This window comes from Balaenoptera ricei, chromosome 9, assembly GCF_028023285.1.
Source record: "Balaenoptera ricei isolate mBalRic1 chromosome 9, mBalRic1.hap2, whole genome shotgun sequence".
NCBI lineage: Eukaryota > Metazoa > Chordata > Mammalia > Artiodactyla > Balaenopteridae > Balaenoptera > Balaenoptera ricei.
The window spans coordinates 12488072-12557499 of NC_082647.1; the positions used below are offsets into that span (position 1 = coordinate 12488072).

Below are 69428 nucleotides of genomic sequence, written 5' to 3' on the forward strand. Positions count from 1 at the left end.
AGGAAGGAAGGAAGGAACGGAGGAGAGAAGGAGGAAGGGAGGGAAGGAAGGGGAGGGAGAGAGAGAGAGAGAGAAAGGGAGGGAGGGAGGGAGGAAGGAAGGAAGGAAGGGGAGAGCGAGAGAGCAGAGTGCAAAAGAAAGAAAGAAAAAAGGAAGGAAGGAAAGGAGGGAGGGAGGGAAGAAAGAAAAGAAAGAAAGAAAGGAAGGAAGAAAGGAAGGAAGAAAGAAAGGAAGGAAGGAAGAAAGGAAGGAAGGAAGGGAGAGAGAGAGAGGGAGGGAGGGAGGGAGGAAGAAAGAAAGAAAGAAAAGTGTGTAACCAATACAAAATACTTAATTCACTAGCACAACAATACCAATTTATTTCTCTAACTGAATACGTGAGGTCCACCTGCCTTATCAATGGGACATCCAGTATCTCCCTCGTGAAGTATTCTCTGCATCATCCCTCCAGCCAGCTGTTCAGGAACACTCAGGTCTTAGCCTCTGAGAAGTCAGTCCCATCTTTGCCCATCGTGCCCAGAGTGAGCAGTTCACGCCAGTTGTGGGCACGGGAAGTTCTGTGGGCGTTTGCTCTTGCCAAGTGTGTCCTCTGTGGTGACCTTCTTGTTGGCCTGGATCCCTGCTGGCCCAAGAGCATGAGATCACATTCACAGGGGCAACCACTGTTCCCCAAAGAACCTCTCTGTGCTGCCTGGCAGGGTCCTGAGGTGCTTCTGCCTCGGCTGCCTACTGTCCCAGAACATCCCTCTCCTACCGGTACTAGGCTCTGGCATTGAGATCCTTCGCCTTCTGGAAAGTTCCCAGTTGGGGCTCCTGGGTATCCCCGTGCAAACCCCTCCCCTCCTCTCCAGTAAGCCAGTCTCCACTCAGAGATGGAAGGAAGGCATGTTTTGCTAAATAAGAAATAACACAGAGACCAAAAGAGAATACACAGGTTTCTCTGTAGGCTCCTCAGGTCACTCACTGGCTACACCTGTCCCATCGCTGGGGTCCCCAGCCACATTCTGCGGTGCCTGGGAACCTTTCCCAAATACCACAGCCCCATATATCCTGTGCAATATTTCCTTTTCTGCAAATTAAAGTTCATTTTGACCTCTGCTACTGGAGAGCAGCTGCGGTCCCACCACACATCCCCCGCCCGCCTTGGGCAGGGCAGGGAGGCTGAGAGCCTGGGGAGAGCAGCGAAGCTGTAGAGTTGGTGGAAGGGCAGGAAGCGTCTCTGCAAGGCTGCGGCTGAGCTGCCAGCACAGAGGCACATGGCCGAGGCCCCCAGCTGTGCAGGCTGGGTCTTCAGAGTGAGGCACACGCCATCGGGCATCTCAGCCGAGAAGTGATCCTTCAAAAAGTCTGCCTTCTCTGAAGACACTTGGTTATAGATGGACCTCAGAAACCCCATGCCCTTTCCTGGGGTCTGTCGGTACCAGAAGAGGTACAAACGATGGGGCACAGGACCGCATCCCAGAGTCACATTCCGTCCCATCCCTGTGATATAATGGCAAGGGCTTTGGCTGACACCAGATTCTATGTGTCCTGTGGGAGGACACAGAGTCCAGAAAGAGAATGAGGCAAAAGTTTGGAACGGGCCTTAGGTCAAGGGAATGGGATGGGAGTTTTCCACATACTCCCAGGACTCACCTACTCCCAGGAGACAAACGATCACCCAGCAGAACCTGTGGTCCATGGCAGGGGCGGGGCGGGGCTGAGGTCTCTCCCAGTGGGGCATCAGGTCTTTAGCAGCCCAAGGGAGGAGACTCTGTGACGATGTCCTAGTGTTGGGCAGCACCCACAGACTCAGGAGTGCCCGCACAGAGGGAGCAGGCAGCCCTCGTGCCAACGCGGACACATGATGCTCCAAGGCTCAGCCCCCGCGTGCCCTGGAGCGTTCAGGCTCCCACGCCCCGAGTGAAAAACTGCAGCTGCAGAGGGACCCTGGGAGAATACAAGCGTCAGGGCAGTGAGGCCGGGTATGAAGACCCAAACAGACAGGCGGGACCCACTCCCCTCTCTAACGGCCAACTGAGAGCCACAGTTCAGAGGCATGGGCTCTGTGTGTCGTAATTCTGAGCCTGACGATTAAAACATTGGGAATGTAGAGAGCGAAGGAAAACAAAAAATAACCCTGCAAGTGTCAGTGTGGAGAGGAAATCTAGTGAGAAGTTGAGACCTGAAACCTAAAAGGACGTTTCAGTGCAAGGGAAGGAGAGTGGACGAGAAAGTAAGCACCCAGCCCAGTGCACTGGCTCTGAACTGAGGGGCGCAGGGGCCTGCTGACTGCCTGAGGGGTGGAGAGCAAGCGTCTGTGCAGATTTGGAGCTTTGATCAGGCTGGGGTTCGGGGTCTAGCCTTGGGTGGGAAAAAGAGAAATCGGAGAACAGACGAGCCAGATTATAGAATATGGATTTGGTGAAGACAGAGAGACACATATTTCTCACACCCGTTTCCCAAAAGCTGGGTCTCTTACTGTACTTTGCGGGGTCTCCAGTCCTGGGACCCTTGCCTGGAAGTCGTTCTCTGATTCCCCCAAAGCTCTGTGCTGCTCGGCCCTGGGCGGCCACAGCCTTGGCAACAGGGAATCCTCGGTTCCTGAAAAGAAGAGGCTCAGAAGTCAGGTACCTGCCGAGCTCCAAGCAACGCACTTCCTCACAGGGCGGAATCCTTCTCATCCTCTGGTGCCATTAGGGTGTGAGTCCTGACGTGCAGGCGTTTGTTTAGAGGATCCCTATGAAACCTTAAACCAAACCATCCACTTTACAGCAGGCTTGTTTATTTCACAACAAATAAAGCATTAAAATACTAGGCAGGGATGTGTTTATCTCTTAACCAGTTGACAGGGCAGAGTCATACTCGGGTGAAAAAAACCCCAGACTCTAAAGACGTAGAATAGAGAGTCGCCACAGGGGTTGACTTGGGTACTATGGTTTGAGGCTCTGCCAGGGGTCTCCCTGTCCCTGGAGCGTCCTCTGCAGGAGAGAGGAGGGAGCCTTTGTGCGCATGCAGACAGCTGACTCTCCAGGACGCAGGGCTTTGCCAGCCCTTGGCTGCTGGGTTGTGCAGCCCTGAGACACATTACAAGGAGCAAAGCCGGAAGATACGGGGTTCAGCACCGGGTACAAAGTCCTGCTCTGAAATGTCAGGAGGCCATCACTGCTCACTGCCTGCTGATAATACAGGATGCGAAGACCTGTAGAGCTAGGGTTAAAGAGACAGAAGGAAAAAGAAGCAAGCCTGAAAGTGCAAAGGCTGGAGTGGAAGAGAAGCCAGCGAGGGGCTGAGCCCCTGAACGCGCAGCCGGCAGAGTGAACTAGAGAATAGGAATCCCAACGGGATGGGGGATCCGTGGTCCTCAGGGGCAGGAACGGCTGGAGACCCTGGTGAGGGAATGAGGTGCTTTGAAAAAGGTCTGAGCATAGTTGCAGCTGGGATCTGGGCTGAGATCCAGGGTCTAAATTGGATGGAAGGGGAAGTCAGAGAAAGACACCTTTTAGAAGGAGGATGGGTAGGACTGCTGTGGCCAGAGGGTCAAGTGTCTCATGAAAGACTTCCCAGGGGCGCCAGCCAATTGGAAAATGCTTGGGACAACTTAAACTTGAACGTCTGTCCTCCATTCACCCAGAGGCACAATCTTGGTCAGGACGAGCCCGGCACAGACTGCTGGCGTCTGTGGGGGAACTGAGCCCTGCCGTGCCCCGTGAACCTGCGGGCAGTATTATGGTCTGGGATTTCTGTCCAGGGTCTAATGGGAAGTGGCAAACGGAGCCTTGGCTGGCCCCCTAGCTTCCTGGCTGGACCCTGGAGGTTTGTGCACAGGAAGGAGTTGGCTCTGCAGGGCTGTGTCTTTGCTGCTGGCGCAGAGATACCAGGCGGAGTCTTCCAGTTTCAGGGTGTCCACGTGCAGGTACAAGTGGGAGCTGTCTGGGCATTTGGGCCAGAATCGACTTGGAACAGTCTCATTGCTAGCGAGTTCCTTGTAGTTGTAGACGAACATGAGCTCCAGCGGCTTCTGAGCGCTCTGCTTATACCAGTACATAGCATTGTGTCCCAGGTGTTGTTCACATCTCAGAGATTTCTTACTTCTAGTTTCCATGACTAGGTATTTTGGTATCTGAGTTATTCCCGTGTCCGCAGAGGCTGCTGGGAGAAAGGGACAAAATTCAGACAAAGCCCAGAAGGGGAGGTGTTGATGCAGCCGCAGGGAAATTGTTGGGGGTCCGGGGGCAGCCCATGTGAACCCAAGACTCACCTGCTCCCACAAGAGAGAGGACCACACAGCAGAGCAGCCCGCAGCCCATGGTGGTGTCAGGGTCGAAGTGGCATCATCTAACTGGGATGCCCCGGGGGTGGGGGGTGGCCTCTGGTCTCCTTGGCCTTGGTTGGTGCTTTTGCCTGTGATGTCAGTGTCCTTGTCAGTTTCCCCAGCCCCAAGCGATGTTTCTTCCTTCCCCTTTTATGCCTTACATAGATTTCGATAGAAGGTGGATTTGAATGGACTGGGCTGGGATAGTCCTCTGACAGTTGCTCTTTTGCTATTAGCTGCCCTCCTCACTATACAGATTCTCCCTCTGTCCCCCCTCCCTTCCAAGACCCCCTCTCAGCAACAGACCATACTCCCTTGAAGAGATCTCCTTCCTCCCCTGCTCAGTCCGAGGCAGGACGACACTTAAAACGCCCTTTCCCTCAGCGTCTAAGCTTGCTGGGGCCCCTTTGCCCAGCTGCATGGAGGGAGGGAGATTGGAAGGCTGTGGTCCTTTTCTGTACCAGTGCCCGTCATTAAAAAGGCACGACTGTGACGCCAGCCAGGAACCAGACATTGGGAAGAGTGCTGAGAGGACCAGAACAAGGAATAAGCCATTCTCTGGCCCTGTATTGAGGGTGCAGCGCTTGGCTGGGCTTAAAGCAAACAAGTTGCCGCAAGTAAACAGCACAAGACGTCCGGTGCAAGACAAACGGAAATCAATTTGAAAATGACTTTAGCTTAGTATCTTTGAGAAGTCTGCAAACGATGCACCCAACTGATATAAGGATGAAGCCTCAACGCCCTGCTCCCCTCCTCACCCCCTCCCTCTACTCACTCCCAGCCCCTCCCCCCCAGTCTCGGCGGTCTCAGTGGAGCCACAGCTCCGCCTTGTGGCCAAAGCTGCACATTTCCCAGATCACAGGCCTCTTAACCAGCCCGCGTCGGCAGCCCAGATCCCTCACTCATTCCACAGACCAGGAGCAGCTGTGATAGGTACGAAACTCCAGGAAATCATGAAGAAGAAAGAAGCACCTGAAACCACCAAAACAGTCGGCAACAATACCATTCATCCACTTATCTAGGAAATTCAATTTTTACTCAATGGAGGTTGGTTATGTCTGGATTCTTAGGAATGAACAAAATGCAGCCCTGCAGATACTACCCCAGCCCCTGTGGAGCTTATAGACCATCTTGATTTGTTCAACAAATACTCATTGAGCAACAGCTGGGAACAAGCACAGAACTTCAACACGTTCACCCCCAGAATTCTACTGTCGTGGGTAATTCAGTATAGTCCCAGACAACCACTAGGGAATCAAATGCAGCTTATATGAAGTTTGAGAAATGTGTCCAGTATTTCAGTATTTAAATCACTTCATGGATGTGATAGCATATTTCCTCAGCTATTACAACATGGGGACTGAATGCAAATGATCTCCAAAGCCCCGTGCATTTCCAAAATGTTAGAAACCAAACCAGGCCCATCCGATCCACAGACAGTTTTCCAATCTGGGACTAGCTTGCGTGATCCACCGTGAGTCATTCCTACTTCACACCATAAATTGTTTATGCCTTTTGTCCACTTACTTATTGGAATATCATCCATTTTCTTAAAACATACTGTTAGGCCAGTATTGAGTTTTCATTCTAGAAAATTTGAAGATAAGAATAAACACAAAGGGCTTCCCTGGTGGCGCAGTGGTTGAGAATCTGCCTGCCAATGCAGGGCACACGGGTTCGAGCCCTGGTCTGGGAAGATCCCACATGCCACGGAGCAACTGGGCCCGTGAGCCACAATTACTGAGCCTGCACGTCTGGAGCCTGTGCTCCGCAGCAAGAGAGGCCGCGATGGTGAGAGGCCCGCGCACCGCGATGAAGAGTGGTCCCCACTTGCCGCAACTAGAGAAAGCCCTCGCACAGAAACGAAGACTCAACACAGTCATAAATAAATAAATAAAAGAACGTGAATTTCTTTAAAAAAAAAAAAAAAAAAAAGCAAACTGGGCTATTCATTTCAGTAACAGTCAAGTGGTCTTAGTTTGCATTCAATTTCCAATCAGTTTCTCAATCTATTAAAAAAAAAAAAAAGAATAAACACAAAAATGAAATCTATAGTTGCTAAATATAACATTTGTTTATTGTTATATTAGATATTTATTACCAAGTTGGAATAACAAGAATCTATATAAATCTATGTTGGGACTAGGGAGGGTAGTTATCCATGTGTAAAGTCAAGAGTTGATAAGTGAGATGTTTTTTAACCCAGGGATGTGCTGGGTCAGGAAGAAAATACTAACATTTTTCTAATGTAATAAATAGTATCAGATTTTCACTGTGGCCCATAAAACAAAAAAATGTAAGGGTATATGGGTTAGAATTTAAGCAAAGTGGGTTGGATATTCCCCTCCTGAACAGGTTACATATATGATGGACCTTAAATCCACTGCAGTTGGAGATATTCCATTCTTAGATAAGAACCAAAAATTAACCCTAGTTAAAAGGCCAGCATTGTTACTATTAACATTATTATGATGGCCATTCCCTGTAGTAAGAAGACACTGATTGGCCCTTCTACAAGAAAACAGAAAAATATGAGTAAATAAAATTTTATTGCATTGTTAGGCTGTCAATACATATGCAAAATTTCACAGATGACAAAAAGCAATGGAATTTAAACTAAAACCCCGAACAATGAGTAAAAGTGAAAAGCTTGGTTGCCCTGAGAACGTTAGCTAACATAAGCATTTCCCAAAGCAAGGAGTGGGGTGAAAGGTGAGTTTAAGTTATCTGAATTAGGGATGTGACTGAAGAAAGAAAATGATCTAAGGACAGTCTGCATTGCAAGAACGAATAGTGAAGAAGTGGAATGGTAAACATGTAGGTAAATTCAAACACTGCCCATTATCAAATAGTAATAGTATATGTTCCTTGAAGATATATAGAAAAGACATAACTGATTCCAAGACAGCTGGGATTTGGGTTATGGGAGCCCCAAGAATACATGAAGGGAAATTACCTTTTTTCCTGGCCAGTTGTGTCTACACAGGGTGGGACTCCAGAAGGTTCTGGAAGGCTATAGGACTGAGCAGAGATTTCAGAAGACACTCAGCTGGAAGACATTGGCATACAGACCCAGTTAGAGTGAGAGACATTGGTGAATATGCTGTGATTCCCACGGAGACCCCGGAAAGACCAAGCACTGTAACAATGAACCCACATGCTAAGGCTCCCTGAGAGGATTTGCTCCTAGCAAATCCTACATCCAGACCTGCCAGGAAAAATCCAGAGCCTCTCCTCTATATCATCCACAAGGCCCCTCATCATCCCTTCATAATCTTTCATGTAGAGTATTTCAGAAGTCTTCTAATTGTACATTCCACCTGGACTCTATCTCCCTTCTGATCCAGTATTCCTGTACCAAAATACAAACTTGATCATGTTATCTCACTTAAGGTAGGACCACCGGCTAGTTCCTGCCTAGAGATTTGTGGCCAAAGTCCTTTCCATGCCTCCTAATATCCTCCATCTTCTGGCTACTGCCTGCTCTCGAGGAGGCTTCAAAGATGACACTCAATCAGAATTGGGAACAATGGCACTGGTCCTCCTTCTTAGAGGGAGGAATTCTGCAGTGCACAAGCATACCTCGATGGGTGCATCTGCCTCACCCTTTCTCTCTAGTTTACCTGTTGTTGGCCTGCACCCTGAAGGCCTGCGAGCCTTGTGGTTGCCCAGCCTCGAGACCAAAGAACGAGCCCGGAGACAGCGACAGAGACATCAGTGGTTTATTGGACAGGGGATTATACACAAAGGGTCCTGGAGTGACACTCCATTGTGCGCAGGCAGGACATGGCAGCAGTCTTAGCTACTCCGGGAGAAGGAGGCTACCATTTACAGGGGGAATTGATGTCAGGTGGGCTCATCAGTTACCAGGGGCTGATCAAGCCCTGTAATTTAGAGGACTGGATAGTCATGCGAGTGAAGCAGGGCTTGGTCGAGCAGAGGATGTACAGAGAGCAAGAGAACAGTCATCTTAAATGGCCTAACCATACACCTGTCACCCTGGACTTTCATGCTTCTCCAAATATTTTTCCATTAAATGGTGATCTCACTGACAATCTGAATTTTCGTTTGGTCTTAGAGACTTTTATCTTCACCTTACCGTCCTTTAGGCTTTTTCTCATCAAACATTCTTAGCAAATAGTGTGTTTTCAATCATAATGTTATGTACAATATGTACCAATATGTACAGCAGAGAAAGGCGGGGAATGGCTTCTTCCATCAGTTAAGATCTTCAGGGCAAGGGACAGGGTCCTTTCTTGTTTGTGGAGCCCTGAGTACTTCAGTGAAATTAATGGAACCCCCTGCTCTAGCTGAGAAGTAGAATTCTGTAAGACTTCTGTGTGTCTAGAACTGCCCCATCGGGTGTGCTGGCAGGATGTCCTGGAGGCTGAAACTCATGGGGGTGAGTGGAGCCTTGAGCTGGGTGAACACGTTGCCCCACAGCTTCCCGACTAGGCCAGGGTTTTGTGCACAGATAGACAGTGACTCTGCAGGGCTGTGTCTTAGCTGCCGGCACAGAAACACACGGCAGAGTCGCCTGGCTCCAAGGAGTTGATGTGAAAGTTTAAATGAGCTTTGTCAGGAGATTCTGGTGAGAAACGACTTGGCACTGTTTCGCTGAGAATGAGTACCTTATTACTGTAGACAAACATAATCTTCAGCAATTGCTTGGAGCCCTGCTTATACCAGTGCATACTATCATGGTTCAGCTTTTGTTCACATTTCAGGGGCTTCTTAGTTCCCATCTGTGTGGTGAGATATTTTGGAGTCTGCAGAACTGCCGTGTCTAAGGCACCTGAGAAGGAAAGAAGCAGAATTCAGACGAGTCCCAGGAGGTAGCCTGTTTCTGGAGGGTTGACGAATGGGCTTAGAGACTCAAAGAGGGGTCCAGCCACCTGCTCCCAGGACTCGCCTGCTCCCAGGAGGCAAAGGGCCCCACAGCACAGGGGCCTGGGGCCCATGGTGGGGTCCGGGCCGACTAGGCCAGGCCCTGGCCCGGGACTCTGGTCCTCAGTGGTAAGAAGACCAGGCTGCTGTGCTCGCTGCCCTGCCAGGTGCGGTGCCTGTGACGTCACAGCCCAGAAGGACTGCCTCACCCTCAGGCCCCCTCTATCCTGCTCTCCTCCTTCCGCATGTCCTGCGCTTGCTCTATCCAGAGAAATGTTCATTTCTACTCCTTTCAAAGGAGTTTGGGATTTCTAGGCATAGCTTGAGTATGGTGAGCATGTCGCCTCAAGGACGTTTCTCTGACGGTCATTCTGTGCCAGCAGCTGCCTCCCTCCCCTTTTCCTGCCCCAGGACCCGGCCACCTCCTCCCTTGCACCCCATTCCAGGCCCCTCTCTCAGAGTCAGCCTGGTTTCCCTTCTCTGGGTCTTCTGCTTCCCCATCACAATAATGCAGCACGGTCCCACTCTTGGCTCTCTTGAATGTGTGGTTTACGCTAAGTTCCCCTCTTGATTACTTCAGTTCTGGTCAAGAGATTGACTCTGAGGTCTCCCCGAGAACCAGCTGCAGACCATACACAAGTATGCATTGCTCTCAGTTCGGAGCAAACTCTGTTGATGAGTCTTTGAGGGGGAATAAACGGCAGCCCCACTCCCTGTGATGTTCTCTGTTGGAAAGGCAGAGCCACAAGGCTAATAGGAGGGAATAAGAAGGCAGGATGTGACAGGAGCGATGAGGTTACAGAGGAGAATAATAGCACGGAGCTGGGAAAATCTAAGCGGGATGATTTTACTGCCCTTGCTTTGTCTACAGGTCACCTTCCCTTCTGGCACAAAGTCTACAGCTTGATGCCTAGCCTGGCCTTTCTCAGCCTCGGCGCTATTGACATATTGCACGGATAGTTCTTGGTTTGGGGGCTGTAGGACGTTTAGTAGCATCCCTGGTCTCTGTCCACTACCTGTCCGTAGCACTCCCCACCCCCGTTGTGACAACCAAAAATGTCTCCAGACGGTGGCATCACCCACACTGAGAACCTCCCTCCCCTTCATTCCTTCCCACAGTTCTTGCCCTCCTCCACCAGCCTCTAGGATCCTGTAGGGCCGCAGCGCCTCCTAGTGGCTGGCAAGGTGCAGTTCTCAGATCTCAGTGCCCCCGGACGCCGCCCCAGCCCTTGGTAAAAGCCAAGTCAGCAAGGACCCAGAGTAAGACCAGGGCACCAAGTGCCCCGGAGGCATCTCTCTCTCTCTCTCTCTCTTTCTCTCTCTCTCTCTCTCTCTCTCTCTCACACACACACACACACGTGCACAAAGTACAGCACCGCTGTCAATTACTGGTGAAACCCCCTTCAGAGACAGACCCAGTGGTTCATTTGCTTTTCATTGAGCACAGAACAAGCACTAGAGACAAGATAGTGAACAAAAGAGAAACGACCACGGTCCCAGAACCACATGCATGCTTTATTTGTTGGCAATCATTGAATGGCTGCTTAGTGCAAAGCTTGAGTAAGACAGCGTTCTCATTCTCATGATGTTTATATTCTGATAGGAGCCAAAAGAAATTTACAGATTACCCTAGACCAGAAAGATTAAATACATGTTATGCAGACATTAGAAATATAATCAGTATTAATACAGTTAAATACTGTCCTGCACATGGCTTCCCATTTCCTCATCTACAAAATAATGGGCTGAAATAAATCATGTCTAAGTCTCTGTCCAGTTTTAAAATTGTATGATCCTAACCAGGGGCACCTCTAGATGTTAACTGGCTCGTGGGTCTTATGCAGCCAGTATCTTAAGTACCTACCTCATTGCACAACACAGCTTGCTTGTGAAGCTTTTCAAAGAAAAGAGGGAAGGGAAGAAGGGAGGGGGGAAGAAAGGATAGAAGGGAAGAAGGGAGGGGGGAAGAAAGGATAGAAGGGAAGAAGGGAGGGGGGAAGAAAGGATAGAAGGAAAGAAGGAAAGAGTCAAAAATGATACTGACAGGAGGCTACATATATTAGTGATTCTGACCATACAAAGAAGCAACCATTCTTAAAAAGTAGATTTCACATGAATTATTTACATTAGCATTTATGCACATGCCCTTGAAAAATCAGGTGCACACCATCCAAAGAGATGCTGGATTGAAACTGATTGAAAGAAAAGTGCCTCACATGAGGTATGTCAGTTCTGGTTGTTGTTTTCTGGTTTTCACAGGAGAGTCTGAAAGCCCGATGTTTTCCCTTGTCTATCAGGAATTGCCCAAAGGAAAGAGAGGAACAAAGAAATAGCTTCTTTGTGCTTCTTTTCTGACGCGTCCAGCTAGATCAGAGAAGAGGAAACCTCTGCGGGGAGAACAGGAGGCTGATGCTGGGATGCTGGGAAGCGCCAGGGTTCAATTACAGTAGAGAGTAAACAAGGAAGGAAAAACACAGTAATTGTAGCATGAAGCTAACTTGATCCACAAAAAGGTGAAGAGTCATAGGACTCTGGTGATGAGGCAGAAAGCTGGAGAAGAACTAGAGCAAAAAAGGAAACAGGCTGAAACGATATCAGGATGTGTGTTTTGGACATCGGTCGTATTTTTGGCTGTCCAATATCTAAACTCCTTCTCGTGTTTGGACAGTTTCCCAGAGTTTGTATGTTAGTGGGAAGAGGCATGTGTCAGTATGTTTTGTAAGCGAAACCTTCCTCCCATTCTAGAAGCAAAACTTCCACCACTGCCTCTGCTTTTTGTGACTTTCACGAGAACAGGGTTCCTCCCGGCAGAGCTGTCTCTTTTCACCAGCTCCCTAAGAACTTGGACGTGGGGGGAGAGGGGGAGGAAACTGGGCCATGTGCTTTGGCAGAATGGGATGGAAGGACAATCTCTTGATCCCAATTCTGTCCAATTTAGTTACCTGGGCAGAGAGTCCCATGAAGATTTCAGTTTCATCGAATTTTCTCTCTTTCTTTACTGGTGCTCAAAATTGGTTTCTCAGGTTTGCAAAATTGACAAGGACCATGATTTCCCTTCCATTCTGCTCACCTGGCTGTTAGTTGCTGGTGGCCCTGACCTTGAAAAAAATCCCCTTTCTTATATTGACAAAAATAGAAAAGTCAATGTACACATCAACTGCTGCAAACATACGCCTGCAGGTGGACCAGTGGTCACTGGTTTTCCAAATGAAAATCCAGATCAAAACCAGACGTGACAGTCTGCAGGTCATTCACCCTTCACCTTAGAAGTCATCAACTCATGCTATTTGCCTATTTAGACTTTGAAATCTCCTCTAACTTAAAATATTTATATTTACTGTTTCTATTATTACATGGATCAGAAATGTTTAATCTTGAAGTCACTTGAAAGTAATACAGGCAACAATTGACAAAAAGTAAACACAATATTATGATGAACAGGCATTACTTATTAACTTTCAAAAATGATTAGATGTCACCTTATTTTTGCTTTTAGGAAGAAGCTATAGATGTTTGGTGGGGGTGGGAGTGGGGGAGGTTCAGGGGACCCTGAATTCTCAAGCCTTAAATTAAAGGTAGTCACTTAGAATATTCAATATTGAGCTTAGAAGTGTGTGTTCCTGCACTTTCTAATGTTTATAACTTTCAGCAGATTTTGAAAGTGGCTCATAATAATGTTAAGAAATTTAGATTTGAGCATGGACAAATGAGTTGGCTTTCTTTAGTAGATTCCTCTGTTCTATCCTGAGATGAACTGCAAAATGAACCTTCACAGAAGAGCTAACATTTTTTCTGTGACTGGCCAACCAGACTTTAACTTCAGGCAGAATGGGAGAACATATACGGGAGAATAAATAGATATTCTGAAGCTTCCTCCTGCTATATACAACTAGAGTTTACACCAAAGGTAATGGCATTCTTGGATTTCCAAGAAGAAAGAGAAATTCCAAATTTTTAAAAATTAAAAAAAATCTATTTATTTGGACGCTGAATCTTTAGTTGCGGCATGTGGGAGCTAGTTCCCTGACCAGGGATCGAACCCGGGCCCCCTGCATCGGGAGCACGGAGTCTTAGCCACTGGACCGCCAGGGAAGTCCCCCAAATGTTTTTTTTTTAAAATGAGGCAGGAGCCTTGAGTTAAAACAAGTGAAAAGTCATATTTAGGTCTATCTTTCGGATGTCTGTCTCTTGTATCTCTAGTGTTTCGGTATCAGGTGTTTTCGTGTCTGGACAAAGCCCCATGTGTCACTGTAGGCAGGGATGGAAGTTAGAGGCAGAGTCCAGAAGGAAGTTTGTTGCTGATATTTTGATGGAACCGTTTTCTCAAACCCAGGAAAGGGGTTTCATCTCATTGCTCCTGACTCTCTTGTTCCAGGAAGGAAGAGGACCACCCAGCAGAGGGGCAAGAATAAAGCCCTTTTTACTTTAACCCCCGGACACGCTGGAGTGAGGCACGGGGCTCCAGGTCTCCTTTGGCCTGGCAGGTAGACGTCCCTAGGTTTTTACCGTCTCTGCAAGATCCCCAGGAAAGCTCTGGCCTGTGGGGCTCCCTGGCTGAGCCCCAGCAGCTCACAGCGCGCCGCTCCCCTGTGCCTCTCTGACGGGCCTGCGCCTGCCCGAGGGCTCCCACCCTCCGCACCTCAAACCCCTGTCCCTCGACTCCCACGCAGGCTCACAGGCAACGAGTCTGGCGGTCCAGGCTCTTCGCTGGGACAGAAACACCTGCAGGAGGGGGAGCTTCAAGACGGCGGAAGAGTAAGACGCGGAGATCACCTTCCTCCCCACAGATACAGTAGAAATACACCTACACGTGGAACTGCTCCTACAGAACACCTACTGAACGCTGGCAGAAGACGTCAGACCTCCCAAAAGGCAAGAAACTCCCCACGTACTTGGGTAGGGCAAAAGAAAAAAGGAAAAACAGAGACAAAAGAATAGGCACGGGACCTGCACCACTGGGAGGGAGCTGTGAAGGAGGAAAGGTTTCCACACACTAGGAGCCCCTTCGTGGGCGGAGACTGTGGGTGGCGGAGGGGGGAAGCTTCGGAGCCGCGGAGGAGAGCGCAGCCACAGGGGTGCGGAGGGCAAAGCGGAGAGATTCCCACACGGAGGATCAGCGCCGAGCAGCACTCACCAGCCCGAGAGGCTTGTCTGCTCACCCGCTGGGGCGGGCGGGGGCTGGGAGCTGAGGCTTGGGCTTCGGTTGGATCGCAGGGAGAGGACTGGGGTTGGCGGCGTGAACACAGCCTGAAGGGGCTAGTGCGCCACGGCTAGCTGGGAGGGAGTCCAGGAAAAGGTCTGCAGCTGCCGAAGAGGCAAGAGACTTTTTCTTACCTCTTTGTTTCCTGGTGCGCGAGGAGAGGGATTCAGAGCGCTGCCTAAACGAGCTCCAGAGACGGGTGCGAGCCGCGGCTATCAGCACGGGCCCCAGAGACGGGCATGAGACGCTAAGGCTGCTGCTGCCGCCACCAAGAAGCCTGTGTGCGAGCACAGGTCACTCTCCACACCGCCCCTCCCGGGAGCCTGTGCAGCCCGCCACTGCCAGGGTCCCTTGATCCAGGGACACCTTCCCCGGGAGAACACACGGCATGCCTCAGGCTGCTGCAACGTCACGACACCTCTGCCGCCGCAGGCTCATCCCGCATCCGTACCCTTCCCTCCCCCTGGCCTGAGTGAGCCAGAGCCCCCGAATCAGCTGACCCTTTAACCCCATCCTGTGTGAGCAAAGAACAGACGCCCTCAGGCGACCTACACGCAGAGGTGGGTCCAAATCCAAAGCTGAACCCCGGGAGCTGTGCGAACAAAGAAGAGAAAGGGAAATCTCTCCCAACAGCCTCAGGAGCAGCGGATTAAATCTCCACAATCAACCTGATGTACCTGCATCTGTGGAATACCTGAATAGACAACGAATCATCCCAAACTGAGGAGGTGGACTTTGGGAGCAACGATATATATATATATTTTTTCCCTTTTTTCTCTTTTTGTGAGTGTGTATGTATATGCTTCTGTGTGTGATTTTATCTCTATAGCTTTGCTTTTACCATTTGTCCTAGGGTTCTGTCTCTCCATTTTTTTTTTTTTTTACTTTTTGAAAATTTTTTCCTAATAATTATTCTTTATTTTTTATTTTAATAAATTTATTTTATTTTTTCTTTCTTTCTTTCTCTCTCTCTCTTTCTTTCTTCTTTTCTTTCTTTCTTTCTTCCTTCCTTCCTTTTTCTTTCTTTCTTTCTCTTTCTTTCTTCTTTCTTTCTTTCTTTCTCTCTTTCTGTTTTTTCTCCCTTTTATTCTGAGCCGTGTGGATGAAAGACTCTTGCTGCTCCAGCCAGGCATCAGGGCTGTGCCTCTGAGGTGGGAGAACCAACTTCAGGACACTGGTCCACAACCAACCTCCCAGCTCCATGTAATATCAAACAGCGAAAATCTCCCAGAGATCTCCATCTCAATGCCAAGACCCAGCTTCACTCAACGACCAGCAAGCTACAGTGCTGGACACCCTATGCCAAACAACTAGCAAGACAGGAACACAACCCCATCCATTAGCACAGAGGCTGCCTAAAATCATAATAAGGCCACAGACACACCAAAACACACCACCAGACGTGGACCTGCCCACCAGAAAGACAAGATCCAGCCTCATCCACCAGAACACAGGCACTAGTCCCCTCCACCAGGAAGCCTACACAACCCACTGAACCAACCTTAGCCACTGGCGACAGACACCAAAAACAATGGGAACTACGAACCTGCAGCCTGCGAAAAGGAGACCCCAAACGCAGTAAGTTAAGCAAAATGAGAAGACAGAAAAACACACAGCAGATGAAGGAGCAAGGTAAAAACACACCAGACCTAACAAATGAAGAGGAAATAAGTCTACCTGAAAAAGAATTCAGAATAATGATAGTAAAGATGATCCAAAATCTTGGAAATAGAACAGACAAAATACAAGAAGCGTTTAACAAGGACCTGGAAGAACTAAAGAGCAAACAAACAATGATGAACAATACAATAAATGAAATTAAAAATTCTCTAGAAGGAATCAATAGCAGAATAACTGAGGCAGAAGAACGGATAAGTGACCTGGAAGATAAAACAGTGGAAATAACTACTGCAGAGCAGAATAAAGAAAAAAGAATGAAAAGAATTGAGGACAGTCTCAGAGACCTCTGGGACAACATTAAATGCACCAACATTCGAATTATAGGGGTCCCAGAAGAAGAAGAGAAAAAGAAAGGGATTGAGAAAATATTTGAAGAGATTATAGTTGAAAACTTCCCTAATATGGGAAAGGAAATAGTTAATCAAGTCCAGGAAGCACAGAGAGTCCCATACAGGATAAATCCAAGGAGAAACATGCCAAGACACATATTAATCGAACTATCAAAAATTAAATACAAAGAAAAAATATTAAAAGCAGCAAGGGAAGAACAACAAATAACACACAAGGGAATCCCCATAAGGTTAAAAGCTGATCTTTCAGCAGAAACTCTGCAAGCCAGAAGGGAGTGGCAGGACCTATTTAAAGTGATGAAAGGGGAAAACCTGCAACCAAGATTACTCTACCTGGCAAGGATCTCATTCAGATTTGATGGAGAAATTAAAACCTTTACAGACAAGCAAAAGCTAAGAGAATTCAGCACCACCAAACCAGCTTTACAACAAATGCTAAAGGAACTTCTCTAGGCAGGAAACACAAGAGAAGGAAAAGACCTACAATAACAAACCCAAAACAATTAAGAAAATGGTAATAGGAACATACATATTGATAATTACCTTAAATGTAAATGGATTAAATGCTCCAACCAAAAGACACAGACTGGCTGAATGGATACAAAAACAAGACCTGTATGTATGCTGTCTACAAGAGACCCACTTCAGACCTAGGGACACATACAGACTGAAAGTCAGGGGATGGAAAAAGATATTCCTGAGAAATCCATAATTCAAAAAGAGTCGTGTACCACAATGTTCATCGCAGCTTTATTTACAATAGCCAGGACATGGAAGCAACCTAAGTGTCCATTGACAGATGAATGGATAAAGAAGATGTGGCACATATATACAATGGAATATTACTCAGCCATAAAAAGAAACGAAATTGAGTTATTTGTAGTGAGGTGGATGAACCTAGAGTCTGTCATACAGAGTGAAGTAAATCAGAAAGAGAAAAACAGATACCGTGTGCTAACACATATATATGGAATCTAAGAAAAAAAAAAAAAAAAGGTCATGAAGAACCTAGGGGCAAGACGGGAATAAAGACACAGACCTACTAGAAAATGGACTTGAGGATATGGGGAGGGGGTGGGGTGAGATGTGACAGGGTAAGAGAGTGTCATGGACATATATACACTACCAAATGTAAAATAGATAGCTAGTGGGAAGCAGCCGCATAGCCCAGGGAGATCAGCTCGGTGCTTTGTGACCACCTAGAGGGGTGGGATGGGGAGGGTGGGAGGGAGGGAGATGCAAGAGGGAAGAGAAATGGGAACATATTGTATATGTATAACTGATTCACTTTGTTATAAAGCAGAAGCTAACACACTATTGTAAGGCAATTATACTTCAATAAAGATGTTTAAAAAAAAAAAAAAAAAAAGACACAAAAAAAAAAAAAAAAAAAAAAAAGTCAGACACACAAAAAGTACATACCATATGATTCCATTATATAAAGTACAGTGTAGGCAAAATTAGTCTATCTTGTGAAAAGCCAGAAGAGTTGTTATTCTGGGGGTTAGGGGAGTCATATCTGAACAAAAGCATGAGGGGGCTTCTAATGTGCTTGTTTGTGAGTGCTGCTCACACAGGTGTATACAGTTTGTGAAGCTATATTTAACTGTACACTTCCATGTGTACATTTCTCTCTGTAAATTATAGCTAAATAAAAATGTAGGTCTATAAAATAAAAAAAAAAAAAAATAGCTTTGGGGAACACTGGGTTAAATCAAGTTTTAAAAATTTCTTTTTTACCAGATGTTGCAATGCTTTTAATATGCTAAGTTATTGATACATTGTGAATCTCCAATAAAGGACTAAAATAATCACCATTTCCAAAAAAAAAAAAAAAAAAAAAAAAGGTCATGAAGAACCTAGGGGCAAGACGGGAATAAAGACACAGACCTACTAGAAAATGGACTTGAGGATATAGGGAGGGGGAAGGGTAAGCTGTGATAAAGTGAGAGAGTGGCATGGACATATATACACTTCCAAAAGTAAAATAGCTAGTGGGAAGCAGCCGCATAGCACAGGGAGATCAGCTCGGTGCTTTGTGACCACCTAGAGGGGTGGGATAGGGAGGATGGGAGGGAGGGAGATGCAAGAGGGAAGAGATATGGGAACATAGGTATATGTATAACTGATTCACTTTGTTATAAAGCAGAAACTAACACACCATTGTAAAGCAATTATACTCCAATAAAATGTTAAAAATAAATAAATAAAAGTAGCTCCTGTTAATAAGAAAAAAAAAACACCTGCAGATCAACACAAAGCCAATAGTCTGCGTTTAACCCCTCACATTTCAGCACTGACTCACAGCCTCTGCAAACCACATTCTCCTGTGTTGTGAACAAACCCGGACTCTCTCTCAACCCTCTCCCATCCAGGGAGTTCTCTCGACCCTCCCTCTTCTCCCTGAATCTCAGGAGAGTCACAGTGCCCCCTTGTGGCCAAAGGGAAAACTCAGTTCTTCTGTCCTGGACCAAGACAGGAAGGCAGTTAAGAGGTCTTAGGGGGGCCTACAGTCAGAGGGTTGGGATTAGCCCACGGCCCTCCCGTCTTGGACTGATTTCTCAATCTGGATGAGGCTAATTGTTAGCAAAACAGGAGCTGCAGTGATTTCTCAGCATTCTGTGCATACCAGTATATAGAATTACGTCCCGGATGTCGTTCATACTTTAGGGTCCCGTTGCTCCCCATCACTGTCACCAGGTGTTTTGGGGTCTGGGTAATTCCTGTGTCCAAAGGGCCTCTGGGAGCAAGAAACCACATTCAGTGAGTCTCATGAGGCAGCTCCATGAAAAAAACTTGAAGTTCAAGGACAAAGATGTCCCACCTGTTCCCAGGACTCACCTGCTCCCAGGAGGCACAGGACCACACAGCAGAGGGGCCTGGAGCCCTCCTCAGCTCAGACAGGATGGGACCCAGTGTCTCCCTGCTAGGTCCCAGTCCTCTGAGGCTGTTTCCCTGGTCCTGAAGGGGATGTGCTTGGGGAGTCGCGGCCCCGTCAGTTTCTGCAGCTCACATTCCCTCTTTCCCTCTCATGCCCTGTGCCAGCACCTGCAGAGGTGAGTCGGGGCTGGCATGGCAGGACTGGGCGTACAGGGGCGGGGGCAGAGGAAGAGATGCGCCACCAAGCCCCAGCTTCCCAAGGAGGTTTCTCAGCTGCTTTGTTTGCAATTTGCTCGCAATTTGCTTCCCACGCCCAACAAATAACGGGGTCTTTCCTCCCTCTTCCTACTGTCTAGCTCCTCGTCCTCCCTCATACACACAGCCCCGCCCCCCCACTTTGGGCAGATATCCTCCCCGGCTGCCTCTCGGGGATGCAGGACCATCCCCCTCCAGCCTCATCCTGATTTAACTCAGACAGGCTGCCTTGCTCAGGTCATCAGAGCCCCTCCCTGGAACCAGCTGTTTGTCATTTTAAGACCCAGGAATTCGGGGCTAACTAGATAGGAAGCACCCCTCAGTGGGTGCTGAGGGGAATACAAGAGGAATACGCTGCAACCTGTACCCCCAGGGAGCATCTCACCTCCTTGGGTTGCTGAGCCTGAATATGGAGCAGATATACACAGAGGAGGACGCAGGGGCAAAACAAAAGCTTCTGAGGACTGTGAGCCAAAGGGATAGCAGACACACTGCTGTTGAGGTTGGGCAGGTGCCACGTGCAATGGACCTTAGTGCTCTCAACTCTCAACTGTCCACACACCTTCCCTCCCCTCCCCCACCCCAATTCTAGCCGGGAGTTTCGGTAAAGTCACAGCTCCTCATAGGGGTCAAAGAGGCACGTTAACCTCATCTCAGTCATGGGACCCCAGTCCTCCTGATAGAGCTCTGGGAGCAGAGATGATGGATAGGGATGAAGCAGAGACGTTTAAGGCAGGGAAATACACAGGCAAGGAGACACCTGAAGCACCAAAGAAAAGCTTTAGCGACTATTACTATCACGTGCTGGCGAAACATCGCCGACTACCACCACCATATACACACTTGCTTAGCATATTCTTTTTTTAAAAAATATTTTTCAGTAAGTGTTTGTTGAACACGTACTATATATGCCAGGTATTGTTCAAGGACTAGGAATAGAGAAGTGAGTAAAACAGACCCTCATGGAGCACACAGGCTATTTTAATTAGCTCAACAAGCATTTGTGAAAAAAATGTTCTTGTCCTCAAGATGCTACTTGACTTATAGGAGCAATAAGTCAGGTTTTTCAGATAATGTATAGTTTGGAGAGTTTTAAAGTGTGTATTTTAGGAAGGTTAAAATATAATTGGTTTTTAGATGGCTCCATCATTTCATCTTCTCACCTTATCATTTCTTCATCCATGAAACCTGGATGAGGGGAGAGTCTGAAATAATGGTCTCCGAGCCTCTGTCCAAGTCTGAAACAGCATGAGCCAGTCAGGGTGAACTCCCCCCACCCGCCGTTTACCAGGCTGATGTGCTGGGACCTCCCAGTGTCCTCGGCTCATCTAACTATACTCAACACTTTGCAGGTACTTAATCCATGCTTATTTAATGAACAAATGCATAAATGAATATAATGGAAAATAGTAAGAGACCATATGTAATGAGTCAATCTAACCATTTAAAAAATGTGTTCCACATGTGGTATGTTTGCTGTTAGTGTATTTTTACTGGCGGCTTTACGGAAGTCAGGATACAAGGCTGAAATGTAAATGATAAAAATTAATTTGCCTGGCATGAGGTGAGTTTTGGTACTATTTTTTTCTTTAATTTTAAAGGATAGGTATAGAATAATAATTTTTCAGTGTGCATCAAGTATTATCCAAAGGAGATATGGAAATAGGGACATTGTTTCCCTTCTTAAACCTTCCTTCCTGTCAGGGTCTCCATCATTCTTTGAGTATTTCCTTCCTTCACGGCACAAGAAGACATTCAAGTCTCGTCTTGTACTTTCCCTGTCTCCGTCTTGGTATCAGCTGTTTCTGCAGAGACCTGGTTCCTTTGAGTGGATTATGGTATTTATTTATTTTTGTGTGTTTTTTCTTCCAGTTTTATTGAGATATAATTGACATACAGCACTGTGTAAGTTTAAGGTGTACGGCATACTTATTTGATTTACATACATCATGAAATGATTATCACAATAAATTTAATGAACATCCATCATTTCACATAGATACCAAATGGAAGAAAATTTTTTTCCCTTGTGATGAGAACTTCTAGGATTTACTCTCTTAACTTTCATACATAACACAGAGCAATGTTAATTATATTCATCATGTTGTACATGACATGCCCAGTACTTGTTCATGTTATAACTGGAAGTTTGTACCTTTTGACCACTTTCATCCAATTCTCTCTTCCCCAACCTCTTGCCTCTGATCTCTTTTGCTATGAGTTTGTTTGTTTGTTTGTTCGTCTGTTTGGTTTTGAAGTATAATTGACCTACAACACTATATTATTTCCTGGTGCATAACACAACAATTCAATATTTCTATACATTACAAAATAATCACCACAATAATTCTAGTTACCATCTATCACCATACATAGATAATACATTGGATAATGGTATTTAGAAAATAAGACATGGGCACTACATCTGGGCTTTGGGGGTGACTACTTTAGGGTCATCACAGTGGACAGAGTTAGGGAATATACGTATATATATATGTACATACATGTACACACATTTACATGTATCTTTAATTCTATATTTATCTATGCATATGGAAAAACCATGAGTTTACAGAAATACTTCTGTTTCCAATTCCAATATTGTAAGGTTTATTCTAGTGTTCTGCCTTTCCATATTTGCAATCTCCTTATCCAATACTGAGAAACCTGGCTCCTGTTATCCTTCATAGATTTACATATTGGATCCTTGCAGGTACCCAGTTGTCCATTGCAATGGCCACCTTTGCTCCTTTGGAAATGCCCTTCTCACTCTGCTTGGATCTGACCCTGTGTCAGGGCGTCTACCCACGTCAGAACCCTCCTTACCTCAGTCCAGTTTCCGATACACCACAACAGGCATGCCCTGCCCTGTGTGGGTGCCCTCCTCAATCTGCTGGCCTTCACCAGCCTGCTGGCCTCACCCTACTTGGGCTCCAACACCCCACTCACTCAGGAATGCCCTCCTCGCTTGGCATGGTCTCTGTCATCTTGCACTGGGCTCCTTCCTGCACAGATACAAAGAAATGCACCAGTTCAGTCCTCTGACAACAGAGATATTTCACTTCACAGGATGCTTATTGCATAATCTGCGGAGCCTCAGACAGACCTTGTCTTTTTCCCATACGCTCTAGACAGATCCAGACAGGGTGATGATTATAGCTAATGAATGTGTACTTAATTTACCTGACTTCTTTGAACAACTTGCATTTCTCATTTTTTTCACCCTGTCCTCCAGGAAGCAATGCCGGTTGCTTGGTTCCAAAAGTCCTAGATTTTCCCTTTTTTTTATTCCCCTCCTATTATAACACATTTTTGTCATGTGGGTACTTGTCTTCCCTACTGAATTTTCTCTTTTTAAGGTCACAGGCTGTATCTTTTTTTTTTTCCAATTCCTTTTTAAAATTTCCTGCATGTTGTTCTTCATAATTTTTTTTATTTATTTATTTATTTGGCCGCACCGAGCGGCATGTGGGACCTTAGTTCCCCGACCAGAGATCGAACCCACGTCCCCTGCATTGGAAGCGCGGAGTCTTAACTGCTGGACCGCCAGGGAAGTCCCTATTTTATTTATTTTTAACAGCTTTATTGAGGCACAATTGATATGAAAAGAACTGCACACATCTAATGTGTACCATTTGAGGAGTGTGGACATATGAAAACACCTACACCATCCTCACAATCAAGATAATATACATATCTTAATTATTTTATTTTTTCTCCTTCCTATCAAAACCCCCCTTCTTACCTGTCAGTCTTGCATGGAATATTAAAGGTGTACTCCTTTTGCCTGAAACAACAGCTATTCCTGAGAGCCCGCTACATGCTTTTCACTATTTCCTCCCTGGGGGTTACCTTCCAACACTCCCAGATGAGCAAACAGTCTAATCACCACCTGTTCATCTTGCTAGGATCCCAGGCTTTAGAACCACAACCAGATGCTGTCTTCTCAGCATTTGAGAGCCTGCCTGAAGTCTCAGCTTCCTCAAGGACTGGTCCCATGCTATGTTCTGGTCACCAAACAGCCATATTGATTCTATGCGTATCAATAGAAGTGCCCTGATAGCAATGGGTTCTGTGTGGAAAGGAGAAATAAAACAATAAAAAACAAAAACCATAGAATATACAGATTTATTTTTGGTGTATGTGAATATTTTAGACAGTAAGACAGAGCCAATATCAAGATGAAGCACCTGAAGAAAGAAATAACTATATATTTCACCGATCATAAAATAATGGGTATACAATATATCCTTGTTGCTTATCTAAATATAGTCATTATTTTGTAATAACTTGAAATGGAGTATAATCTATAAAATATTGAAGCATTATTCTGTACACCTGAAAATAATATAATATTGTAAATCACCTATATTTCAATATAAATAAATAAATAAAATAAAATAATGGGGTATAAACTGTATTTACCGGCATTGAAAGAATATATAGAAAAAACAGTTATCATTTGGGGTCTGCCAGAGTTGGAAAAGGGTTTTTGAAGGAGAGGAGTTTAACCAGATCTTTAAGCTCTCTAACGAGTCCTATACTGATTTATTCTTTCTAAGAACTAGCTCTGCTAGGTTGTCTAAAATGAAGCTAGCCTCTAGCTTCAGCTAGTACTGTCTGGCATGCCTTTCTCCAGTAACGTGAAACAACTTCTGAGATTGCCTTTTGAGATGTGTTCCTGCTATATACAGAGGTAAAGGAGTCTCTAACAGACTGGAACCCTGGCTTATCTTGACTCTCCTTGTACTATTCTAGAACCCACAATCTTCTGCTGGTTTTGGCCTCTAGTGACCACTTATTTTCTTACTATGACTCTCCTGGTTCTATCTTCCCAAGGGACAAGACTAAGAAAAAATGGTCAGAGCTTTAACTAGACCATTTCCTGGTTCAACACAAGGAAGAATTTTCTAACTGGATGGTTGAGGAGATACCATGATCTCCTCTCTGCTACAGAGGCTGGATGACCTTTGGTGGGCATATTGTAGATGGGGCTCAAGTGCCCGAGGGGCAAAGAGGAGCTCAAGCATCTACTCCGTTCCAGAGACAGAGTTACAAACTGGGGATTTAAACACAAAATGTTTGCTTCAGAAGCTCAAAATCTAGTTGTCTTCATGACAAGGAAATCAAATCTTGCAACAAAATTCAAAAGTTATAATAACAATATAATTCCAGTGTCCATAGGGTCTGAGCAATTAAGAAACCACATTCAGAGAGTCTCCTGAGGCAGCTCCATGAAAAAAGCTAGAAGTTCAAAGACAAAGCTGTCCCACCTGTTCCCAGGACTCACCTGCTCCCAGGAGACAAAGGACCACACAGCAGAGGAGCCTGGAGCCCTCCTCAGCTCAGACAGGATGGGACCCGGTGTCTCCCTGCCCAGGTTCCTGTCTTCTGAGTGCACTTCCCTGGTCCTGAGGGGGATGTGCTTGGGGAATCACTGCCCTTGTTAGTTTCTGCAGCTCACATTCCCTCTTTCCCTTTTATGACCTGTGCCAGCACCTCAAAAGGTGGGTTGGGGCTACTTTGGCAGGACTGAGAGGAATAGATCCATCCCCTACCCCCCATGAAGATGGCTGTCAGCCTCAGAGGGATGGAAAGAAGGCAGTAAGTTGGGCTTGGGGGTGACAGTTTGGCTTCAGACTGGTAAAGCTGAACACTTTTCTAAGGAGTTAGGATACTAAGTGGGTATTGACACAAAAACCTGAGAACAAAAGAAACCCATTAATTGGAGATGGTGATCAAATGAGGACTTGGTCACAAGGAAATGGTGACAGCCAAGATGCTTGAGCAGAGAGGAGACAAGAGCCCAGGGGGATGATTGGCCAATATTACTTGATGCTCTGTCATTAGCCTTGATCTCCTTGAATTCCATTTGTCTAGGAATGGCATTATATCAAATTGTGGGTCAAAGTTGAGTCTGGTAGTAGCACTTAAGAGAATAAAATGATTGGAGGACTACTTGGACAAACCAGGGAGATTTTTACATTGGATGTTTTATCTTTGGTGCCTTGATTCAGTCACCTGTGGTGTTGATTCTTCTCAGCTCTGGGTCACTAGCAAATCAGCTACATGGCTTTCTGTGATCTCAAATCAAGAGACCTCAGGGACTTCTTGCTACATCTCATATGGGCTCTGAGACAGCACTTTGGAAAAAAGTTGTTAATCAGCTGGGAGTCTACCTTGGAGTACAGCAGCAAGAGCATGTATCAACTCCTTACCTGCAAAAATACCATGGAAACTGCAAAAATACCATAGAAACATTGTCAAGTGCTTTGCTGAAAACAAGACATGCTAGTTCCAATTTCTTCCAAATTCCTCAATCTGGTGAGCTCACCCAAAAGAAAATGGGGTCAGCTTGACATGACTTATCCTATGTGAACCTGTCTTCTCTACTAAGATTGCTAAATACTTTGTCTGATGACTGTCACTCACAAGGATGAAGTAGGAAAGTGACAATGACAGAGAGTTTTGAGGGTTACAGCACTTGTGAATGGTTGCTCACTAGCCTATGTCCCAGGAACTGTGTCTTCTTCCTAGAGTGGAATTCAAGGTGCCTACTAGGTTTTTCCTAATCCCCGAATTTCCAAAGCTATAATAGAAAAATATTCCTGAGCCTAGTAATGGAACTCTTTGGATATCTGCGTACTTTGATTTAGGAAATGTATCCCATAAAAGCAAGGTGGGTATATTGAAGAAGGTAGGGATGATGGAGCTTGGAGACAAATCACAAAAAGTTTTCCTGGTGGGGATATAAATATATCTGAAAGAAAACTGTCTTTGTCAAAAAATTAATGTGGGGTGTGTACTATAATTTTTCCCTCTTTCTTGTCATTTTCCATTTGTGATGCTCTATTTTGACCTTCAGCATCATTTTCACATTCATCCATCTCTGTTTCTCTTCCTAATCTCATTTCCTTCCAATCCAATAGAAGGTTTTCTCTTAATAAATGCCTCACTAGCCCATCATATTCAGAAGTGGCAAGTTTCCAAATTATTTCAAGATGGCATTTGCGCATGCTGTTCTGACAGCTGTGGGTCTCAGGTTACATACCTGAGAACCTCGATGATAAAACTTAATTGCCCTTGTATTAAGCCTGCTTTACCAACCTAATCTTGAGGAATGGAGGTAGGATGTGGCTGCGAATGGGAAGAGAGAGAAATGTGAAGTGAATTCTGACAGAGACATAACTGAATTAAGTCGGCACTTTAACAAAACTCTGATATGTGGATCAAAGATTAACGTCTCCCATTTCCCCATTATTTTCTCTGGGTATTCATTTTATCCATGAGAATATTAAAGTCCAGACACCGCCCTCCCCCCGCAAAAAAAAACAGGGCTGCACTCACTTATTCATGTACTCTTTAGGGCTGCTCATGGTCAAAAGCAGAGTAGCTGTGACAGAGACCATATACATTGCCTGCAAAGCCTGAAACATTTACTATCTGGCCCTTTACAGGAAAGAGAAGAGGTTTCTGACCCTGCACATAAAACATGGAGAGAACCACATGTGGCTAGAAGAGAAATGCCCCCAGACTAATGGCACCCTTGAGCAGGATTCTCAAGGAAAACGCAGCCTGGTTCCAGGATTCACTTTATCAGGAAAGAACATCCTATTCACTAACACCGATTTGCCCTGATTGTTTACTTCAGTTTTTTAGTAAGTTTCTTAGTATATTATGTTTCAAGGGGAGAAATTCTTATTTAAAATTTCCCTACACATTGTAGGTAAAGAGCCAGCACAGCACAGCCTCAGTGACTGGTGATGTATTAACCAGGAAGGTGACTAGAGAAGCCAAAGAAAAGGAAAAACAGACTCATTGAAGGAAAGGGCACAAAATTACCTCTAATGGTCGGTGACTCTTGCTCTTGCCAATATAAATATCAATATGTTTGCTGGAGCCCAATCAGCACCCAATTTAGGCACAAGTTTAAATAATCCTCTAAGGCCACTAAGCCATGTGCATGGAAAATCAAGGTGACAAATACAGATTAATGAACACAGACACATGCTTCTGGGCCACCATGTGTTTGAAGTTAGGAAAAGAAGTATAAGTACCAAACCACATAAAATGCAGACAAGAATATTTATTTAGTCTGAGACCCAACTCAATTGCCTAGGGTCAAACTTCACAGAAATATCTCAGAAGAATAAGGTATCTTGAAGGTCCAAGCTCCCACACAATCATTCAAAGATGTTTTCTTCAGATTTGTTAACCCACTTCACAGAAATGACAAACACACATACATAGATATAGAGACAGCTCACACTGATCCAGTATTCCACTGGCCTCTTCAATAGGGACCATTCTCCTAGTGACTTTCACTTAGAATACAAAGCTCCTTCACTTAATGCCAGGTCTACTCTGCTCCTTACCCTTTCCACTCACAGCCACCCCCTCCCCTACCCCCATCACCTATCCCTGGTTTTTCCCACCTTCATGCTGTCCAACCATCTGTCTAGTCCCACGTTGTTATGTGCATCATTAGAATTCCTCAGCATGATTTTACATAGTTCATGGCTGACCATTTTTACTTAAATAGCTTTTAAAAAATAGCATGTGTTCATGTAAATGTGCATTAGATAAAAATCCGCAAAGACATACAATATCAACATCTTTGTTTAAGAAGAGACTCAGGAAAAGAAGTGTAATTTGAAAATGAGAATGCAACTACAGTACAAGCACTGTGCTAAGTGGTTTACACGCAACATGTATGAGAGTTGTATGGGAATTACTGAAGTCTGGAAATGATCACTTGGCATTTTTCTCACATCCCCTCTACTGCTTTAGATGAGTGAAGAATCATCACACTGCAGCCAGAGAGGTCTCAAGGTGTTTAGCTGGGAATTTGCCATTGATCCTACATAACTCTCCTTAGCTGGCAACCCTCACTCTTTCCCTTCCTAATAGAATGGGTCCAAGTAAAAAAAAGCCCAGGGCACACCACAGAGAGGCCTCTAGGACTTAGCAGCATATGAGCCAATTATTGTGTAAACTCTTCTCCAAGATGCTGTGTTTTTCATATGGATTAAGATCCCTGATGAAGTTTGGGGGAAGTTTCAGGGGTGATGTAGAATTATACAACACATAACACTTCATTGTGGAAACGTCAACATGGAAGATAATTAGACAGGATGAGAAGACACCCTGTTCCTCATTCTGGGAATGGTTCTCCCCTTACTCCTTAGTATTTCTTAATTTTTAGGGATCAATGAATGGCAGCTTCCTGCCTTGTGGACCATGTACTCAGTGTTACTGAGTTCAGTTAGGGACAATACAGGCATTTTCCCATGGCTGTAGCCTTAGAAGCTGCTTTGCCATCTTTTCACCTTAGTTCAGTCATTCTCAGCTGGGAATGAAATGGACCCCCAAGAGGACATTTGGTAGTTTGGAGACATTTTTGGCCATAACTGGGAGGAGGACTAATGCTAGTTGTAACTAGAGGCCAGGGATGCTGATAAGTATCCTACAGTGTGCTGGTCAACACCCCACAAAAATTATCTGGCGCATGTTATCAACAGTGCCAGAGTTGAGAAGCTCTGCCTTCTACTAAATCATCTTCATATCAGCAAATTTTCAAATGAAGAAGAAACAGAACCTACTTCAGGAGTGACAATTTGCTAAAGCAGAAATGGCATCCTGGTAGGCCATTCAGATGCATTGTATAGGTGTAGAATTTGGCTATATCTAGCTAAAGGTTAGTTCTCGCTCAGATTCACTTATTCTGGATACTTCCGCCATGTCCCATTAATTATGACAATTCTTGCTCCAGGAACCCATTTCTTAGATATTTCAGAATTCCATACGATCCTTGTAGTCACCCCTTAATTTGGTAGAGTTCAGAATCTTCTCCTATCGAGAAAAATTCAAATGAACTATCAAATTAAGGGGAAAAAAGGGAAATTTTATTTGAGCCAAGCTGAGGATTACAACCAGTGAGACAGACTGTAAGAAGCTCTGAAGACTGTTCTGCCTGTTAGAAGTCAAAGGCACAGTTGTATACATTTTCGAGACACAGGACCGTACATCAAAATGACACAGTGATATTTTACATAAAGTTCACCAAAGAAACACAGTCCAGGTAAGCAAGTACAAAGTGAGCAGTAAGACATCATGACCCCGTACAGAGCTGGGAAAAAACTTTTAAGAAGTTATATTGCTAGCTTCAGAAGAAAGGGAAAAAAGTTGATCTTTACCATCAAGCAGGCACTCCCACTTTTGAGGAGCTCTGTTTAATATGAAAAGCAGATGCACACTGCACATTAGGAGGAAGGGGGGTAGCCCAAGGTGACACAGAGAGAATGTAATGTTGAATTTTTCTTGTCCTGCTTTAAAATATAAATGTTATTTCATCATTCCTCTATTATGTGTACGGCATCACAGTGGAGGGCATGGGCTCTGAAGTGAGGCTGCTTGTGTTTGAACTCTGTATGGATCACCTCATAGTATTAAAAATTTGAGGAAAAAAAGCTTACCTTCTCTAAGCCACAACCTCCCCATCTATAAAATGGCAAAAATTAGAGCACAATACTTATAAAGTGGTTTGTAAGGACTGAATGAGTAGATGTATCAAAATCTCACCCACAGGGTGTGATACATATTATAGTAAGCACTCAATAAATTCCCATTGTCTCTTCGCTGGCCAAGAACTCTGTATTATCTTGGTGTCCAGACTTTGGTGAACTGACTAGGGAAGTGTTACATAGTACTTGAGAGCGCAGACACTGAAGCCAGATTTCCGGGGCTGGAATCCTGACCCTACCATGGATTTGCCTTGTGATTTTGGTAAAGTCCCTTATATTTTTGTGAGCCTCAGTTTTCCCATCTGTTAAATGGGAATTATAATAGGGATCTTGTAGGCTTGTTTTGAGAATTACTAATTTAACAAATAGGCTAAGTATTTAGCATATGCCTATTAAATAGTAAGTTCAGATAAGGATAAATTATTCTCATTCTTTCCCTTTCCTATTTTGAACTACTGTGGTTTCAAATCAGAAATGTTTTTCTTTTTTTAGGAGAACAAGTGTTCCTATCAATAATGAAACATTAACATGGGTATACAGGCCAGAGCTACTACAAAACAAATTATGTAATTCTGAAACAGGCAATGTTAATTACATAAAGGGTATAGCTCTCAAGATAATCCTCAGCATAAAAATTCATGCTTGAGACAACCAAGTACCTAAATTTTTTCTCTGGGAATCAGGACACCTGTAGCCCTGTTCTGTGACCTTACTCCAACTTACTTTTCTATTATGGGGAACAGTTTCTACCAGGTGGGCTCATTTTTTCCATTCCCATAACCTTCTGGAAAAGTGGACAAAAGTGGATGTTTAAATTGGATGCTGCATCATCTTCAATGTGGCACGGAACTGAATTCTAAATTTGGATTTGTGACTTTCCAGTGAAATCACATTTCCAGCACCTGTGGCCATGGGTGTCAGTGACAAACCTGGTGGTATAAATAGCTGTGGATGGAAACCCTTCAGCATAGTCCCTAGTCCAGATCCGGGAAGCAACCATGAAGACCTTCATCTTTCTTGCTCTCCTGGGAGTCGCTGGTGAGTCTTGATCAATAAGTGATCAGTAGGTGTCTATGACTCTTTTAAGGATGCACTTTCTACTCTGGAAGACAACAATGAATGCTGAATATAATCTCTATACTCAAGAGGCTTAAGATGTTGAAACAACAGTGTACAGTACATATGTCTGTAGATAACTAAATCTCACTTGCTGGAGAAGATTATGCGGAGCAGGGGTGATCAGTGTAGAAAGTATTAAGGGGAAGAATCTGCCCTGAATTTCAGGTACAGTCTATGAAGTAAGAGTGAAAAAGAAAAGATAGTCAACGTTAAGGAAATGTTGTTTTGATCTTTATAAGAACTTGGAGTTAATACTTGGGACTAATGACTAATCTTGTGCCTCTTGAAGAGGCTGTGAGCATCACAGCCTGAGTCTCCTCTATACTAAAGGGCATCTTAAGAGAGATCTTAACAGGAAAAGACACTCTATTTCTCGTGAATAAAAGCTATGGGCTGGTTTTACCACATCTTCACTAATGAAATCTCTCTGATGTAAAACAACATGTCATGCAATCATGAAAAGAAATAGAGAAATGACTATTTCTGTTTTTATACTATTCAATACTATTGTACACTTCAAACTTACTACAGAATTTTCCCAAATTTGGTTGTTATAAATAAATTCAATACACATATTTACATATCAAAAAAGGCTATCTCAAATTACTTTAAAATATATGAACAATAGGGCATATATCATATAATCCCAGACATTTGGAGTCCTTAGAAATCATAATAAATCAGTGGTCCAAAATTTACAGTGCTGAATAAATTTAAAATGTTGGAAATATAATTGGGATGAGGGGAAAGATTAGAGAGAGAAACCTTATAATGTTCTATGAGATTATTTAGTTAACATTTTAGGTGAGAACCAAGAAGAGACTGTGGAAACAGAAGTACAAAACTCCCCATTTTTTCCAGGCCAGAACATTCTCAGGTGGTATTTAAAAGTTTCCTCTCTGTCACCTCATACGGTGTTTATCCTATACTGAACTCTACAAATAAACACCATCACGGTGATTGCAAAGCTTTATTGAACACGTACTTAAATGCCTCCTTAGCAAAGTTTTGTGTAAAAAGTATTCTTTATATTCTCAGCTAGTGGGCTTCAAGGTATTTATTACGTAAGGAGTCTCTGATTTGTATGTGTGTGTGTGTGTGTGTGTGTGTGTGACATATGTAAAAAAATCAGTATATTGATCAAATTTAAAGCATAATTAAAAATTAGATACTTTTAATAGTGTAAGTAGCATATGTGTTAAATGTATAGAACAATAAGATTTTGAAAACAATTATATTAAAATCACTGTTTCCTGATTATGCATGACAAGAAAACATGACCTATTTTTTTTCTGGTTAATCTGCAAAACCTTGCTGCTGAGTAGAAATTCCACAATAGCTCCAATTTCTCTCTGTCAGTTGCTTTCCCCATTGACGATGATGACAAGATTGTCGGGGGCTACACCTGTGCAGCGCATTCTGCCCCCTACCAGGTGTCCCTGAACTCTGGCTACCACTTCTGCGGGGGTTCCCTCATCTATAGGCAGTGGGTGTTGTCCGCAGCTCACTGCTACAAGTCGTAAGTAACCAATACTCACAGCCCTGTTCTCTGAGGTCAGGTCATCCCCAGCCCTGCCAAAGCACAATCAGGGAGAACTACAGAGTTATGCTTGAGGGGGGAGCATTCAGATTTCAAGACCTCATTATTCCCCCCTGCCCAGGCGTTGTACGCATTGAGGGATTTTCCCACAAAAAGATACCCTTAGAATTCCCTGATGGCCTTCCAAATGAGGGCAATAAAGACATAGGAAGAAAAATAGTGAGTGATTAAATATACCTAGAATACCCTAACAGCTCTAATCATTATAGCTCAACCAGGAAAAACATGGCATATGCAAGTAACAAAACACAGGAAATTTCCAGTACAACCTAAAGATAAACACAACTCATTCTATTCCCTTCATATTCTGCCATATCTCTGAGGCCTGCCACGGCTCCCTACAATAAGTGATAATCCCAACCAGAGTAATCAACACCAGTTGCCTTTTCACCTCCCACTGCTTGATTGGCATCATTTGGTTCCCATTCCTATACCTAATGAATCTAGCAAGATATTGGGTTGTGAGTCTGGCCTTGGAGTGACGCCTACCTAAGGAATCCTCTAACCTGCACCGTAGGTGGTAGGACTGCCTTAAGTGCACACTAACCTGTGTGTGTATGTGAGGGGGGCTTCAGGGGGCTTCTGTCTGTGCTTATGCTCAAGACTGAGTTGTAATGGAATGGGAAGGAGCTCACGTTGACGTTGGAGTCTTAGAGAACTTGTAACCCTTTAATCCAGCCGAATGCAGGTGGGTCTGGGAGCACACAACATTGATGTCCTTGAGGGCAACGAGCAATTCATCAGTGCAGCCAAGATCATCGTCCATCCCAGTTACGACAAAAAAACCTTGAATAACGACATCATGCTGATTAAACTGAGCCGACCTGCCACTCTCAACACTCAAGTAGCCACTGTCTCTCTGCCAAGATCTTGTGCAGCTGCTGGTACCCAGTGTCTCATCTCTGGCTGGGGCAACACCAAGAGCAGTGGCTGTAAGTGTCACCGGGAACAGAATCACCAAGTCTGAGAATCCTAGAGGTGAAAAACGTGTTCAGCGTCAGTTAGCCCTAGCTGTCACTCAAGGCAATGTTCCCAGAGAATAGTGGGGTTCTACGGAGTCTTAGAATATACTAATTGAAATGCATAACATCCCTCTGCTTGACAACACAACAAAAAAGGACTATGGTAAAGTTGCCAGGTATGCAACTAAAATGTGATTAGTGATTTGCCGGGAACCAAAACGCGAGGAGGTACACAGAACAGAGTCTAAGAGATTTGGAACGTTTCAAAGCATAGCCCCGCTTCAGAAATAAAGTCTCTAGATTTGAGATCTATGGTCACTGATGCTAGTGTCAGAGAGAGAACAATTTGTTGATGAAAACCGTTTGGAAGACCCTCCAGATATAAGTTGTTCTTCCAAAATAGAAGTTACCGGCAATCTGAGAGAAGGGATAGGAATATTGGGAAGAGGGGGGAGAGATACTGAGAAAGAAATTTCCCAGATTGGATGGGTAATCCTCTTCCATTTCCACTCTTGCTCCCAACAGCCAGCTTCCCTGAGCTCCTGCAGTGTCTGAAAGCTCCCATCCTGTCTGACAGCGTTTGCCTCAATGCCTATCCCCGGCAGATCACCAGCAACATGATGTGCCTGGGCTTCCTGGAGGGCGGAAAGGACTCTTGCCAGGTTAGTTGCTTTGCACGCCTTCTCCTTCCAGCTCAGCCTCACATATCTCCACAGTATTTCCCATTTCCTGAAACTCAGAAAATTGAAAAGCTGTCCCTGGGGCTGATTATGAGGGCTGAGGGATAGATTTGGGATAAATGATAAATTCATTTTGCCATATTAATGGTTAGGGATCAGGGGAAAAGATACACAGAAGATCACGTGCAAACAGTACATCCAGGTGGGCTTCTGAGGAGGGCTAGAGCAGCAGGAAACTTTGAAAGGAGCAGGGCTAGATGGGCAGCATTGCACTGCCCAGTCCTCACCTCTTCTTGGCACTACAGCCCTGCAACTAAGGAAAGAGGGAGCTCAAAGGAGGGAGAAGAAAGAATAGGGGTCCAGTATGGAGATTGAGGGTTGGTTTTCCAGGGAAAGAGAAGGGCTTCATGGGGGGTCAGCAGCCTGGGAAGGTGGTCCCCGGGTAAAGGAGGAATACCTTTGAGCCTTTCTCCCATGTGGGCACAGTTGTGAGTTCTAACTGGCTCTTCCTTCTTGCCCAGGGTGACTCTGGTGGCCCTGTGGTCTGCAATGGACAGCTTCAGGGCATTGTCTCCTGGGGCTACGGCTGTGCTCTGAAAGGCAAACCTGGTGTCTACACCAAGGTCTGCAACTACGTGAAATGGATTCAGAAGACCATCGCTGCCAACTAAACAGCTTCATCTCTTCATGCCCTCCACGTTAGTCAGCTTCACCTTCCTCCCATCCTGAAAACAGTATCTAAATAAAAACATTTTCTCCCGTACCAGATAAATCCAAGAAGTGTCCTTACTTGGTTTGTGTACTTTCTCTTCAATGTGGCTACTGAGAAGAGGGTGGATATAGAGTTGAACTATTACATGAAGATGGAATTTGAAAGGCTATTTAGTCATTCATTCAGCCTCATCAAAATAAATTACTGCTCACCTACTAGATGCCACATTCCGTGTGGATGTTTGGGCTATAACGATGAATAAGGTTAGCCATCACTGTTACCACTGTAGTTTTACACAGATGATGACACTAAAATGCAGAAAGTTAAAATCAACTGCCTAAAGTCACTCAACTAGTTCATTGTGCAGCTGAAGTGAAGCCCCAGCCATTCTTATCCCATCGCTTTGCTGCCGCTGTGACCCTGCGCTCTCCCTTTGTCTCTAATCTACCTGAAACTCTGTGAGGCTAGACTAGGCGAAAGGCTACGTGGAGAATGTTTTAAAAAGTACAGATCCTGCATTTCCAAGGTTTCATCTACCTATTTCTTTTATTCTCCAAGATACTCTTGTTTTCCATCTGGAATTTTACTGCTACAGCATGCATGATTTCTGCCGGTAATCTGTACCCCTCTCCCACACTAGACTGCCCAAACCCCAGCTCAACGTATGTACTATTTTGAACTGTAAGCAAAAGAAGGTGCAAATGCAGATAAGTTTGTGGAAAATTGATCTGTTACCCTGAGGTCATAAAAGTCTTGACTGTAGGGGTGGTGTTCTCTGTTCTCTTCCGCCCTATCCCGCGAGGCAACATAGACACCCCGCTTTAGCTCTTCAGTGTTGTTCCCTGCAACTTTTCATTTTTCCTTGGATCATCTAGAGGATGATTAGGAGTACAGGTCCCAGTACATGATTCCTATGTGTATCTGGTATGAATCAAGGATGAAAGACACAATATGGTCTGAGCATAACAGCATTGGAATAGGTCGGGGAGTTCTGAAAGGTAAAAATGTTTGTAGCCCCAGTAGGATAACGTGATACGGTGAAGGATGGGTATTATCTTAGTCAGTTGGTGCTCTGTAACCAGAAAACCACAGGTTGGGTGGCTTAAGCAATAGACATTAATTACTCACAGTTTTTGAGGCTGGAAAGTCCAAGATCAAGGTGACACAGGAGGTAGTGGGGGCCCCCTTCTGGCTTGTAGACAGCTGCCTTCTTGCTGTATCCTCACATGGCTGAGAGAACTGACTCTAGTATTGTAATAGGGGCGGGGCAGGCGTGCAGCCAATAGCACGCGGCCGTTACCCTGTTACTGAGCAACTGTTACTGCGAGATCAGAAGCAGGAGAACCTTGACCTGGCGGGTGGAGGTCGCCCTTGGCCAATGGTTGGCCATGTCGCGGTCCTCGCGGGGTGGGGTGCGTGTGGTAAGAGGTGTATCAAGGTCTTCTCCCAGGGCCCCTCCAGGCCCTCCCGCCTCGGGCCGGTGGGTGAGCTGGGGGGGCCTGGATGCTGTGTCCTGCAGAGCTCAGGAGCCCTCGCCACGGCACCCACTGGCCGGGCCCAGGCCTTGAGGCGGGGGAACCTCTCCCCCGCCCCTGCCTCTGCGACCTAATGGCCGCAGCAGTCTGCATGGGTCCACAGGACCTGCTCCCCAGCCCCGCTTTGGGTGGCCTGAGGAGCCTGAGCGCTGGCTGGGTCCTGGGCACCTGGCTCCCTCCGTGATGACAGCTGGGCAGGGTCTGGGGACCTGGCCCTGAGGGCACCGTCAGCAGAGAACTACCTCTTCGGCGGGGCCTGGGTGCTGCACGAGCGCTCCAGGGCAGGGTAACCCTCCTGTGTAGGGACCCCCTCCTCTTAGCCAGGGCCTGGACCTCAGAGGGTGAAAGTCGAGCCTTGGGACCTTGCATTTTCTTGTCAGAACACAGAACAACATTTGTTTTGGTGGAGGTTTACAGGAACATCGTGACCTGACCGCAACCTGACCTCAAGAACAAAGGATCTGACACCAAGAAATCTGCCACAACTAACCACGCCCCTCCCTCAGCTTTCCTATAAAAGGGCTTTGCTGAAAGCTTTCAGGGAGTTCGGGGTTTTTAAGGTATGAGCCACCCGTTTCCTTGCATGGCCCTGCAATAAACCTTTCTGTGCTCCGAACTCTGATGTTTTGGTATTGTTTGGCCTCATTGTGTGTCAGGCACACAGACTTGTGTTAGGTAACAGTATCTCCCTGTTATAAGAGCACTAATTCCATCATGGGGGCTCCACCTTTATGACCTCATCTAAACTTTCCAAAGGCCCTACCTCCTCATACCATCTCCTTGGGTGTTAGGGTTTGAACATACGAATTTTGGTGGTGAGGGACACAGATATGCAGTCCATAACAGGTATCTCAGAAGAGGAAGGTATGGGAAGATACATTCCCCTATTACCAATTTTCTATCCCTTTGTATACCTCTGGATGGCACATTTGTAGGGAGCAGTCCTGAGCCCTTAATATTACCTTATCATGCCACTAGGATGGAGCCCAAATTCCTCAGCCTTGCATTCAGGGCTCTTAAATGTTCAGTTATAACTAATCTGTCCTGTGTATTTCCTTAGTTGTTATTGAATTGCTTTTATGTTTGCTTATGGCCTAAAATAATTTCACATATAACTCCTCTTTTTTTGTTTTTAAATGTTACCTTGTATCTACCTTAAATAAACATCTCAGGCTTCTCTACAAAAACAAATGAGTTTAAAGATTTCCCTGTTCCCTCTGAAATGTTCTTCTACCCCACCCATCACCATCACCAATATACACCTACTCACCTAACCACCTCAGGTAGAGGGAAGATTCAGAGACCTGAAAAGATAAGTGAGATAACATAAAAGATGAGAGATCAGGGCAGGCCCAAAGTAAAGTATGAAAAGGCAAATAAATCATTTTTCTGGATGCCATCCAATAGTCCCTTTTCAGCATATCTTGGCATTTTCTATCTCTTACTTAAAATCTGACTTGTTACAATTTGTGAAATTATATTAAAATGTGAAATCTATATGCTCTTTGGCCCAGCAACTAAACTTCTAGAATCCTATCCTATTAAAATGTGCTTATAAAAAAAAAATGTGTAAGTGTGAGTGTATCATTTCGGAATCATTCAGTTGCAAGGAACAGAATGTCCAACTCATACTTTAACATGTACTTTAAAATGCTCTAGTGGAAGCTTAGAAATAGTGAGAACAGCAAGGATGGTTTGATTCAGCAATTCAAAAATGCCATCAGGGGACCCAATTTATTTCTGTCTTTGCCCTCTGCATCACTGTCAGTTTTATCCTAAGGATAAAGCCTTGTGATCAAGACAGCTGTCAGAGCCATACTCTCCCTTGCCTGTATCTAGGGAGAAAGAAGCTTTTTGCCCAGAAGCCCCCTGTCAAACATATTGTGTCTCCTTAACTGAATTTGGTCACTCTCACATCCCTGAGCCAATAACTGAAGAGGATTATGCTGTTGAACTTATAATTAAGTTACATGGCACACCATCAGAGCACACATAACCTTTTCATTTTGCAATAAACATGGCCTACTTGGTATATATTTGGTTAACGGAGTAATTATAAGGTTAGCTATCAAGAAAAGGAGGTGTAGATTTTAAGGAGGCAGCCACAGTCTCCACCAGAGTAATCAAGGATGCTTACTGATGTATCGTCTACATAACACTGAAAATCCGGAAATAACTCAAATAGTCATTAACAGAGGATTGATTAAATAAACCTGGTATGTTGTACAGTGGAGACAATGTAACTATTCTATTCATTTATCCAACCATTTAACTTATTGAGGGCCTATTACGTGCCTAACAGTGTTTTATTCACTAAAGATACAACAGGGAAGAAAACAGTTAAAACCTTGCCTTCACGGTGTATTCATTCTGATTGCGTAAACAGAAAACAAATAAATAGAGACTAGAGAATATAATGCTTATCAATGCAAATGCCACAGGAAAAGAAAACTGGATCAAAGAATGGATAAATGGAAAGCAAAGATCTGCTTCTAAAGTATAATCAAAAGAAAAACATCAAAAGACCTGTGAAAGCATACTACGATTTAAAAACCCATTTTGTAGTCAGAAGAGATATCTCTCACCAAAAGATATTTACTACAAATAAATACCTAATTCATGATTCAATAAAATCCAGGAAGCCATGATATTTCATAGCAAAAATAAGGCAATGTAAAGAGGTAACAGTTTGAGATCAGGAAAAGTTTTTTGCTTGCTATGTCTCATTACAGTAACAGATAGATTTAATTTACTTATCACTTGCTCTGAAAACTCTCAGACGGCTCTCAACTGTCAACTTCATGGTTAGGACCTTTGATAGCTATGTAAAATAAAGCAATATTTGCACTTGGAAGTTTAGCTACTCATGTAAATATTTTTTCACATGGGATATATAAGCTGGATAGAAGTAACTTCACTTCAGATTGGTACACTCCATAATCTGTTAGTTTTCCCATTAACGAGCAAAAAATTTCAAGGTATACTCAAGATAAATTTATCGAAGAATATTTGCTTTAATAAGACAAATAGAAGCCTCTTTTTCCCTAGAAATCTTATTTAATTCATTATTTAAATGAAAACTAGTTTAATCATTTCTTTTATGGCAAGTAACTTTAGTGTTAAAATCAAATTCTAAAAGACCTTTAAAAAATAAAGATATTTATTATCTTGGTATGATTTTAGCCTTACTTTTAAAAGTCAAGTAAGAGGGCTTCCCTGGTGGCGCAGTGGTTAAGAATCCGCCTGCCAATGCAGGGGACACGGGTTCGTGCCCCGGTCCGGGAAGATCCCACATGCCGCGGAGCGGCTAGGCCCGTGAGCCACAACTACTGAGCCTGCGCGTCTGGAGCCTGTGCTCCGCAACGGGAGAGGCCGCGACAGTGAGACGCCCGCGCACTGCAATGAAGAGTGGCCCCCGCTTGCCGCAACTGGAGAAAACCCTCGCACAGAAACGAAGACCCAACACAGCCAAAAATAAATAAATATATATTAAAAAAAAGTCAAGTAAGAATGTCTGCCTTGTTGAAAAAATGCAACTACAAAAGTCTTTATTTAGTCTTAAAAATATCCATCTTTTCTGAGTAGCTCAGTCTAATCCCTTTTTAATTTATATTCCATCTAAGCTGTGGAAACTTTCTAAACACACTCTTGCCATACGATCCAGCAATCACACCCCTTGGTATTCACTCAAAAGAGTTGAAAATGTATCTCCACACAAAAACCTGCACATGGGTGTTGATAGCAGCTGTATTTATAATTGCCAAAACCTGGAAGCAAACAAGATGTCCATCCTATGAATTAGGTGCTAATATTCCTCCCATTTTATAAATGAGAATACTGAGGCTTAAAGAGGTTAAATGTTTCTATCAGGACAAGGCACCGAGAAAGTCCTGAAGCCAGGAATTGAACTCTACCTAGGAGCTTGACTCCTGAGTCTATGCTCTGCACTGCTATTAATAAACATGGAAATGTTACAAAGATTTAAGGGCTTACAACAATATTTGGACATAGATAAAAAAGTGTTCCCAGAGGCCTGGAAAATATGGGGATCCTAAGGTTATAGTTATTTTATTTAACAAGCATTTATATAGCATTTACTATTTACCATTAGAACTTGCTGTTCTAAGCACTTTATAAATAGAAAATCTGAACAGACCAATAATGAGTAAAGACATTGAGTCAGTAATCGAAAACCTCTCAACACAGAAAACCCCAGGACCAGACAGCTTAGCTGGAGAATTCCAACAAACATTCAAAGAATGAACACCAACCCTGCTCAAACTCCTCCAAAAGTTGAAGAAGGGAGAACACTTCCCAACTCATTCTACAAAGCCAGCATTACCCTGATACCAAAGTCAGAGAAAGACAACACAAGAAAACTATAAACCAATATCCATGGTTGAAACCACTATTTGTTACATATCTCTGGGTTGGGGGGCAGTCAGAAAGTTAAGGCTAACTTATAAAAAGAAGGAGTGGGGTGCATTAAAAAGAGTACTAATTGTCAAACACAGAAACTGAACAGGTAGGGAGATTGATTTTATTCAGATTATTGCAATAAGAAGAACATCCCAGATCTGGAGATCAGGGTGCCTCAGCAGGATGCTTTTGCCTTAAGACATTTGTAGGGAGATGTAGACAAGTTACAGGTGGGGAGATTAACAGTTGAGGTTGTTTTGCAATCAGGGGAATTCTCAGTTAGCTGAAAAGGAAGTGTTTATCTCTAGTTGTAGTTAGATTCGGGGTGGGGCGGGGGGGGGAAACAGTTCTAAGCTCAGCTAATCATTGATGAGAGAAAGAATGGGGAGCTGGAGGGTCCGCGTGGTTCAGGCAAAAGCGGGAAGGTCTGTGGCTGACCTTGTCACACGTCCACGAAGGAGTCATCCAAAGTCTTATGGGAGCCATGAGAAAGAGTGGACGGAGTCTTTTCAAACTCACGTGGGGAAGGGTCATTCTTTGTGATAAGCCATTTCTCAGAATACAGAATCTCCAAGAATTTTTCACCCACCGCTGTCTTCTGGAAGCACGGGGCTCAGGTAAAGTTCTACACATCAGGGGAAATCTGGAAACACCGTTCCGAGTCCTGACTTGGCTGCTAACTTCCACGAGGCCTACGGCATCCTCGTCACTAAAATGGCGAGGGGAGGATGGTTTGTTAAATCTATTTCATACCCCAATGTTTGAAGAGTCTCTGAGAGGGGCAGAGGGACTCTTGGGGAAAAGGGAGATGGCAAGTGAGGGCAGGGAGAGAGGTTCACAGTCACAAAGGGAGGAGAGGACAACAAAGAAAGACTGTGTCACAGAGAGGGGAGGAGAATGTCAGCAGGTACACCTGAGATTTCTAGGGTCCGAGAAGAGGCACCAGGGGCTGGACTTGGTCTGCCCCTTTCCCTTTCACCCACATCAGAGACAGATCTCAGGTGTGCCTTATGTAACTGGATTTTGATCAGGGCTCGTTTGAAGACATCTCTAAAAGCCTTGCTTCTCCCCCTACCCCCCAACTTAATATTTTCTCTCCCCCGCTGTTCTTGCCAAGGACGCTTGGACTAAAGATTGAGACAGCTGACGGCTGGATCTGACTTGTCTGCTCCTGGTGAGATCCCAGCCTGCCATGAAGTGGTATCTCATCTTTGCACTCATGAGTGCAGCTGGTGAGTCTGGGGTCTTGTTGCTGCTTAGGGAGAGATGCGGTGGTGTGTGGGAGGGTCAGAGAGGGAAGTAGCTAGCCACAACTGAAGAGAGAGGAGTTGGTGGGCATTTCCTTCATGTAACTGTTGATGCAAATGAAAGGAACCGCTCTTGATGCACAGCTTACCCCACCAGCAGTCTCTCTGAGCTTCTCCGGTGCCTGTGAGCATGTTAGGATACGTAACTGTAAGTCCCCTGCACTCTCCCAGGACTCTTGAGTGTGTGATTTCCTAGATTGCCGCGTCTCCTGAAAAGACACCAGAAAAGTATATCTTCCCTTTCTCTGGGCAGATGGACTTTGGAGGAGTGAGTGCAGGAAAGGAAGGGGGGCTGGGTCAGGGGCTCTGAGAGCCTCGTGGCCCTACCCCAAGCTTTTCCACTCCTTTCACCACCAAAGTCAGGTAGTATTTAACTTTTTCCTTTCATTCCTGGCAAAAGTTAATTTAAACTATTATTTTTAAAGTAGTAATTCTTTTTTTTTTCATTTTTATAATACACAGCACTGCCAATCAGGGTTTTTGATCAGCCTCAGATAAACCTTTGCATTAGTTTCACAGAACTTTAATATACCTCCATCTCAAGCAAAGACATGTGTCAGTTTTCTTCATGTGTAGAGCTCAGGTGACATGCATGATTGCCCTTTGATTTAAAAGAATATTTAAAAATAATTTGAAGATCTTGACATTGTCCTTGAAAACCTTAAGGTGGGAAAAACTATCCTAGTCAACTCTCACCTCTTGCCCTGTCTCTCCTTCTACCTGTGATCCCACTGATTCTTTAGGAGTCATTCCGGCCCAAGATTCCAACACTGAGAAGATGTACGTAGCAGAAGATTTTACTATTCCTTACATGGTCTATCTTCAGTCCTTCCCGGAACCCTGTGTGGGGTCTCTCATTCACCCTGAGTGGGTACTGACCGCTGCTCACTGCCCCTTACCGTAAGTATCCGTTTGCTCTTGGGAGCCATGAGGGTTCTATTCGAACAAAATCAGGTCTGATGAGGCATCCCAGCAAGTTCTAATGGCATCCTAGGGAATTAGAAGACCCAGGAAGAGAGAGGGTCGTCTTCCCAATGGGGAAAATAATACACACTTGGGTGGTTTAGGAGGAGATAAAGAGGAAGGTGTCAGAAGACTCTTTCTCACGGACAGTAAATAATATTCATTCATTCAACATACTTATTGAACATTTACTATATTCTAGGGACTGCTTAATGCACTGAAAAAACAGCAAGGGAACAAGACAGAAATTAGTTTTCCCTCATGGAGCTCACATTCTGGTAGAGGAAGTAAGCCAAAACAAATAAATGTCCCAAAATAAAACATTAAAAAGAGTGCCAAGCTGTAAAACACAGGAATAAAGCAAGATATCTACTTTACTTAGGGTGATCATGTCAGGCCTAGTTGAAGAGATGAGACCAACAGGAAGAGGAGGACGCAACCACGTGAATAAATCCTGGGAAAAATTCCAGGCAGAGGGAATAGTGTACAGAGTCTCTGAAGCAGTAAAGATAATTGAGTGTTTGCCAAACTGAGAGACCAGCGCTGAGTGAGTGTAATGAGTAGGGGTGCGTGTTCACAGGCTGAGGTCGAAGTGTTAGCAGAAGCCATGTGATGCAGGTAACAGAAGAAGGGCAAAGGAACTCTGCACGAGATGATGCTTACAGACCTCAGTGTCTCTGTTGTGTGTGAGAAACTGTTGTATGATTGGGACCCAGCCAGAGTTTCAGGAGTTTAAGGGTCATTTCTAACTCAGAACTCTCAGCCATCTGGTTGTTCAAAACAGTTTACTCAGACCCAGATTGAAGCCGTGCTCTGTGTGTTAATGAGAAATACAAAGGCAATAAACACAGTTCATCCCCTCCAAGAACTGGAGCTGGTAAATTGGATATTCTTCTCTCAACCAGGCCTAATGCATGAACTGTTTGTGGTAGGCAGTGGCTCCTGTATCTGTTACGTGACTGCCCTCCTGACAGTGGAAGTCTGTGGGTTTGAATTTGTCCAGGAAATATAATGGAAGATGGTAAATGGGAGTCCTGATGGACTACTAAGAGTCTTGTGAATCTATAATCAGTGTAGGCAGCACATGGTAAATACAATGATATGGGCCCAAGAGGAGCTGGGAAGGGCCTAAGAATATGCAGAAACAAAGGGTACAATATGCTTGCTCAAGAGTTGCTTGAGACAGTGTAGTGCAGGCAAAGACCTCTGGAATAATGGATTGTGGTGCCATCTCTGTTCCCTATTCATTCAGGTCATCCATCATCACCATCACCAGCATCATCACCATCACCACCATCACCACCATCATCACAACTAGATTGCATTGAGTATGTTCTAGGTGGCAGATACCATGTCAGGTTTTATGTGTATACATTGAGTCTAACACAACAGTCCTATAAACTATTGTTATTACTGTTTTACAGACCAAGGCCGGTCACTTGAGTTCTCAGGTCTAAGAGATAAAATTAAAATGATGGGAGGAGGTCACCTCTGACACTTCTTGCAATTCTGACATTCTGTGACCCTGTTCTTTTCCAACTCCCTGCCTCCTTTCTTCCATAGTGTTAAAATCCGATTGGGAGTTTATCAACCCAACATCAAAAATAAGGAAGAGCAGGTACGGAATTACTCGATGACGGTGCCCTACCCTGAATTCAACGCAGGATCTCTGAACAATGACTTGGTGATGATAAAACTGTCTAAGCCTGCTGCACTCAACAACCAAGTGGGAACCATAGCCATAGCTATGGAACCCTTATCATTTAATGATTCCTGCTTTATCCCAACCTGGACCTGGAGTAAATATAAAAACCGTAAGTGTTTGACTCTGTGTTCTTCATCCTGAGAAGGTTTTGGCGCTGGGGAAAATGTGGAGGGATATACCTGAAGGAAATAGCTGCTATGAGGTAATGCTCTTGACCCTAGAGAGATTACTGCAGGGCCTTATACTACCATTATACTCTCTTTCAGTATTATCAAAGGATGCTGGAACCACCACTCGATATCTGAAATGAACTGATAAAGCTAAATGTATTGCTTATTATAGAAGAGCAATGCTGAGCTGACATCAGTCTCAAGGAGCAGAGTACTAGGCTTACATGGGGTTTGTGGGAAGCTTTCCCTACAGGGTTTGGAAGACTTTCAGGGGCTTAAGAAAGTTGACGTCATCTGTAGAGGCGTGGTTACCTGGGTGAGATTGTTGTTGATTGGTTGGCACTCAGCATGTTTATTGGAGGCGAGTCTGATTTGCTGACTTTAAAAAGTGACATTGATTGATTGGCTTGCCAAAGCCTGTTCACTGAGGCAAATTGCCATGGGTGTTAATCAGGTTTAAACCCTCCTCTGGTAGTTACAGAACAATTCGTATGTTCTGTAAAAACAAAAAGTGGGAGACTGTTTTGTCTATCAGTCTGTTTTGTGAAAACCAAAGTAGAAAGTGGGAACTTTTGTATTCTCAGTATTTGGCAACTTCATTTTCAATGTAGAAGCAACATTCTAGGGAATCTAAGTGAACATATTTTCTGAACAAATAGAAGATTTTAAGTCTTATTCAAAGTAACTGTATCACATTTTACAAAGTAATTCATTACACACCATTTGAAAACAAAATAAAACTACATAAATGTTTTATCCCATAGGCTCTGCATGTCAGAATCATAGTGACAAACCAATTCTACAAGCTCTCTGGTGCCAGCCTCCCAATATTTATTAAGTTCATTATTTCAAGTAACTAGGTTACTTTCACCTAGCTTGTTCTATGTATTTCAATTCAATTTCCATAAAAACTTAAAACTGAACATAACTCTTCTTGTTCTTTTCGGACTTGACATTTTCTGGTCTAATCTGCTTTAAGACGTTAGATTGGATATATATCAGAAAAATCCTTCTCTATAAGTAACACTAGGCTTAGCCTGAGCAGTCTCTGGTTAATTTTTTGTTTCCTTCCTCCTTGTTACTCTCTACCAGAGATTAAAATTATATAATGCCTTGGTTAGACTCCTTGCATCCTGAGGTTAACAGTATAGTAACAACTGCTATGAGTGAGATGAGCAATATTACTTCTTAGGGGAAAATATATATGTATATTTATACATATACACTCACATTCACTTATAAATAATCCATTTATAAATTATCTCACTAAAAAAGCATGTTTGGACACATTAAAAATAGTTTTATACCTTTATGATTAAATGTAAAGATGATGAAGTAGGTGCCAAAAATGAAGGTTTCTTGGAGACAATGGCTTTGTGTCTCTCTCTTCTCACAATCATTCATAATTTTCCTGTGGGTTTTTCAAGCTTTCTAAGTTATGCACGCTACAGAGAGAATTATAGATCTGATGATATCTGAATAAGGCTCACATAATGCTCTGAATCCACTGGTCTGACACAGAGACACTGAACAAAGGACTCTAAGAAGGATGGAATGTCTGATACCTGCCATAAATATTCTCGGGTATTAATGTATTCACAAAGTAGAGGCTGATCACAAGAGTATATGTGATAAGGAGAGTAACCCTGGACTTCATTTCTCTTCCCCACAGTTAGTGACCCTGACATGCTGACTTGGATAAACCAATATACTCTTCCCTACGATGAGTGCCAGAATATGCAAGATGAAAGAATGGCAATAAACATCATGTGTGTGGGACAACCTCTAAAGACCTTATCTGAAAATAAGGTATCTTTCCCTTCCCCAGACAGGAAGATAGCAAGGGGTCCATGAGGAGGAGAGGTGCCCATAGGAAACCAAATGGTGCCCATCAAGAAGGCCTGGGGCCCTTCTCCTCTTTCTCCTCAGTCTCTGGATTTCTCATCAACTCCCCTGCCTTCCTTTACAGTGGGAGAGATTCGGTGGGAGAGCCATTTGTCCTTTCTCCTCCTACTTGCTCTCAGTTTGGTCAAATTCAAACCAAGAGAGGTGAGCCCTACGTGGATGTGAAGAGAGGTTTGCCACCTCTCAAGAAAAATGATTCCAGGCCGTTAGATGCTTCTGCTACTATAATGTGCCACTTCTTGCAATTAATTCTTGTTCCACGAGGACAAAGCACTATTGATCTCCTGTTCCCTCTCTCTGGCAGGAAGTCTCAGCAGCTCCAGCCATCTGCGGTGGGAGGTTGCATGGCATCTTGACTTGGGCAAAAGGAAGTGTCACCCTGGGAAGTGAAGGATTCTTCACAGAAGTTTATCCTTATGCAAGATGGCTCATGAGAGTCATTGAAAGCCACTGAGGCTCCTCTGTTCCTCCATCCCTTCAGTGCAGTATCTTCTTGATTTCTACACTGGATCCACAACTCTATCTTTCTTGTTCTTGAACAGAATTCATTAAAAAAAAAAATGACACTAAAAACTTGGGCTGTGGCCCCTGATCTCTTTATCACATAAACTGTAAACATGATGAGAAATTCAGCAACATCCTCACCATTTGTTCATTCAAAAATTATTGAAATATCAGCTATTTGGTAGGTACTGCATATGCTAGGGATACATTATGACACAGACTTTGCCATCAGTTAGCCAATACCTTGTGACAATTGCTACAATGGAATGAGCAATAAGTTCCATGGGAGTATAGGAGAAAAAACATTAGGGTACCAGAGTCACGGGAGGTACCATCCAAAAGGCAGACAAATTCGGGGAGAATATTGTAAAACTGAGGTTTAGTTAAGTAAAAGTCAGAAAAGCATAAAAACTGTGATGTGTTCTGGAAAATATATGTAAATAAGTAATACTGGAGGGTAGAAAATTGTTTGCAGAGGGGGAGAGAGAATGTGATAAAAGAGTATTATTTATAGCAGGTAAGTGTTAGATAGCAAAGGGCCTGACCTGTTTGGTAATGGAATTTAGATTTTTATCTTGTAGGCATCAGAGGGTGTGTCATTAAAGCCACCATGGTAAATGAAACATTGTCAAACTTCTGAATTGGGAGATGTAGGGAAGCAGAGTCTGTACATTTTAGACATACTGACTGTGAGTAGAAACAACAGGGGCAGAGTCAGGGAAAGTCAGCTGAGTTTCTGACTTTCACAACGGCCTAGATGGTGGTTCTAAACAGTAATATAAAGAGAAACAATGTTTTCATGTGTAATGGATCAGGAACAATGGTTATGAATCAGAGAGATGGGGCATGTTATATGTGAGATCCTTGAAGGAACTAGAGATGGTCGTTTCAAGCAGACAAAGATCTGGCTCTCAGGTGATATCCAAATAGTAACAACGGGGTGGGTTCTGTGTTTATAGGTAGTAGGTGCAGACCTTAGTAAAGCTCTGTGCTATTGGGAAGAGCTCTGGTGGATGCTCAGTGCTTCTCTCACACTGGCATAAAGTGAGGAGATGTACAGCATCCCAAACCCACTGACCAGGACACCTAAGAATACAGAATTGAGAGGATGCTGAATGACCCAAAAGTAGGGGCTCAAGTGATATATGAGAGGCTTTGGAGTTACATGTAGGGGAGGGGCAGTATGATATGGGATTACCTGTTAAAAAGGGAAAGAGGAACAGAGAGGGCCAGTGAGATGAGCAGAGAGAATCATGCCACAGGAGAAAAAGACTCTGCAAAGAGTGAAGAGATTTGGAGCTGCATCTCATGAGGGAGGTGGTGAATCTGTGTGTCTGTAGAGATTGCTGAGGTGGGTTGGGTTTTGGTCATTGATATACTCTGAGCATGGATGCTTTTTCTCTCCTACCAAAGCAAAGCAAAACAAAACAACAAAAATAACAAAACAGAAAAACCATCTGGGTTATGACTAAGACCACGCTTATCCTGGCACATAGAGAAAAACCATATCCTCAAATTTGGACACCAAGCCCATTTAATTCAACTACACTTCTTTTTCTTGTAATCTTTGGCCCATCGGAACCACAAGCCCCTGTGTTTGCCTTTCTTCTCCAGTGGGCTTGTCCCTAGTTACGCCCTGCTTCCTGTCTCTGATTCACTGACCAATGCTCCCTGCTCCCTTTACTGAATCACATCTATATTTGCTCCAGAGTTTTTAATAAAATGCTCATCTGATCACTTCTTGTAACTTTTTTTTTAATTGACATAGTTGATTTACAACACTGTGTTAGTTTCAGGTGTACAGCAAAGTGATTCAGTTAACTTCATGTAACTCTTAAATTACATCTTCAGCACTTATTGACCATCCTATATTTTCCAAATCATCATCTATAACATTCTCCATAACGACCATTTCAAATGTTCTCCTCTCTTCCTCCAACTTTCAGGGCTCGCCTTCAGCAGACGACCTCTGGTTTGGGAGGAGAGAGACTGAAACCCTCAGAAGATACCTCAGTCCACTTTTCATCCCCCAATCTGAAAACATACTTAGACTTTTTTCTTATTTTTTTTCCCATCCTTCCTGCAAATGAAGCCTTATTATCAACAGCTTCTATCTCTGCCTGTGATATGGATCTCCTCTCCTCTGACACCCTCATGGACTTGCTTTATTATCTCCACTTTTCAGTATTTTTCAACTTCCCCTATCAATTGGATTCTTCCTGTCACCATTTAAGCAAGATAAAGCCTCTCCCATCTAAAATATCGTGCCCAAGGACACGTTCCCTTGATCTGCTCTCTGGTTGCCTCCTCGTCTTGTTTGCAGGCCGTTCTTACTTGGCAATTACTGAAAGGTCTGTTTTGTAAGATCCTTCTCTGTCTCTCTTTGTATTCTTTTGTGTGTACTCTGCTCTCTTTGGAGTCCTTGTTCATCTTCCCAGAGATCTCTTCCCCATCTCCCCATTTGATTAACTTCTACTCATCGTTCAAGCCTCAAACAGCACTTCCTCAAGGAGGTCTTCTTCTGGCCCTTGCCTTAGGGTCCCAACTATGTGTTTTTCTACCTCCCTTTATTTCTCACATTGTGACATTCATGATAGTAGGTCTTATAACTTCCGTGTCCCCTATTAGTCTTCACGATCTATGAGGGCAAGATTCTCCTCCCCCTTCTTACTCAGTCATCTAATAAAGTGCCAGCACCTAGTGTACATTTGTAATAGTTTTCTATTGCTGTGTAAAAGCATTACTGCAAATTGTACAGCTTAAGACAACCTTTATTATCTTATGGTTTCTGTGAGTCAAGAGTTCAAGCCTGGCTTAGCTGGGTCCTCTCCTCAGGGTCTAGCAAGTCTTTGGGAGAAGAATTTGCTTCTAAATTTATTCAGGTTGTTGGTAGAATCCATTCTCTTGTGGTTGCATTACACAGGACCCTTGCTTTTTGCTGGCTGTGAGCTGAAAGCCGTCTTCAGGGCCTTGAGGCTGTACTTGGTACAGGTAGGTCACCCGTACATAGTTCTTTGCCACCTGGGCTTCCTCAACAAGGCTGCCTACTTTGTCCAGCAGCATGAAGAATCTCCCTTGTGCATGCTAGCAAGATGGGTATTTATACAATGTTAATGCAATAGATTAACATAATCATGGGGAAGACAACCCATAACTTTGGCCATATTCTGTTAGAAGCAAGTCACAAGTCCCACCCACACTCAAGGGGAGGCACTCGGGGATTATGCAGGGTGTGAAATGGGGCACGGCTCTATCCTCTACAACATTCAATAGAACTTTGTGAAATAATGAATGTATTGGTTCCTTAATTCCTACGCAATAAAAGACAATGCAAGTCTTATATATACAAGACTTAAAAGATAAGGCTTCTCATTCTTTAATTTCTGCTTATGTCTCCACCCAGCTCTTAACAGTCCCCCTATTATACTTGGTAGTATTTCCACAAACACACCACGTTGCTTCACGCACTCATGCCTTTATAGAAGCCCTTCCCTCTTTTTGAATTATTTTTTCTCTTCTTTTTATGTCAGACAAGCTCCTTTCTCTTCTCTAAGACCCAGATAAATTTTAACTTCTGGGTAATACTTCCTTGCACACAATGTAGAAGTGAACGTCTTCACTTCTTATGGTACGCTCTGAGGCACATACCTCCATTTTTAAAAATGTTTCTCTGACATTTTATTATGCAAGTTTTCAAACGTAAAACAAAGCTGAAAAAATTTTACAGCATATACCTGTATATACCACTTGGATTATCCCATTGAGTAACCTACTTCTTTTTTTTCTTAATAAATTTATTTATTTATTTATTTATTTTTGGCTGCGTTGGGTCTTCGTTGCTGCGCGAGGGCTTTCTCTAGTCGCGCAAGTGGGGGCTACTCTTCATTGCGGTGCACGGGCTTCTCATTGTAGTGGCTTCTCTTTGTCGTGGAGCACGGGCTCTAGGTGCACAGGCTTCAGTAGTTGTGGCTCAGTAGTTGTGGTTCACGGGCTCAGTAGTTGTGGCTTGCTGGCTTTAGTAGTTGTGGTTTGCAGGCTCTAGAGTGCAGGCTCAGTAGTTGTGGCGCACGGGCTTTTTTGCTCCCGGCATGTGGGATCTTCCCAGATTGGGGCATGAACCCGTGTCCCCTGCACTGGCAGGCGGATTCTTAACGACTGCGCCACCAGGGAAGTCCCTGTATTTATTATTATTGAACGTCTCCACTCATTAGAATGTATGAGTGCAGAAATATTTCTGTTTTGTTCACTATGTAGCACAAGCCCTTAGAGCCTGACACACACTAGATGCTTAATATTTACTTGTTGAATGAATGAATGATTTCCTCCCTCTCAGACTCAGTTAGCATTTGCTCTGTTCTTTAAATGACACATATCACTCAGCCTAGCATTGTCAGGAGAAAGGGTTAAGATTGGTCAAAGCATTCTAAAAATGGTAGAAAAATGAGTTGATTTAACATATGTCCACTGAATCATGGAAAGTATTTAAGGAAGGTTGTATTTTACTTTGAAGAATGCTTATGGACAACTAAAAGAGAAAACACCTTTTATCTTTTGAAATAGATATGTTTCTATCATTTTTTCTTGTTTTAGAACAAAGAAATTCAGTTTACAAATTCAACTTACAGATAAAGGTACTGGAGAGAAGGGTGGGGGGACTTGAGTCTATCGAGTTAGCTTCCTTTGTTTTCTCTAATGATACCTGAAAAACAATCTCAGCATTTCCGGTCTCTGTTTCTCTCTCCAGTTGTTTTGACCTTTGACCCAGATTACAAAGACGTCATCACTCCCCCCCTACATGATCTACTTGAAATCTGATTACTTGCCTTGTGTTGGAGGCCTGATCCACCCCCTTTGGGTGATCACAGCTGCACACTGTAACTTACTGTGAGTAATAAGCCCCCAACATCAACCTACATTCTGGGTTCTCAGGTTGGGCACAGACCAGAATCCTGCCTGGGATCCACCCAATTAAATAGGATTAGAGAGGCCTTCTGGGGATGTTCAGTAGTAGAGAAAAGGCTTTGGGGAGGAGCTAATAAAGGCCCATAAGGATGGATAAGCCATGTCTGTTAAGTCCTCTCATGAATATCCCTATTGCTCCAGGAAGCTTCAGTTAATACTGGGGGTTACAAAACCATCAAATCTAAAAGAAGAAAAGCATATACAAGTGGTTGGTTTTGAGAAGATGATTCATCATCCACAATTCTCCATCACTTCTATTGAGCATAACTTCATGTTAATCAAGCTGCAAACCCATATTGAACTCAATGACTATGTGAAACTGGCCAGCCTGGCCAAAGAACCTGCCACTGAAGACACCATGTGCACTGTCTCCACCTGGACCTACAATGTGTGTGATCTCTGTGAGTAGCTCTCAGAACCAGACATGCATCTCTCCCGCCTCCACTCTTGGCTTCTTCTAACCTTGAGCTCTCTTCTAACCTTTTCATTCATCCTTTCATCTCCTTTCCCTTCCCTAGAGCCTCACTGCAGAAATCCTGCAATCTTTTGTTTCCCACTGTATCTTTCTACATCTTTGCTTTCATATCTGATAGACGTGGTGTTAGTGGAAACAGGACATTTGTATTCTGGTCTTAATTTGCTGTATGACAGCTGGTCGGTCACTTTACATTTGGAGCCTTAATTTTCTGAATTCTTAAATATGGCACAAACTGTATCAGATGGTTTCCAACCATTTCAGGCAATAAAGAAACTGAAAGCCTTGAAATAGCATGAAATAATGTTTATGTGTTAAACGTAAGATAAATACATAATATTGTGCTAAATCATGCAGAACTTCCATATGCAAAATTGTGATACAGATCAACAAAAGTTTAAGAAAATATTTCTCAAGTATTTTTAACTGGTAACATTCTGAAAATGAACACTCACTCACTTCTTCAGGAAGTTGGAAAACGACTATCATTTTTTTCAGTGGAAGTCTTCCGTATATAATTCAAAACTACTGAATTTCATGTTCTGCCTAAGCTTTCTCCTATGCCACGTGTTTCAGACTACATGAAAAAACTTTGAGCAAACGAAGACAGCCTTCTCTTTTCTAAGTTTTGTGTCTGTCTTCCCTCTTCCCACTATCCTATTCCGTATTTTTCATGCAAATCCTAATCAACTGTCTCTAGCTATTAATCAAGATGGCAGTGAGTACTGGAGGTGGGGGGAGGTGAGTAACAATAAGAAAAAACTATGATAGAGTCCCTTAGGAAGAATTAATACATTTTTACTCATGAGTAAGTCTGAATATATTTAATATACAGCATACACTAGACATCATAGTATGGAAAGGAGATTAATTTTTAACAAGCTTGTCAGATTACATTTTTTCCATCCACTTCCACTTTCTTTTACAGAAGCCAAGAGGTGGCTACACACTTATCCTAACAATGCTGCCATTACTCAAACCTTTTTAAACCACTTTTTGATAAATACCTTCAGATCTTGGGATACATTTTCTTGAATATATCACAAAAGTAGAAATTCTTTTTTTCCCAGCTTTAGTGAGGTATAATTGACAGATAAGCACTGTACATTCTTAAGGTATAAAAATTCATGTTTTGATAGACATATATTGATACATTGTAAAATGATAGCCCCAATCAAGCTAATTATCCACCACCTCACATATTCACCTTGCGTTTGTGTGTGTGTGGTGAGAGCACTTAACATCTATTCTCTTATATCATCTCACACCAGTCAGAATGGCCATCATCAAAAAATCTACGAACAATAAATGCTGGAGAGGGTGTGGAGAAAAGGGAACCCTCTTGCACTGTTGGTGGGAATGTAAATTGATACAGCCACTATGGAGAACAGTATGGAGGTTCCTTAAAAAACTAAAAATAGAACTACCATACGACCCAGCAATCCCACTACTGGGCATATACCCTGAGAAAACCATAATTCAAAAAGAGTCATGTACCACAAAGTTCATTGCAGCTCTATTTACAATAGCCAGGACCTGGAAGCAACCTAAGTGTCCATCGACAGATGAATGGATAAAGAAGATGTGGCACATATATACAATGGAATATTACTCAGCCATACAAAGAAACGAAATTGAGTCATTTGTAGTGAGGTGGATGGAGTTAGAGTCTGTCATACAGAGTGAAGTAAGTCAGAAAGAGAAAAACAAATACCAATGCTAACACATATATATGGAATCTAAAAAAAGAAAAGGTTCTGAAGAACCTAGTGGCAGGGCAGGAATAAAGACGCAGACCTACTAGAGAATGGACTTGAGGACACGGAGAGGGGGAAGGGTAAGCTGGGACGAAGTGAGAGAGTGGCATGGACATATATACACTACCAAATGTAAAATAGATAGCTAGTGGGAAGCAGCCGCATAGCATAGGGAGATCAGCTCGGTGTTTTGTGACCACCTAGAGGGGTGGGATAGGGAGGGTGGGAGGGAGGGAGACGCAAGAGGGAAGAGATATGGGAACATAGGTATATGTATAACTTATTCACTTTGTTATAAAGCAGAAACTAACACACCATTGTAAAGCAATTATACTCCAATAAAGATGTTAAAAAAAAAAGATCTATTCTCTTAGAAAATTTCAAGTACACCATACAGCAATATTAACTCTAGTCACCATGCTGTACATTGAACCTCCAGAACCAACTCATCTTACAACTGAAAGTTTGTACCCTTTGATCAACATACCCCTATATCCTCCAGCCCCTAGTCCTTGGTAACCAGCATTCTACTGTCTGTTTCTATGCATTTGGCTTTTTTAGATTTCACATTAAAGTGAGATAGTATTTGTCTTTCTGTTTCTGGCTTATATCACCCAGTATAACATCCTCTAAAACAAGAAAAACGGAACTGGAGGAATCAGGCTCCCTGACTTCAGACTACACTACAAAGCTGCAGTCATCAAAAAAAGTATGGTACTGGCACAAAAACAGAAATATAGATCAATGGAACAGGATAGAAAGTCCAGAGATAAACCCACGCACCTATGGTCAACTAATCTATGACAAAGGAGGCAAGAATATACAACGGAGAAAAGACAGTCTCTTCAATAAGTGGTGCTGGGAAAACTGGACAGCTACATGTGAAAGAATGAAATTAGAACACTCCCTAACACAAAAATAAACTAACACAAAAATAAACTTAAAATGGATTAAAGACCTAAATGTAAGGCCAGATACTATAAATCTCTTAGAGGAAAACACAGGCAGAACACTCTATGACATAAATCGAAGCAAGATCTTTTTTGATCTACCTCCTAGAGTAATGCAAATAAAAACAAAAATAAACAAATGGGGCCTAATTAAATTTAAAAGCTTTTGCACAGCAAAGGAAACCATAAACAAAACAAAAAGACATTCTCTCAGAATGGGAGAAAATATTTGCAAATGAAGCGACTGACGAGAGGAAATAATCTCCAAAATATACAAACAACTCATGCAGCTCAATAACATAAAAACAAACAACCCAATCAAAAAATGGGTGGAAGATCTAAATAGACATTTCTCCGAAGAAGACATACAGATGGTCAAAAAGCATATGAAAAGATGCTCAACGTCACTAATTATTAGAGAAATACAAATCAAAACTATGATGAGGTATCACCTCACACTGGTCAGAATAGCCATCATCAAAGAATCTACAAACAATAAAGGCTGGAGAGGGTGTGGAGAAAAGGGAACCCTTCTACACTGTTGATGGGAATGTAAATTGGTACAGCCACTATGAAGAACAGTATGGAGGTTTCTTTAAAAAACTAAAAATAGAGCTACCATATGATCCAGCAATCCCACTCCTGGGCATATACCCAGAAAAAACCATAATTCAAAAAGATACATGCACACCAATGTTCATTGCAGCACTATTTACAATAGCCAGGACATGGAAGCAACCTAAATGTCCATCAACAAAGGAAAGGATAAAGAAGATGTGGTACATATATACAATGGAATATTACTCAGCCATAAAGTAGAAGTAAATAATGCCATTTGCAGCAACATGGATGGACCTAGAGACTGTCATACTGAGCGAAGTAAGTCAGACAGAGAAGGACAAATATATGATATCGCTTGTATGTGGAACCTAAAAAAATGGTACAAATGAACTTATTTACAAAACAGAAATAGAATCACAGATGTAGAAAACAATCTTATGGTTACCAGGGGTCGGGGGTGGGGGGTGGGGAAGGGGGAAAGGGATAAACTGGGAGGTTGGGATTGACATATACACACTATTATATATAAAATAGATAACTAATAAGGACCTACTGTATAGCACAGGGAACTCTACTCAATACTCTGCAATGACCTATATGGGAAAGTAACCTAAAAAAGAATATATATGTATATGTAACTGATTCACCTTCTGTACAGCAGAAAGTAACACGACATTGTAAATCAACTATATTCCAATTTAAAAAAGAAAAAGTAGAATTTCCTTGTCCTTTGAGAGACAATTTGAGTTTTGGAAATAGGCAGATGTCCTTCTGTTAAGCAGTATGTTTGATTCATCTGGGTGTGTCACTTGAGTCAAAAAGAGACGTAACTTACAAAAAAATGCAGTTTATTTTGATCTGGCTCATGAAGTAGTTAAGTAAGCATTTCCAAAAAAAACATTCCCAAAAGAAATGTTGAGCTATACAATTATTGCTGGACTGGAAAATAAGGCAAAGAATCTCAATCATTTTCTTTTAAAGAATTAATATATTATTTTCAAATAAAGACACTCAAATAAACACACACCCATTAAAAAAAAACAAAATCTTAAACTAAAATACTTCCTCCTAAAGGAGAATCTTTGGCAAGAAAACTAACATATGTGGAGATACTACTTTGCTCTTGTTTTTCTCATTTTGTTGCAGATTGGAAAAATTGTGTTATGGGTCTGCACAGTTCATAGTATGTGTGAACCACTGATATAAAGGAAATAACTTGAATTAGGAATGAGGAGACTTAGTTTCAAATCCTAGTTTTATGGGTTTAAGAAAACCACTTTTTGAGTGATTTTAAATGAAAAATTTGGCTTAGAGCTCACTAAATTCCTTCAAACTCTCAGAATAGGAGAGACCTTGTTTAAGGGCACAAACTTGCAACTAGTAGATAAATAAGTTCTGGAAATCTAATACACAGTATAGTGAATATAGTTAGCTATATTGTATTACAATCAAACTTGCTGAGGTACTAGATCTTAATTTTTCCCACCACAAAAAAGAAATGATGATTATGTGAGGTGGTAGAGGTGAACTATTGCCCCAATGGCAATCATATTACAATATTCAAATGTGTCAAATCAATATGCTATATACCTTAAATTTATACAGTGTTTCTTGTCAATATATTTCAATTTAAAAAATTAGAAAGGAGACAGTGATTAATGTAAAATATGGGACAAATAAAAAACATGGGAGCTCAAAAAGTAAAATAAAATTGAATGAATAAAATTCCAACTCAAAGGACACTTTTTAAATGTCTGAATTGCCAGAAAAATTTTAAGTAATTTATTTCATTTCATTGCAGAAATGTCTTATATTTACATCTAACTTCCAAGAATTTAATCTCTTTTATAAGCAGATAGACACTTTGTATCATGAGAAATTGTTAATCTGATCATTTCCTATGGTCGTAGTGGTCATAGTTGTGATTTCTCTCAGTGTTTGAACTCTTCCTTTCTACCAGGAGATGAAATATGTTGAAAAAGAGGGAAAGGAAAAAAGAAAGTTTGGTATCTCATAACACTTAAAGTTCTATTTCTTTCTTTCCTCTAGACAAGGACCCCGACTCACTGCAGAATGTCAATATCTCTGTAATATCCGAGACTGAGTGGCGCGAAGCCTATAAAACCTACATCAGAGATAGTATGATGTGCGTGGGCATCGTGCCAGGAAGGAGGCTGCCCTGCAAGGTAATGTACTCTCAATGCCTTAATTTTCCCATTTTATTGTGCCCTTTGCCAGAAAAATAACCCGGTTTCCTTTTTCCTGGCAGGAAGTCACAGCTGCCCCTGCCATGTGCGATGGGGTACTTCAAGGAATCCTGACTTTTGCAGATGGATGTGTTTTGAGAGCCGATGTTGGCATCTATACCAGAATCATTAACTACATACCCTGGATTGAAAATACCATCCAGAACAACTGAGCTCTCATGATGGGAATTCTAGACCATACGACACCACCTGTCCCCAAGTCCAGCCTCAGAATTAAATCTAATCAGTGTTCTGAGTTGCATCATACATACCTGTCTCACCCCTGCCCCACAGAGTGGGTGACTGGTACCTACCTGTACTGTGATTATACATGGCAGCCCTCCCTCCTCACCTAATGATGATGATGGCAAACTCCATACCCCTTAGGCAGTTGGAATTTATGGAGTGGCAATTGTGTTCTCTCTAATGAATTGATCATTGACTTATTGAAATAAAAAGGCCACTCGATTGCCATCTTGGGCGACAAAACCCCTACTACTTGAACAGAATTCAATAGCATGTGCTTTTGGCAAGTTACACATGGCAAACGGAAGTCTGAGAAGGATGGAGCTACATAGAGGTCCCAGGGAAGGGAGCGGGTTTAAGGAGGGGTGCTGTTGGAGGAATGGTGCTTGGTTTCCCCCTGCCCACACAACTCTCAGCACCAGACACAGATTCTGGACATTCATTTTGCAGGATTCTCAGTAGGGACTTGCGCTCTGAGAGGTTAATACAAAAGTTAATTGGGGCTTAGGACACAGCAGATGAACAGGGAGTCCAGGATGGATTTTGCCAATATACGTGCACGTGGGCTCTTTCTATTATGCCAGCTGCCCCGGGAACTGCATTCTCCCCCAGTTATCACTCTTGCCTTTTTCTTCCTTCCTTTTCTTTTCATTTCACCTCTGCAGCTCCATTTACCACCTGAGAGTTTCAACTGATACTTTTCTATGGGTAGTGGCCTTTGGTCAGTTGACTGAGAATCAAAACCACAAAAACAAAACCGAGTTCTAGAGAGTTCTGTCTGTGGCCATTACCAGGGGACTATTACACCCTTATGGTCTAGCTAGGCAAGAAGAGAACTCCTCTCAGGAAGCAGAAGTTCCAGCAGAAAATCTTGTGCTCACTAGGTTCTAAAACCTCTAAGTCAATAAAGCCCAGCTTGCGGTGTTGAACAGCAACATTGTGTGTGGATTATTCAGTGCTATTGTGAGCACTTCACCTTCATGTATGTCATTAGTTGAATTTTTTTTTGCTTTGGAAGAAACAGATGGTTTTTGCAGGAAAGCACCTCAGCCTCTGTAGATGTTTCCCAGTTTGAAATGGTGCTACAGTTTCAATAGATCATACTGATGTCTTACAAAGCCAACTGATCCTAGGTGATGAAGCAGATGGTAAGGTCACTGAATTCCATGGGCATCAGCCTACTGTCTCACTGCTACCAGTAAGGTAAGTAAGGTAACTTCCTTGGTTGGAAAGTACATTCCATTTTTGTGGAATATATAAGGGATTCAAGGATGGTGGTGCTGAGAGTGACGATGGCAAAAGAAAGAAAAATCCAAATCTAGAATATGTCGGAAATTCCCTGGTGGTCCAGTAGTTAGGACTCTGCATTTTCACTGCCGAGGGTGTGGGTTTGATCCCTGGTCGAGGAACTAAGATCTCACAAGCCACGTGGCACAGCCAAAAAAAAAAAAAGAATATGTCATGTGCAGTGAGAATAAATAGCTACTCCCTCTGTGACAAAAAGGGGCTCATCTCCCACCACATGGCTGGTGGGAGACCTGGGGTATCAGTGATATGTCATCATTATATTAAGGGTGAGATTGGTCACCGACACTGGCAAATTGGGTCTTTGCAAGAAGTCTCTGCATATGCTCCGTTTGGTTCCATTGCTCACTTTGTTTGTGGAGCCATTTAAAAACCACTCAGAACAACGAGGAAGGACTTCAGAACAGACCAGCTTGTCTATCTGATCGTTAAAGTCTTCTGCAGTGAGAGCATTTTGGTGAGAATTCTCATGGGACACATTTTCCTGCTCCAAGCTGACCTTGAAGAATGCTTGTACATAATTCTTCCTCAAATAGCTTATCTCCATTCCCCCGTCTTGCTCTTTCTGATTGCCTACCAGGGAAGACCACCAGCCACTCCTAAGAAATTCAAATAAATCTTGACCTCAAGAAAGAGAACTAGATATGTTGATTGAGCTTTTGTCTCCTGAGAAGAATTCAATTCTCCTTTTTCCTTCATGGCATCCCTCTGAAGGGTTTTAATATCACAACAGTACACGTGCAATTGGACCAATATATCAACCAAAGTTATGCATAATCAAGGTGAAGTCTTTTCACCCTCAGCGAACTGTTCAGGGAGAAATCTCTTTGAGGTCATAAGTGTGGATTGAGGAAAGGTTGCCCAGAGCAATTGCTTATGCAACTAATTTGGACACTCAGGGCCTGATTTACCTCTGCTCCATTTACGTTTCTAATTGAGAATGGAATGCTACTGAGCATATCCAAGTTAATGACAAGGAGAGGCAGGTAGCCCCACCTAGAGCAAGTTTCATGGTCAACTGGTGGTCAGCAGTCTGGCATTTAATCTCCACCTGACCCTAGTAGCAAACCAGAAGCTATTTCCCAAAAAGCTACCATGACTTTGCTACCTAGTTTAGGGGTCTCTGTATTGATTTTCTTATTAGGCTTTGCCATACACTTCATCTAGGTTGCTAAAAATACTGTTAGCACCATTGGAGCTACAGAGTTTAAACCCAAGAAACAGAACCAATTGCACTTCAACTTGTGCAGGCTGGAGAATCTTTTCTGACTTAGTCTCTCCCTAAACTAGCAACTTTTTAGATCACTCATTAAATGGCTCAGAGCATGATATCCTAATGAGATATATGTTGCTCATAAAATTTAGAGACCTTCGGACATCACTCTTAATGGTGGAGAGCACAAGTTTCAACAATGCGTTCATTTCAGTGGAGGAACCCACCATACACCCACAAGCTTCACTGCAGAAGCAGGTGATTCTATTTTTACTTGTTGCATCACCTACTCATTACCACACATCTGTTTTCCCAAGACATCTGGGAAACTTGCTACTTGCTGTCTGGTCCTATCGACATGATATCATCAATACAGCAGACCAGTATGGTACCCTTTGAGACTGCCAAGTCCCTTAAAGATTACATTCATGTACAGGGCCAGAGCAATCATGATTGCTCTGGAGGTGAAATATATACTGCTGTTTCTGCCAAATGAAAGCTAAGTAATTCTGAACTTCTCAAAGACAACGTACAAAAATGCACTTGCCGTGATCATAAATGGGTAAACAGATAAAAAAATGTTGTGGTATAGCCATACAATAGAATACTTCACAGCAATATAAACGAATGAACATTCGATACAACTATCAACATGGATAACCTCAAAATAATTAAGCTGAGTGAAATAAGTCAGACAAAATGAATACATACAGTATGACTCCAGTTTTATCTACATGCACACAGATCTACAGTGACTGAAGGCAGATAAGTGGTCTAGTGTAGGCAAGGATGAAGAAAGTGGAGTGAGGGAGAGGTAATGCAAAGGGAAACATTTCTACGCGTGATAAATATGTTCATTATCTTGACTGTGGTGACGATTTAATCACATGTTTAACAAACCTGTCAAACTCATCAAATTGTACGTTTTAAATATATGCAGTTTATCGTATGACAATTATATTTCAATAAAGCTGTTAAACAACAACACAAATGCACTTGCTAGGTGAATAGTTGCATACCAAGAATGAAGGACTGTATTTATTTGCTCTGGTAATGAGGCTACGTATGGAACAGCAACTATAATTGGCATTACCACCTGATTACCTAATAATCGAACACTATCATTCCCCACTACTCTTTTGACTTGGGCCAAGCTGCAGAACTGAATGGGATTATAATAGAAATTACCACCCAGCACAGTTCAAGTCTGTGTTGGTGGTACTGATCTCGGCAATATGCTCATGCTTTAGATTTACTAAAGGAAGTTTCTGTCAACTTCCTCTTAGCCTTTTCTACCACAAAAGCCCTCACGTCACAGGCCAGGGAGAGATTGTAATAGTTGTAGCAATTCTACCAGTTGTAGATTAAAAAGTGCACCTCCCCCGACAGTGGTACAAGTAGGAAATAAGGAAATAAATTCAGAGCCCCATTGAATTGCTCTCGGAAAGACTTAGGTTAAAAAAAAAGAATCCATGAATCCCTCAATTTTCATAAGCCCCACTCTGATCAGAGGGTGGCACGAACCATGTCTTCCCATCACCACAAATTAGAACTCATTCAGGTTCCCTCAAAAAAGTAAGCTATGTTCTTGTCTGCTGAGCACAAGTCGCCAGGTAAATAGACACTGGTCACTTTTCTATAAGCTCGAAGACTCTCAGTGTTAGAATAGAGTCCATTCTCCAGCTCCCTTCTGCTCAAGGGGCATTGAATCAGTTAATATAACTAACAGGTCTGTGAGCGAGAGAGAAGGCTGTGATACTTTAGCATATTGACTCACATCGGTCCACTGTTATCAGATCTGCTGGTGTTTTTTCTGGTTGGTTTTTTGATAATGTAAATCAAATAAGAACTTGAACTTCCTGTCAATTTCGTTCCCGGGGATCCCGTTTTTACGGAGAACCCTTGAGAGAATCCTCTTCAAGTCCCCAAACATCATCATGTAATATCATTCATTTCCATTTTAAGAGTTAGAGAAGCAGGTGAAATTAATAACGTGACATTGTCTATGTTCCTTTAGCAAGTTACATTGAAATGTAAAAGGTTCGGGCTTCCCTGGTGGCGCAGTGGTTGAGAATCTGCCTGCCAATGCAAGGGACACGGGTTCGAGCCCTGGTCTGGGAAGATCTCACATGCCGCGGAGCAACTGGGCCCGTGAGCCACAACTGCTGAGCCTGCGCGTCTGGAGCCTGTGCTCCGCAACAAGAGAGGCCGCGATAGTGAGAGGCCCGCGCACCGCGACGAAGAGTGGCCCCCGCTTGCCGCAACTAGAGAAAGCCCTCGCGCAGAAACGAAGACCCAACACAGCCAAAAATAAATTAATTAATTAATTTTAAAAAATGTAAAAGGTTCTTTAGCAGGAGATAAATGACACTGAAGGAGGAGAAAATGTGACACCTACAACATTCTCCTTCAAGGCTTCTCTGTTCATTTGCATTTTGTGTTTTTAACAGAAAAGAGGACGGAGGCTACCCCTCAGTATCCTGAAGGGTGGGATAAGTCTTTCTCATTTTAAGTTGCAGCACTGGGCATCCTGTTGTCATATATCTAAGCCATATTCTCTTTCAGCTTCACAAGTAACATTGCTAGAAATTTCCCTCTCCATCTGCCTTACTCCTTTATCTCTCTCAGTTTGTTCAGAATTTATGTAAAGAAAATAGGGGTGTCACTCATTAGCCTCCTCAAATCCTAACAATACGTCAGGATTTGCAGAGCATGTTGTTCCATTGGTGATATGCCCTATAACCGCCATTCTCAAGGCTGCAAAGCTATGATCCCAAAATCTAAATGTGAATGGACAGGGTCTCACAAAAACTAGGTGAAGATTAGGCTAGAGCTTGTTCTTGTGCACAGAAATGAACACCAGCTACTGCACTGGTGAGACTTACAAGACGTCTTAGAATTTAATTTAGAATTTATTCCTTTGTGTATTTACTTCAAGGATGGGAGGATCTGAGAAACCATAAAATGAGCTCTGTTCAATAGGGAACCACGGTGGGAAAAAAAAAAAGCCCTGGTTTAAAGTCACTGGCTCAAATAATTGGAATAGAATCAAATTGCCCAGCGGAAGCTAAAGATGGGGGTTTGAGAAGCTGGGCCAGGGGAGGACACTGATAAGAAACCCCAAGGCCATCTCTCCCAGGCCCTTTGAAAACTCACACAGTACTAGGCAGCTTGATTATCTTACTCTGGGGTTTCTGGCAGCTACTCTGACCAAAATTAAACCAATATGCCATAGAGACAAATGTCTTTCCCTTGTCTTTCTCCCAGTCTATACTTGCTCGTCCCTGGCTCTCCGAAGCCCCAAACCCCTCTCAATTTAATTGGCACATCTATAATCCACAGAGCTCCATCTACAACAGCAGCCCAAGACCTGGGTCCAATGCTGTCCTTTGTGAAAGGAGTTTAAACACCCTCCTTATTCAAGTGACTCATCACCAAGCCAAACTTGCTATTACATTTTTCTACCTTAACAGGCCCAGTTCTAATGACTGGGTTTCTGTTCTATTCCTGCAGTAAAGTCACCCTTTGTATCCCAGTTCCATTAATGCTGTCTTTGGCTTGACAACCTTGTCTGATTCTCTGGCTCCTATAAGCCTAGGACTCGGCCTTACTCTCCCCAGGTGGTGCTAGAAACCCATAAGAGGCCAGCTTCTTGCTGTCAGAACGTCCTGCTGCTAAGTGCCTGCCATACACTTAGTTTCCCTGGCCTGCCACGCCTCCACTGGCCACCTGGCCCTGACAGCCTGCCTGGTTGCCCTTGTACCCTCACTTCAGTACACTTTGGTGTTAGCTTAGCTGACTCCCCCTGTTATTGTCACCCCCATCCCCTCTTTGACTCCTACCATCTGCCCCTCCACTGCAAGTTCATCTAATTTCTAGATTCCCCCAAAGAGTGACCTAGGGTTAGTGTAGTTGAAAGAGTGTGGATTTGGGATCCAAGCTGGTATTTAATCCTAGCTTCAACAGCTACGAGCTGTGTGTCCTTGGGCAAGTAATTAAGTAATTTAACCTCTCTTGCCTTAGTGTATTTATCTCTCAAATGGGACCCATAATACTTTTCTGGATTGTTGGGAAAAAATAACTTATGTAAGGCATGTAGCATAATACTTAGCACATAGTAGGCACTCAAGAAATCATAATTCCACTGAAGCCTTTACCAAGGGATGACTGGGAATCTGACTGGGAATTCTTTACATCTGTGCTTATTTCTTCAATTAGAATTAAAGCTGTTTGCTGGGACTTCCCTGGTGGTCCAGTGGTAAAGACTTCGCCTTCCAATGCAGAGGGTACAGGTTTGATCCTTGGTCGGGGAGCTAAGATCCCACATGCCTCGCCACCAAAAAAACCAAAACATAAAACAGAAGCAATATTGTAACGAATTCAATAAAGACTTTAAAACAATGGTCCACATCAAAAAAAAAAAAAAACTTGAAAAAAAAAGAATGAAAACTATTTTCATGTCCAAACATGTCAGGATTCATCCCAAACCCAGTTTATCCAGTTCATCCCAGTTTATCATCAACAAGCTCCCACCAGGGCACTCTGTGTGTATGCCTAAGCTCAAGGGACCCTTGCGTGGATCCTGAAACCCTAACAATTATTAACTCATTATCAACTCCCCTCTCCCCAAGCCCACCTATATTTAATCCCCTACCTTCACATTAGACCCCCTCTTGCTCCCCTACTCAGGGGCCCTGAAACGATGGCATATGGGTCTTAAATACTAGCTGTGTTTCTGCTTGGGGCTCAGGAGTCTGAATTATAACCAAGATGTTACACAAAGATATATAACTCCTTTCTTTGCCGCTCGGAACTACAAGCGAAAATTTGAGCTCATGCTTTCTGCTCTCTGAGGACCTTCTAAATGAAAGAATAAGGAAGGAAGGAAGAGGGGTAAAATTTGGAGGAAGTAAAGAGGAAACATGCCCCATATTTCTTGAAAGCCACACCCTACCTAGTAAAATACTGACAACTGAGCAGGCATTTTTATGCATTGATGGATTGATTGAGAGAGTGACTGAGACAAAGGAGAACAAGTAGACGGCTGTCGTTGGTGACTGGATTCACGGGCCAGTCCTTCAATTCCACGATCTTCAGACTAATCCAAACCGTGAAGATAACTATGGGGCAGAAGCTGGTTTACACATCAGAACATACATTGCTTTTCCCTCCAAGTGATTAGATTTAATCAGTACAATTCTGTCTATTCCAGTCTGATCCTGAATCCAGGGTGACTAGCTTGGCCCTTTCCTCACTCTTCTTCTTGGGCCACTCACCTGACCTGCTCCATGTGGTGTGTAGACTTCCCTGCGTTCTCTGACCATATTCACCAAACGGCCTCTCCTGATGGCATCACCAGCAATGATTTTTATTTCCCCCAACCAGGGTTTGAACCCTGGGCCCCAGCAGTGAGAGCACTGAGTCCTAACCACTGGACCACCAGGGAAATTCCCACATCACTAGCAATGTTATGTGCATCCGCTTTCTGGAGGGGGGCAAAGCTGCCTGCCAGGTAACACCTCCCCCATCCCAGTAGTAATGTATTCATTATGCAGAGAGAGGTGTTGAGAGTCCTAGACGTAGAATCAGAATTCCTGTTTTTTGAGACCTGGTTCTACTACTACTAGCTATGTGACATCAGGCAAGTCACCCAAACTCTTGAGCATCCATTTCCCTATTTTTAAAAAAATGGTGGTATGTACTTGCCTAATAGAGCATTTGAAAGTATTGAAGGACAAAATGAAGTTAAATATACTTTGCAAATACACGGACAAATCACTCTTATCAACCTGAAGACGGGAGACTCACAGGACATTGATCAATATTTCCTATCTGAGTAACCAAGGAATAACATTATCCATTCCGTCAAAAAGCATTGTTTGAACCCCTACCATCTGCCATTCTGCGAGGGCTAGTTTCATCACCATGGAATCAAGGATACAGGCAATAGTATTAAGGCATAGTTCATGGTCTGAGAGAGCAGAATTGCATCCAGGAAGTCGTCAGAGAGCTCTCAGGGATTGAGGTTGAAGGGAACCCATCAGAGCCATGGTCCTTTCCATCACTCCAGCCAGATGCTTGGCTGTAGTTGTTTTAAGAACTGCCAGTAGAGGGCCCCAGCTTCCCTTTAAGAGCCGGTGGCCCAGGGCCTCCCTGCCCTACCATCTCCTCTGTATTAAACCGCCTCCTGATGGCCTCTGACTGCGGACCTCACAGTGATATTCTCAAACAGAGGTACCCTTCCTCGAGGAATGAGAGAATACAGGTATCCAAAGGCCCCCAGGGCTCTGGGCCAGGCTCTCAACCTCCTCCTCAGCCCCGTCCTTGTCCTCTAGAGCCGGGCAGCTGTCCGCCACCACACCTGAAAGGGGCTGAGAGAAGACCAACACCTACGGCTGCTGCCATGCCCTTGGTGCAGGTCGCGGAGATCCGTGGGCAGATGGCGCTCCCTGATGGAGAAAACTTCTCACTGCCCACAAGCACTGAGGAAAGAGCAAGTGCCTGCAGCTCTGCACTGCAAACCACCCCCCACCCACCCTGCCATCAGCGACGGGGCTGCCTTCGAAGTGCCTCCTTATTCACTCCCTCCCACCCTGCACCCCAGTTACCTGCTCACGTGGTCCACACCGCCTGGGATGGAGAAGCTCCGAGCCGGAAGCAGAGTGGATTAGCTGCAGGCCGGTCTGCCATCTCTGCAGGGGTCTCAGGATGGGGGTCTCTCTCATAACACCTCTCCCGCCCGTTCCCGGCCATTTGTCTGGGGGCTGAGCCTCCTCGTTCGGCCCTCACTCCACGTGTGCCCTTCCTCAGGCTGCAGACCCAGTTCTGAGCCATGGCTTTTAGGTCAATATTTGGTAAGTCCTCCGCTACGGAACCCAGACGCTGGTCCTTTCTAGGTCAGGCCCTCTCTGTGGATCTTAATTTTAGAAAGATCGACTTGAGATTGAGGCGTGAGAAATTTAGGCAGTGCTGAGTGCCGAGAATGTGGATCTAATTGGAAAAAACATGTGCTTATTTATTCCAGGGGTGTGAGTGGGGGGTCATACTTTGAGATATTCACTCCACCCCTTTTCTGAGCTCCCAGAATTTCTCTGGGTTTCTTTTCAGCACCCCTCTGGGTACTGATACTGGTATTGAAATGCAATATGCTTTTTATACACACATACTGTGGAGAAAATAGCTGACAGTGATTAAGTGCTTCCTACGTGCCTCTGTATTTTCCTAAAGGCTTCACCTGAATTGTGTTGTATAATCCTAGCAGCAACCTTCTGAGTTGGGTAGAGTTACTGTCTGTACTTTGCAGACACAGAAACTAAGTTTCAGTGAGACGAGGTCTTCCCCAAAGTCCCAAGTGGCAGAACCAAGGCTGCCCCCAGCCCTGCAGAGCCCATGGGTCGATTGCTGTGTCCATTTGGCCGAGTGTCTCTGAAACGCAATGGGAAAGTGGCAGGGGAGGTCTGCTTGTAGTAAAGAGGCCAGAAGGGAGTCTCTGGGTGGGGAGGAAGAAGGCTGGGGAGGGCCGTCAGGGCAGAGGAGGAGGAGGACGTTGGGTCTGTGGTTGGGAACCAGGGGTGGTTTTTATTCATTTGCCCAAGAAGGATGTCTCACCGTGTCTTTACTGCAGGCGCAGAATAGGGTTCTGCCCTGGGTCACGTTGGCCACGTGTAGGCTCAGCTCTCTGTCACCAACCCGCGTGGCCCGGTAATCTGCTCCAGGAAGGGATATGACCTCCTCATCCCCAGAACTCCGCAGACTGGCCAGCACCTGTAGCTGCCCCTGGAGATCCTGTTGGTACCAGCTCATCCAGGGGTACTGGGAATCCTTCAGGATGCAGCGCAGGGTTTCAGCCTGCCCGCGAGGTACCAGGACCCACCTGGGGCTTTGCTCCACCAAGCTTGCGTCGGCGTCTGAAACACACAAGCAGGCCAGGCTAAAGGTCCTGGGGGTAGTGGTCACTGCCAGAAATAACTAGTTACAGCCAAATCCTGAAGAGGGGGTCCTATGAGTAAGGCCGAGAGGAGGCTGCTGGGAACAGGACGGGTATTCTCACAGGGCGAGGAGAT

At 43.6% G+C, this 69428-nt stretch overlaps 2 protein-coding genes and 3 gene segments (V, D, J or C); 2 read left to right on the forward strand and 3 right to left on the reverse strand.

Moving 5' to 3' along the window:
- Positions 1–3733: 3733 nt before the first annotated feature.
- LOC132372234 (T cell receptor beta variable 4-2-like) lies at positions 3734–4289 on the reverse strand. The segment is given in 2 exon segments: positions 3734–4131; positions 4241–4289. Coding segments are annotated over 2 exon segments (447 nt in total).
- A 4507-nt stretch (positions 4290–8796) lies between these two features.
- Positions 8797–9255, reverse strand: LOC132371731 (T cell receptor beta variable 3-1-like). The segment is given in 2 exon segments: positions 8797–9089; positions 9207–9255. Coding segments are annotated over 2 exon segments (342 nt in total).
- Positions 9256–31067: 21812 nt separating this feature from the next.
- Positions 31068–35101, forward strand: LOC132371378 (trypsin-like). Its single transcript, XM_059932617.1, has 5 exons — positions 31068–31107; positions 32548–32707; positions 33467–33720; positions 34276–34412; positions 34952–35101. The coding sequence occupies exons 1-5, from the start codon at positions 31068–31070 to the stop codon at positions 35099–35101; spliced, it is 741 nt and encodes a 246-aa protein (XP_059788600.1).
- A 7187-nt stretch (positions 35102–42288) lies between these two features.
- On the forward strand, positions 42289–58774 carry PRSS58 (serine protease 58). The gene is given in 6 exon segments (XM_059932618.1): positions 42289–42328; positions 52395–52420; positions 52422–52534; positions 52754–53013; positions 58405–58541; positions 58625–58774. Coding segments are annotated over 6 exon segments (726 nt in total).
- A 10169-nt stretch (positions 58775–68943) lies between these two features.
- Positions 68944–69428, reverse strand: part of LOC132372235 (T-cell receptor beta chain V region E1-like) — a 653-nt gene continuing 168 nt past the window's right edge. Inside the window, 1 exon segment of the V gene segment in view lies at positions 68944–69272. Within this exon segment, the coding sequence occupies positions 68944–69272 (329 nt within the window).

Bases quoted from the DNA above. Each gene is read 5' to 3' on its own strand.
- LOC132371378 (XM_059932617.1), top strand. From the start codon at position 31,068: ATGAAGACCTTCATCTTTCTTGCTCTCCTGGGAGTCGCTG. The intron at 31,108-32,547 runs GTGAGTCTTGAT...TCTCTCTGTCAG, and splicing joins TGCTCTCCTGGGAGTCGCTG to TTGCTTTCCCCATTGACGAT. The intron at 34,413-34,951 runs GTTAGTTGCTTT...CTTCTTGCCCAG, and splicing joins GCGGAAAGGACTCTTGCCAG to GGTGACTCTGGTGGCCCTGT.